Source organism: Physella acuta, unplaced genomic scaffold (genome assembly GCF_028476545.2).
Source record: "Physella acuta isolate Inbredline_101_S28 unplaced genomic scaffold, ASM2847654v3 ptg001786l, whole genome shotgun sequence".
In the NCBI taxonomy this organism is placed as follows: Eukaryota; Metazoa; Mollusca; class Gastropoda; family Physidae; genus Physella; species Physella acuta.
In genome coordinates this window covers 1-67,500 of record NW_026733296.1, presented here as the reverse complement: position 1 = coordinate 67,500, position 67,500 = coordinate 1, and the positions used below count along the sequence as shown (strand labels likewise).

Here is a 67,500-nt window from a genome sequence, read left to right as displayed (position 1 = left end):
AGCTCAAGTTCGTGCGCGCTGCAAAGTAGAGGTGAACTTATTTCTATGCTAAGTAGGCAGCTGTCTAGGGTCTTAACTAAGAAGAAGCCGTATCTCATTGTACTAATTAATTGGTTTTTATTTTAAAATTATTTATTGTTTTCGAGTTAGCACGCAATAACAGATTTTGAGACGCTATTTTGTGTAAAATAATAAGCAAGCGACTACATTAATATATCTGGTGAAAAAAACTAAGTTTTACATTTAAAGTAATACACTCATTTCACACAGCATTCTATAAAGACGTAGGAATAGAAAAGACAGAGTATATGTCTAAACTATACTAAATCTAGATCAAACACAGATATGGCCCAATAAGTCGAGAATGTAAGATTCTACTACTAAATGCCTAAATTTTATACTTATATTATACCTCATTATTACACTAAGATGCTTAATCATGTCCTAGACTAAACTAGACCTCACAGAAAACGCTATATAAAGGCAAAGTAAGCCCTGACGCGGGCGGGGGTAAAAACCTTATGTAATTTACTCCATATCTTTTTAACTATTGGGGCTTCACAAAGGCGAAGGGAACCCTCCCGGCGCCCGAGGCGAACCTTCAATTCGGCGCCCCCCCCCCCCACATTATATATATATATATATATATATATATATATATATATATATATATATATATATATATATATATATATATATATATATATATATATATATATATATATATATATATATATATATATATATATATATATATATATATATATATATATATATATATATATATATATATATATATATATATATATATATATATATATATATATATATATATATATATATATACAGATACAGAGCCGGCGTCAGGGGGTGGCAAACGGGGCGGTCGCCCCAGGCCCCGCGCTTGAAGGGGCCCCGCGCTTCAGCATGTCATTGTTGTCTGAATTAGTTTGTAAACTTAAATAATTGTTGCTGAATTCAATTGGGAAAAACTAAATGGTCGAATGCCGACGTTGTTGATTGTTATAACTGAAACCACGGTTGATGTTAGTGAGTTATCACCCACCTGAACTGGGACAGACTGTAATTCGATACAAAAACAGTGTGTGTGCTGGGTACGGTCGCCTCGCATTTGTATGCGGACCGATGAAGACGTCCTTTTAGTTAGTGACCTGATGAACGCTAGTCCTGACTTTCTTGTTGTAGTTGTCATATATGTACTTGTCTTGGTATAACAAAATTAACATTCAGTTGCGTGCAGAGGGGGTGGGAGGGGGAGAAGGCCATGGGGATCCAAATAAGTGGGGCACTAAACAGAGTGATTTATTATTTTTTTGGGAAATAAACCGGGAGTGATCTCCCCTAAACTTTCTCGAATATTCTTATATAAAACAACAGCGGATGGGAACTCGGGGTATAGTTATGATTTTAAATCCATTTTAAATACTTAAACTTTTTAAAATATAATAGAATCTCATAGAAAAAATAATTACACACCAAGCGAACGCCAAATAAAGATGTTCATAATAGTCCACAATATTATTAGTTTATAAATTTACACGCGTTTTTTTTTTTTTTTTGAGAAATCGGAAATAGCGTAAATTAGTACTTTCGGTCAACGGAAATTACTCAAAATTTTACAAAGAAGGTAGAGAATTAGATCTTTTACTTACATGTTAAAATTTTCATTTATCTATCTGAAATAGTACTCAAGTTATGGGCTTTTGAAAAATTCAAAGTAGAAAAAGTACCACTTCCGGTTATTGCATATAAATTTATTACATTGAAATTGGCTTTTCTCACTTTTTGAAAAAAAATTGAAAAGGAAAGTAACAACACAAATTTTGTACATTTTTAAAACATCACCAACAAATGTCTGATGAAAGAACATACTTGATAAGTATATCAAAATGTATGGGAACAACGCTTCTTTAAATTTTAGTTACATGTATGCCTACAACAAGTACGTTTGAAACGCACGTTTGATCAGAAGAGTGCAGGGGTCCACAATCTGTCGAAAATGCGTCTCTTAAAAAAAATTACAAAAAATAAATTATGACACCTACAGTAGATCTGAGTACATAGAAATAAAGAATAACTATAGCTCTTAACAGGTAAACAGTGTTTGTGTCTGTGACTAATATATATGCGATCCAATGGTGGCTGGAACAGTGCTAGGGTCACATAAAGAAATTTTTGTAGTTAAAATAATTATTAGTCTCTAGTACCAGTAGTACATTTAAAAGTAAGAACATTTATTAAGAATGCCTCAGTCGATGTATCTTTATGTTATAAATATGTATTTATACATAGCTGGTTCAATAATTTTTGCGATATTCTAGGGCTACACCAGGGGTCGGCAACCTGCGGCTCTTTTGATGTCAGGATGCGACTCGCCAATTCCATAATTATTATATTATTTTATTGTCATAACTCATAAAAATATTATACTGTAAAAACAACTTCAAACAAGATAAAACCATAAGAATAGGCGGAGTAGATTGTGTGCTGACAGCTGCTTGGGCACAAGGCATAGCCCCACAACTGTGATGTGGTCAGCCCCGTGGCAGTGGTTCGATGCTTTCCACTACCGAAGTGCACATTTTATTTATTTTTTCGAATATTTTCCCATTCTGTTTGTTATTTTATTCAGAAGTCATTTTTGCATGTGTCAGTGTGCATTAATTTGACATAGTTTTTTAGTTATTAGCTTCTATTCTAAATTGGGTAGGGATAGTGCTATAGTTATATAGTTTGATGTTATTATCCTAGGAGAGCTAGCTAAAATTCGTTATTATGTTCTGTGCGAAATATGTGTATGTTTTTATATGAATAAATATTATTTCATACTTAATCCAATGTACTTTAAATTTATTTCCCTAATCTTAATCAAATATTAATATTGAAAAACAATATTTGTAAGTGGCTCTTTAAAAACTAGATTTTGAAAATTGTAACTTTTGGCTCTCCCGCCCCAAACGGTTGCCGACCCCTGGGCTACACCAAAATACACTTGCTTATTAAATACAACTACGTAGGCTAAATAGATAACCATGCTAGTCTTGCATTCTCACCCTTAGTGTCTTAACAGTCGTTCTTCACAACTATAAGCTGTAAATATGTAATCAATAGCCACCATAAACGTAATAGACACCTGATTCTGAAAAAGATAGTTTTGCAATCTTGTTGAATGAGATATATTGTGTAATATCAACAACTATAAAATTTACCCATAGAGGGCTTAAAACGCCGAAAAAAGATGTGTATAATAGTGCGGAATATTATTAGTACTTTATAAATTCACATGTGTTTTTTGAGGAATCGGAAATAGTGTAAATTACTACTTCCGGTCAACGGAAATTACTCAAAATTTGAAAGAAGGCAGAAAATTAGATATTTTTACTTGCATGTGAAATTTCATTTATCTATCTGAAATAGTACTCAAGTTATAGACTTTTCAAAAATTCAAAGTAGAAAAAGTACCACTTCCGGTTATCGGAAATCTCTCAAAAGTTGTTACGGATATACGATTTTGATAAAATACTTATATATGAAATCTCATCAACCTAGCTGTAACGGTACTCAAGTTATCGTGTTTACACACACACAGACACAAACACACAGACATTCGGACAAGATTGCAAAATTATGTTTTTCCGTATCAGTGAGATGTAAAACGTCGAGATTTGTAGAAATCTCGATTTTTTTCTTTTTTTTTTTGCACGATTACAAAACTTACTCTATACTTCGTATATACGAGAAAGTAAAAAGCTCTGTGATCGCCTTAAAAATCAGTTTGACACCCCCTTATTATATTCTATTTAATATTGTTGGAAAGCCAGATTTCATTCCGACATTAAGTTCATTAAGCAGTAGATTTTATCTTTATTATTGATTTCATTTAGACAAAAATAGGATACGCTGGGCAGTTCTTCTAATTTGACTAGATTTAGATAATAAATTTATCTAGCTCACATCTATAGATTCTAGATCTATCGACAGGCAAATATAAATTAATTAGATAGATACAAAAAACACAATAAGTAATTAACTTTCTTTATTAAACTATTTTAGTCCTTAAATATTTGATGTAATTCTTTGCTTTTTAGCTTCACACAGATCATTTGATTCGAGAATACAAGGAATTGATCTAAATCTAGATATCTAAAGCTACAGAAAAACTAGACTTAAGCCAGCCGTAGATTCTATCCAGATCTAGCTAGGTCTAGGATATATGCCAATGATGAGTTTCTATACTAAACAATATCAGGCCTAAATTATTTTATATAAATCTTTGTCTAGCTACGTAATTGGCTATTTTGGGATATAGATCTAATTAAATTTGAAATAATAGGCCCCATTCGCGTAACTCAAGTTTCTTACGCTGACTCTAGATCTAAGTAAAGTACCCCACTAGTTCTGCACCTAATCGCAAGTGCCTAGCTTGCTAAGTTGATACTGTAATAGTTACCAAGTGGGTGGTACGGGTTCGAGACACATCATGTCATAAGTAATTTTTTTTTTCTTCTTCTTCTTCGTTCTTAATTTTAAGTGTTGGAAGGTATCGAGCCTTATCTGCGGCTGTCCCCAGCTAACGAGCATCATCTGCCCGAGGGTTCGAACTCGAGACTTTTCGGTTTAGCATAGTTTTTTTTTAATAAATGTGAATGATAAAGTTGCCTATCGGGACTTGGTGGGACACAGGGCAGGTGAAGGGATAGTGTGGTCAGACCCATGCTCAGTTCAAACCGGTGTTTTTAAAAGACAATAACATGTTGCCTTAGGTGTGACGTCTTTTTTTAATGTGGGGATCTGGCTTTTGTGAAGATGTAAGACAGTGGGAAGGAAAGGGGAACGATAAAAAAATAATCGTCAAACAAATGTGACGTTATTTATAGATGACCACGAAACATACGGTTAAAGCAATCTTACGCTGCAACTGTACTTATTAATTGTTTAATATAGCTAATATTTTAAATAAAAGAAAGTTTATGTTACTCCCCTCAGAATTATATTTGAATTATTTTTTTATACATCGATTTAAAAAAAAAATAGTAAGCTCGACCAATATTTCTATTTCAATATATTAAAACACTTTTCTGAAAACGCGACATAACCAATAAAATTCTGTTTCTAACATTACTTTTTAAAATGCAATAGTAGGACATCACACGATTAGAGCCCCCCCCCCCCCCCTGCTCATCTCACGTCACAAAATTACGGACCCCCCCCCCCAAAGCGTGTGACGTCATTTATGTACGACCCTTTATTAAAGCAGTCCGTATTTTATTTTACTTCCACAAACAAGACACGTTCGGAGTCACGTTGAGTTCACATTAGTTTTTAAATCAGTAGGCCTATAGTCTATAGCAGGGGTCTCCAAACTTTTCAGTCCGAGGGCCGCATTAACTATCAAATTTCAGTTCCGGGGCCAGTTTCTTACGGCATGTCTTTGATTTTTTCTGAGCAAAGATCCTCGGCCATCACCAACAAATTAACGTTTTTTCCGTAGACAAAAAGATCTCCGCGGGCCGGACGAGAGGCTTCGCGGGCCGCATCCGGCCCTCGGGCCGTAGTTTGGAGACCCCTGGTCTATAGCATGGGTTCACAAACTGGGGGTCGCGATTTTCAAGCGATGAATCAACAGACGTGATTTCATGTTACCAGTGGATGATTAAAATGGGAAAACGGCTGTGGGGTTTGTACGGATGCGATGAATTTAAGTGTTAGAAAATTATCGTGCGCATTTGTCTAAATTTATGAGCTAAAAAATTACTATTGAAAGTGTTGGGAAATAATTTTCATTTTTCAAATTATAGTAATAATTGTCGGCATGTTCATTAAACACAAGTTTTAAAAAAAATATCATCTTTTACAAAAATTCTAATTATGTCTTTATTTAGTCTTATAGCACTTACTTCCCTTTGATAAATTAGGAAAAACACAATTACTTCCCTTTATAAAACCATTGCATTTTGTGGAAAATAATTTACTTTTTAATTACTTTGTTTTGGTGTTGGGAAAAAAAAATAATTACATAATTAGCGGGGATTGATCAAGTGCAAATGTTGTAGGTATTTTACGGATAAGCTTGGAGTATTATAATTGTTCATTAAATTGAAACAGGCGCGTTCGTTTAAGTGAGTGCAAAAGACTATGAATAAGTTGGGGTACTATAGTCGTTCATTAAGCTAAAACAGGTGATTCCGCCCCGGGCGTTTATGTTCGCGTTAGTGTTTTCTTTGTGTTTAGGTGGGTTTGCGTTAGTGGTTGCGTTTTGATTTGGTTCGTTTTTGTTCTTTCTTTTTTCGTTTTTGTTTGTGGTTTTTTGTTTGGGTTTGTATTTGTGTTTTTGGTTGGTTTTGCGTTTGGATTTGGTTTGTTTTCGTTTGCTTTTTCGGTTTTTTTTTTGTTGGTATTGGTGTTTGTGGTTGGGTTTGTTGTTAGGTTTTTGTTTTCGTTTGCTTTTTTGTTTGTTTTTTCTTTGTGTTTGTATTGGTGTTTGTGGTTGTGGTTGGGTTTGTTGTTAGGTTTTTGTTTTCGTTTGTATTTGTAATTGTGTTAGCGTTATGTTTGCGTTTTGTTGTTTTGGTTGGTTGTGGTTTGGGTGGGCAATGCCGGGTTTATGATGATTACTAAACACACAGGTAATGGTCTTTAACAGAAAGGTTTTTCACAGAAGCCAGAGCAGGACCTGGCCGGGACGGCTAGTTGCTAATAAAAGTCGAAATTATTTTAAATCTGGAGCCCTAAACACCCGTCTGTTTAAAGAACTGCGCAAAGACATGAATAAAGATCACCAGGTTCTACACTACAGTACGCTGGCTTTCAAAATGAAATGTGAATCGTGTTTTTGAATTGAAAAATAAAATCAAGTTGTTCTTGGAAATGCAAGGGAAACAAGATCTTTTGATATACTTTAACGACAAAGAGTGTTTAGAGATAGTAGCATACCTAGCAGACGTATTCGAACAACAACACGAGCTTAACCTGAAAATGAACGAATATTATCTTTTTTTTCATGATAATCTCTTGGCATTTTTATCAAAGCTGCAAAATTGGCGGAGAAAAATAAATGTTGGGGATATTACCATGTTTTATAAACTCTGCAGTGTGGTAGATAAATCTGATTGTGAGATAAATAAAAATTAGAATCTTGAATCTCTTGAAAAATGAACTGGCGTTATTTTCCCTGAGCTGAAAGAAGAAGAATCTGCATTGACACGTTACCCATTCTCTGGTTCCCTAGATGTTGCCAGCATTCCCGATGAATTACAAGATTAATGCTAAAATTTGCGGAATACGTCCGCGTCACGTATCGTGTTAAATGAAAAACTGCTCAAACAATTTTGGTGTAGTATGCACCGTTCATATACAAACGTGAAATCGATTGCCTTTTGAGTTTTAGTTCCTTTTGTGTCTACATATCTTTGCGAGAATAGATTTTTAACACTTCTCCAATCAAAACCAAAACAAAGAAATAAATAGGCCTACTGAGAATGACATGAGGTTGGTGTTAAACAAAATCTCAACCGCGAATGTAGAGGCATTCAATTTCACTCATCTCTTTAAACCAGTTATAAAATAAACTGGGAGTGATCTCCCCTAAACTTTCTCGAATATTCTTATATAACTTGGAATAGAGACATGATTTTTAATTACTTAAACTTTTAAAAATAGAATAGAATCTCATAGAAAAAAGAATTATTAGTACTTTATAAATTTACATGCGTTTTTTGAGAAATCGGAAATAGCGTAAATGTGTACTTCCGGTCAACGGAAATTACTCAAAACTGGGGGGGGGGGACTGGTAAAACTTAAAAGTATATAACTATATAGGCCTAGATATAGTATATAATATAGTGGGCCTACATTTTCTACTTTGTAATAAACTGAGTAAACTCTAAGTCTAAACGTTTAAAAAATGATATTCTTCGTCCATAATTTTGAGGCATACCAACGATTATTTTTTACTGATAACGTGATCTGTTGATATTGATCAAATATTCATTAAATCGCTTAACATGTAGATCTAGTTAAAACTGTACTTTACTGATATTTTGAACATGAAAAACATGGCGTCGAACAAACCCATAAACCTGGATGCACACAGAATAGAATGAACAAAGTTATCTAATTATAATTTACGCTCGTATTGTTTATATGTTTGTTGTAAGTATATTAGAACTAAACTCTAGAAACCCCTGTATAATCTGTACCAAAAAAGAAAGCAAAACAAATATTTTACTCTGCTTGATTAGAAATAATATGCTACTAATTTTGAGCATTCCACACACCTTCCGCAATCGGTGAGCAGTTCGTTATAATAATAATAAAGTCACATGACAATGTCTGTGACGCGACATTTGGGACTCCCCATGGTTAGCCTATATTTATTTTTATCTTTGAATTAAGTTTAGAGTTAGATCTATACACTTACAGTAGTTGCATGATAAAAAAATGTCATGCGAGATTATAGTTAAATTTAGATCTAGATCTAGATTCTAGGGTAATAGCACAATCTACAGTTAATTCGGATATAGATTCTAGATCTGTGGCCTAGGCAACAGTCGACGACGAGTTAATAATACGAGCCGACCCGCAGCGTATCATACGCCGCTATTTAGTTGTTTTATTTTCTACTTTTCAGTAATTCATAATTTGTGAATTCGACAGTACCAATGCTGCCACTGAAAATATTTGCTTTAAAATACTACCCCCCCTCCCCTTTCACCTAACCCCGACCCTACACCCCCCCCCCCCCCCCCCCCCCGTGAAAGCAGCCTCCTCTTAGAGCGACCATTGCAACAAAGAGGACGGGTTAGCCTATTTCCATATATCATCTTTTGCAAGGATTTTAATATTAGAGATTGCCTACAATAGAAATAGAAGCAGAGAAAAACTGTAGATTTGGGCAAGTTTCCACACGTGTATCCGACCCCCCCCCCCCCCCCCCCCCCCCCCCCCCAGTGTGGACGACATAATGGATGACCCCTAACATATTTGGGCTGAAATTGCACTTTTGAAAATAGTAATTGCCCTTTTGAAAATAGGCAGATCTAGCATACTAGCATACATCCCTAACTGCTTTATCCAATTAGACTGACTAAAAGCATTTTGCCAGAAGCAGCATGTATATTTGGTTGTTTAACTGAATAATACAAAATGTCTAAACAGTCCCATACTCAATAGAAGGAGCAGCTTCCTTTGTCACTGCCAGCCTATCCTATTCTGGTACAACCAGTTAGTTTGGTTCAGTGTCATCATTCTGCAGGTGACATGAAGTCGATAAAAAGATAGTGTGATAGTATGACAGCTACTGCCTGGTGAGAATTACTATTAATATTATTATAAGCATTTAGTCCAAACCTTGAAGAATAAAGTTGGCCCTTAGAAGCTGCTCCCCTTAAGTAAACCTTGGCCTTTAAGAGTTAGAAAACATGTCTTAAAAGCAGGTAATCTTACTCATTAAGTAGCAGGCTCAGTCCAACAAAGGATATAGATCTCTAGATGACATCATTTGTACGTTTGGGAACATTGACTAAAATAGTTGCCAGTCAGGTTTTAAAATGTTTTCATTTACCAGACAATTAGAATGGAAAGGTTTTTAACTTATATGTAGAGATGGTTTTGCTTGCAACAAACTGTTTTAGTGTTATTAGGGTTTTTAATTGGCAATTTCAAATAACATTGCACCAGTAAGCAGTAATTGAATCTTAGATCTTTAAGTATCATGAGTTTTTTTCAAGTATATAAAAACGTAAAGTGATTTCTAGAAGAGGAAGAAATGGACTTACCTTGTACCCCTGCTTTCTTTGTTGATCATCAAGTGAAGCTATCCATGGGCCCATTCTGACCTGACATGCTTGCCATGCTAACAATGATTTACCACTAATACTCAGATTAGTGATGCAGTATCCTAGTTGTGTTTTATTTCCATAAAATAATTCTTTTCAAAATGAACCTTGTGAATGAGATGACGTAACTTCACCTAAAAATACATTTAAAAATACTTTTTAAAAGGCCTAAATATATATTGTGAGCTACACAGGTCCATAGAATGACTCTAGTGGTGGGAGCTTCTAGCACCCCCCTCTTTCCCCCCCCCCCCCCCCCCCCCCCCCCCCCCCACACACAATAATGGAGATTATTTTGGAAATTAATTGTAGCTAAATAAAAAAAAGTATAAAATCTATAGCTAATTTATTAAAAATTCCTTATTCTGTTCTTATTTTTTGTTTAGCTATCAACATGAAGGCCTAGCAAGTAAAATATATTTTTTATATAGTTAGACCCCCCCTCCCCCACCATCAAAAAACAACTTGAAGATAATTATTTTAAATAATTATTATTAACATCACATTCTGTTTCCCAATAGTTGAGGCTTAAAGTTGAAATATTTATGATAACTCATTAAATAATCGTAAAAACAAAATAGACATAAAATAAAATGTTGGTGAAAATGAAAAGATTATGCAATTTGTGGAACCAAAATAGAATAGTTTGACACTAAAGTAAAAACTTGACATGTAAAAAAGGAAGTGCCAGATGTTGGTGTGAAATAGAGATGCACAATTTCTGGGTGTGTGTATATTATAAGCAGCCTTACTTGAGAGTATGTGCGCAGAAGGCCATTGAATACTGAAAGATATAGAGAATGGTTGTAGGCAGAAATCATGTGAGGACAAGAGATGATGTGAGGCCAGAAACGAAGAATGCAGATGGAAGATAATGACGGGTTAGCCCACAATATGGTGACTTGACTCAGTCCTCTTTGCTCTTTATGGAACATAGGGCCTCTACAATTTCCTTCCATTTTGTCCGATGCCCAGCTATTAATTTCGCAGTCTCCCAAGACATCCCTGTAAGATTTAATTCTTTGAGAAGACTCTCCCCCTCCACGTCTGTCTTGGGCACCTCTCTTCCTGCTTTCCTTAGGGGTTCCACTCAAGCGCCTGGCATGTCACATTTGGGTGAGCAGTTTGCAGTGTGTGTCCCACCCAGCACCACTTACTCCTTCTTATTTGCACTGTCATAGGCTCCTGCCTTGTCTCTGTCTCCATAATTCCAATGTTCAGGACTTTGTCCTGTCACCTTAGTTTCAAAATCTAAGGCTTGCCTTGGAGACTCTCCCTGTCTCTGCTCCATATAGCAAAACTGCTTTGACGTTTGAATTAAAGTATCCTAATTTTTGTTGTGTTGGAGATGGCAGAATTTTTCCATATGGGTTGCAGAACTGTAAAAGCGCAGCTGGCTTCTATTAATTCTAGCACATATGTCCTTTACTGTGCCTCCAAATTGCTGATCTTGCTGCCAAGGTAGATAAACTCTTCCCACCTCATTAATATGTCTTCTGGTCTAGTGTTACTGGGGCCTCCTGGTTGTTGTTGCTTATTCCCATTACTTCTGTCTTTTCTTTGTTGATCTTGAGATTTTATGCGCTGAGAGATGGCTCCTAATGCATAAACCTTTTTCTTACATGTCTTGTAAAATACGATTTTCTAGTAGATTTTCAATATGAGTCATTCTTGATAACTGTTTTAATGCGATGGGTGAAATTGCATGCTATTCACTATCCTCAACATTCACGGTTGAGTTTTTGTTAAAGCCAACCTCATTTCATTCTTAGCATTTAATTTATTTCTTTGAATCAATTCTGGCAAAGATATGTAGACACAAAAGGAACTAAAAACTCAAAAGGCAGTTGATTTCACGTTTGGGTATGCATGGTTCATCCCTATTTGTAATTCATCGGGAATGCTGGCAACATCAAGGGAAAGAGAGAATGGTTACGTTACAATGCAGATTCTTCTTTCAGCTCAGGGAAAATAATGCCGAAGTTCGTATTCAAGAGATTCAAGATGCACAGGATCCTCTTTCTAATTTTAATTATCTCACAATCAGATTTATCTACCACACCGCAGTTTCTCAAACATTGCAGTATTTCCAATTTTTATTTTTTCTTCGCCAAATTTGCAGCTTTGATAAAAATGCCAAGAGATTATCATGAAGAGAAAATATTCGTTCATTTTCAGGTTAAGCTTATGTTGATGTTCGAATATATCTGCTAGGTATGCTACTCTCTCCAACTACTCCTTGTCGTTCAAGTATATCAAAAGGTCTTGTTTCCCTTGCACTTCCAAGAACAACTTGATCTCATCTTTCAATTAAAAAAACAAGATTCACAACATTTCCTTTTTGACAGCCAGCGTACTGTAGAACCTCGTGATCTTTAGTCATGTCTTTTCACAGTTCTTGAAACAGATGGGTGTTTAGGGCTCCAGATTTAATATAATTTACGACTTTTAATAGCAACGGAATTGGAAAGTCTTGCTGGCAAGGGCATACTAGTGAATCATGCAGTGGATTCCCCTTGTTAGGGAGATGAATCTTTTACTTTTTTCTGAAAGCCTGATTTTGACCCAAACATAGATGGCGCACCATCCGTACAAACCCCACAGCCGTTTCTCATTTTAATAATCAGTTTCAAAAAACGTATTTATTTTCTTTCTTCATGATAGCATCACAAAATAGCAACTCTTCCTTGCTATCATCTGAATGAATATATTTCACACAGACAAGCAACTGCTAACACGAACTCACGTCTGTTGATTTATCAACTTGAAAATCAAACAATGGTGAAAGCTTGATTTAATTTTTAAAAAAATATTAACATCTACGGACATGTCTGCTATATGTCGCTGAATAGCATTATTAGAGAGAGAGATATGTGTTGCAATCTTTACTGCACTGGAATCCCCAAGAATTAATTTCACCATCCTCAACAAACAGGGTTTGATGAGATTTTCTCCTATTGTGTGAAAGGTTTTTTTGCTTGGCAATTTCTAAAGCACCTTCATTATGTTTTACTAATGCTCTGTTTTCTTGGTGAAAACTTTCTGTTTGATCAAAGACTCATGACTGAGAAGAACTTTACACAGTATGCATTGTTCCTTCTCTATTTATTACCTGCCAGTTTGGGAACCCATGGTCTAGACTGTGAGCACTATGCATTTATGTTTGCATTTAAGTTGTGTTTAAGTTTATGCTATGCATGTTGCGTTTGGTTTTTTTTTGTTTTAATTTGCATTTTGTTTGTGTTTTTGTTTGTGTTTATTTGCGTTTGCATTGTTTTTGTGTTAGTGTTTAGTTTTGTTCTGTTCCCAAGTTGGTACATTTAAAAAAAATTCACCATGGCGGAGAACAGGTATGCAGCTAGTATTTAAATAACAATGGAGTCGAATAAAACAAATTAATTAAAATGTTTAATAATTAAGCCAGGGGAGGTAATTATTAAAAATTCAACTCACGCTAAACAATGCAACTTAAGTAAAAAAAATTGATTATTATATTTTAAGGCTCATAATTTTTATTTCTATGATCTCTTAAAATCACAATTTTGTTTTTGTTTTTTGATGTTATTTAAATGGATGGCTAAATTAGAGAATGTGGGAAAGGCTCTCTCTGGGCACGGATGCCCAGCAAAGCATGTTGTTTGGCGTGGTTCTCATTACTTGCGGGTTGGGGGATGAGGGCTAATTGCGCAGACATTCGTGAGAGCATTTTTGGTCGTTTGATAAAGCCATTAGATAAGGCGTTTGCGTTTACTGTTTGCATTTGTGTGTTGCATTTGGTTTTGTTCTGTTCCCAAGTTGGTACATTTAAAAAAAATTCACTTGATAAGTAAAATAAGATGTACAGGATTCGAAGGTAGAGGGATTTTTAAATGTCTATAAACATGTATAATATTTATGGGGATAGGGTGAGCTAAACAATCATATTCAATTATTTCTCCCTGTCAATATCACCCCACCAAAACAATTGCATTTGATTTATAATTGATCCAATATTTATCACAACACAATACAAAAGCAAAACATTTCACTCAATGATATCTTGTTATTAATTTTTTTTTTAAATAGACTGATTTAACAAGTTGTACTGAGAATACTGAACAAAACCAGTGCCTATGAGTGCACTACTCACAATAAAATTACTGCCAGAACAATAAATTGCATCACACAGAAAACTACATAGGACATAGGCGAGGGCATTCTAGTAAGTTTATGAAATGGCCAACCCATATATGAAGTTGCTGCACTTTGGGATTTGGGCGTAAGATGATATAAAAACCTTAATTTTACATCCTTAAAATCGTTATGAAAATATAAATAAATAAATATAGCCTAGGCCCTATAGGAATAAAGTTTAAAATCCCCTCTCTATAACAAAAATCCTGGCAAATATAAAGAATAGGTCTAATTTTTAAAATGTGACTGATCCCTTATAAATCCCTGATACCCAACTAGAGGGGGGGGGGGGACACTGGTAAAACTTAAAAGTTTATAACTAGATCTATATAGGCCTAGATATAGTTTATATTTATATTAGTTTGATAATATATTTTATAGTGGGCCTACATTTTTTCTACTTTGTAATAAACTGAGTAAACTCTAAGTCTAAACGTTTAAAAAATGATATTCTTCGTCCATAATTTTGAGGCATACCAACGATTATTTTTTACTGATAACGTGATCTGTTGATATTGATCAAATATTCATTAAATCGCTTAACATGTAGATCTAGTTAAAACTGTACTTTACTGATATTTTGAACATGAAAAACATGGCGTCGAACAAACCCATAAACCTGGATGCACACAGAATAGAATGAACAAAGTTATCTAATTATAATTTACGCTCGTATTGTTTTATATGTTTGTTGTAAGTATATTAGAACTAAACTCTAGAAACTCCTGTATAATCTGTACCAAAAAAGAAAGCAAAACAAATATTTTACTCTGCTTGATTAGAAATAATATGCTACTAATTTTGAGCATTCCACACACCTTCCGCAATCGGTGAGCAGTTCGTTATAATAATAATAAAGTCACGTGACAATGTCTGTGACGCGACATTTCGGGACTCCCCCATGGTTAGCCTATATTTATTTTTATCTTTGAATTAAGGATAGAGTTAGATCTATACAATTACAGTAGTTGCATGATAAAAAATTGTCATGCGAGATTATAGTTAAATTTAGATCTAGATCTAGATTCTAGGGAAATAGCACAATCTACAGTTAATTCGGATATAGATTCTAGATCTGTGGCCTAGGCAAACAGTCGACGACGAGTTAATAATACGAGCCGACCCGCGGCATAACATACGCCGCTATTTAGTTGTTTTTTCTACTTTTCAGTTATTCATAATTTGTGAATTTGACACTACCAACGCTGCCACTGAAAATATTTCTTTAAAACACTATAAGTAGCTGGTTAAGGACCATAACCCCCCCCCCTTCCTCCCCCCCCCCCCTCCTACGTTTAAAATCGTTTCAAACTAAATTATCTGCCCCTAATAGTCGTCACTAAACCCGGCTCTGCTTGTAAACATTTAGAGTGAACACAGCTCACTAAGACCATGTAGGGGTGGGGGTGGTAGGGAGAGCGTTTACAGCTTGTTTTCTAGCGTCTCCCAGAAGAGAATTATATATCTATATAATATAATTCTCTTCTGGGAGCCGTTAGAAAACAAGCTGCAAGCGCCTCCTCGCAATCCCCTCTCTTTCTCTCTATCACTATCACTACCACCCCCACCCCACCCCCCACATTGTCCTGGCGTGAGCTGTGGTCACGCTAAATGTTTACAAAGCTAAATGTTTACAAATCGTTCGTAGAGCCGTAGAAAACTTTCTTCGGCAATATTGTTCTAAATTATGGCAGGAATCGATTGGTAAATGTTTCAAGTCGCTAAGTGGTCTGGTTGCCGAGATGTGGGCAAAAAAAACCTGCATTTTTTCGAGGTTTTTTTTGATTTTCCGGGAATTCCAGGAAGGAATTCCGGGAATTTTTTTGGCCTTTGTTCATAAATATATATATATATCAGGGGGCGTAGCGAGGGAGGGTGCGGACCGCACCGGGTGACACCATTTAGGGGGGTGACACCAAGGCAAAAAATAGCAAAATATATAGAGAAAAACTTGAGGGGGGGGGTTGCAAATCGAAAGTTTGAGGCGGGGGGGGGGGGTGCAAATTGAAAGTTTGAGGGGGGGGGTTGCAAATCGAAAATTTGAAAGTTTGCCCCCGGGAAGGGTCGCTACGCCTCTGGGGGGTGGTGACACCATTAAGTGCCGCACCGGGTGACACCCGACCTCGCTACGCCACTGATATATATATGTATATATATATATATATATATATATATATATTATATATATATAATATATATATATATATATATATACGGTGAGAGCACATCGTATGAACTGAATACTTTTCAACCAGCCTTTGTTTCCTATTTTATACATATAAGGGTAGTCCATAAATGACGTCACACTCGAAAGGGGAAGAGGGGGGGTCTGTAATTTTGTGACTGTGTGATGAGGGGGGAGGGGGTTAGATGGTGTGACGTCACACTTTTGCATTATAAAAAAACAATGTTAGAAAACGATTTCCCGCGTTATTTCGCGTTTTAGAAAACGGTTTTAATAAATTGTAATAGGGATTGATCAAATTACTCTATGTTAACAAAGTTCTGACAAGATTTTGGAAAAATATCGATGTTTTAAGAAAAATTCAACAGCAATTTTGAGGGGTTTGGTGGCTGGTGTGCGACGGTCATTTTAGGGGGGGGGGGGGGGGTCTGGCTTTTGTGTGGCGGGACGTGTGACGAAGGAAAGGAGGGGGGGGGGGGGGGTAAAAATCGTCCCAAAAAAGCGTGACGTCATTTATGGATGACCCCTAAGTAAAGTAAGTAAAGTTCCCTTTCAAACCTGACGGTCTATAGGGCAAGTGACGTTTGCCTGTCGTCCCTAATGGGACATATGCCCGCTGACAAGAGCTTTCCAGACGTCTCTGTCCAGGGTTGGTCTCTCCAACTGTCCCCAGGTGTATACAATCTTCTTGGTGTCTTCTTCCAGGTCACGTCTCCAGGTCTTTCTTGGTCTGCCTCTCCTCCTCCTGCCTTGTGGATTCCAGGTGAGGGCCTGTCTTGTTATGCTAGATACAGGCTTCCTGAGTGTGTGGCCAATCCATTTCCATTTTCTCTGGAGGATCTCTACTTCAACGGGCAGTTGATTTGTCCGTTGCCATAGAACATCATTTCTGATGGTTTTAGGCCAGCGAATTCGCAAGTGAAGTAGAGTTCAATTCTCTTTTTGTTTTAAATGAATAACCAGTAGAGTAGTCACACACCACACACACACACACACACAAACACACACACACACCCATTTTGTTGTTTTACACAGATTTCATTTACATTTGTACAATAGTGAATTACAGAAAAAGATAAATAAGTAAATCAATTTAAAATCGAAACTGATATTGGGGTGGGTGGTGAGGTCGTTGGAACAGTTAAAAAGGATGTGGGGATATCATGTCTGAGGGTAATTTGGGCAGGGGGGGGGGGGGGGGTAGAGGTGTCTGACGAGGCATGGAGAGAGTGTCTGTGTGTGTTTAAGGTTAGCCAAGCGTCAAAATCTGTGCTGTGTGATCAGAGCCGGCGTTAGGGGTACGCGGGGCCTATGGCCAACCATCCGCGCGGGGCCTTATATTTTTTTTCATTGGTGTATAATTAAAACGTGTACAGTGAGGCGTTTTTTTTTTCTTCTCAACGCGAATTAATATTTATAACGATATATATGGTATTTTTAAGCTGCTTATCAATGTGGTATTAACATTACGACACTGATTAACAAATAATTTGTTAACTTAGAAGTGCTTTTGAAACGTTGCTTGTTTCTGTTAAGGCTTTTTGTTTGAAAAGTAAAAAATAAAAAACAGATATAAGTTTGAGACACGCATTAAAGAGACGTGGATGCCGGGGGAAAATAGCAAAACATTGATAGATTTCGGAATAAGCTCGAATCGTGAAAAACACTGTTTACGGCTATAGATATCCAAATTAAATGATTCTCAAATGTAATCACGGACGCTCAGTAGGGGTGGAACACTGGGGTGGGTGACAGTTGGTGGGGTGAGGTGAAGGATAAACTGTACCATATAAATCTATGGGATGCCAAACCCCTAAAAAAAATCAGTTCGGGTACTACGTTACTGGATCTCTGACAGCAGCCATTCAAGAGAAGGTGCGTGTTTATAGAGCGTCCGCGTATTCCATTACAGATTAAGACCGCGTTCTCACAAGAGAATTCTATAATTAGAAAGTGAACCATGTGACAGCCAGCTTCATCTTATTTATTGAGTTTCGCGACGGGCATGCTCGGACATCATTAGCACTTACAGAAACTAAAAGGGTAACATCAAAAGAAAAAAGATTTTTGCCATTTATTACACCCACTTCAAATACTGGATCACAGTTGCAAATTGATATGGTCCAGGATAGTACTTTTAAACAGTATTTTTGGTTACCAAAAAGCACTATCAGATTACCTTAGAAAATTGATCAATCAAAGAAATCTATGTCAGTTTAAGGATCTGAATAATAGCATAATACTTTCAGATGCCAATTCAAAAATAGTTCCATTATATCAGAAAAAAACATCCCAGGATAAACCTGTAAAATTAATTAACAAGCCAAATACTTCTGAAACTTCTAGGTATTTGGAAATCAAAAGTAAATACCAAACAGAGGAAGCTAAATGTGACCAGGAAAGAGTAAACAGGTTATTAGCCAAATACCGCACAACTCTCATATAACAAACAGGTGTTGCACCATGCAAATTGCTATGTGGTAGGAAAATTAAAACTCACCTTGACCTACTACAACCCAACTGTTCAAAGGTCTGTTTCCCAACATCAACATACACAAAACCATTGAAAGAGAATTTGGTCTTAATGATAATGTGTACCTGAGAAATTATGGGAGAAGGGAAAAATGGATACCAGGTCAAATTGTTCAATGTACAGGACCTGTGTATTATAAAGTAAAAACAAATGATGGACTTATTGTCCGTAGACATGCAGACCAGTTAAAAAATAACTTGTGCAGATAATAAGTGTGAATCTGTCAATCCCACCAAATCTGAACAGTTCACACCAACTCAGTTTGTTCCACAACCAAGTTCTGTTGATATGAGTGAACCAAGTAGTCTAGAGTCAGAAAATGTAAATTCTGGAATTAATGATTTAGATCCTAGATTTCCTGAGATAGAGAATCCAGATGGTCAGAATCTTGAGTCACCAAATCAAAAGCCACTGAGAAGGTCAAGCAGGACAATCAAAGTCCCAAATAAGTTACACCTATGATTTTAAAGGTCAAAAGGACTTTGACATCATTGTTTTGTATTTTAATTATGTTGTAACATATTTGCATTTGTTTGTAAGGATGTAATCTACCAAATGATTCAAATCATGTAATGTTCATGTTACAATATATTTGGTAATTTTAGGATACTATCAATTGTTCTATTGAGAGATGTGTTGTTGTTTACTAAGGGTAAAGGGATGTAATATATTGAGAATTGTGAAGTCAAGGGAACTCAATCTTCTTGTATTAGTATTATATTTATAATGTTATCTTGAGTGATGTCCCTTGTTATATATATGTTTATGTCTCGTCACTTCCTCTTCCTCTTTCCATCATGGCTGATTAAAGACTAGTTAACAACCAACGAGGCTTCTCGTCAGTGTATTATAATAGAAACAGCTCCAATCCACCACACCCCTAACGCCGGCTCTGGGCTCACTAATACTTTTTGCATAGGGGTCCAAAAATCCTAGCTACGCCACTGATAGGGGGCCAAAAATCCTAGCTACGACACTGACTTTGACTGGTCAATGGGAGGCGATGGCCGGCCAATGCGTGCTTTGGCCGACTTCGGGCTTTGACCGTAACATATACACTAAAACCGCCATATCTAGAGACCCGTTTATCCTATAAAAATAACAAGAGATGCCTGGAAGAAACACTGAATACAATTTAATTAGACCTACTTAAAATATTTCGTGCAACTAGCTAGCTATATTATTTTTTTAAAAGTCGTTATTTGCATATAGACATTGATTGGATATTTAATCAATTTCCAAAACCTAAGTGGCGACCAAAATATTGTGCTTAGGGTTCATCCATAAATGACATCACGCATTTTTTGATGATTTTTACCTCCCCCCTCCCCTCCATCACACATCGTCACAAAAAGCCACCCCTCCCCCCTAAAATGACGTCACACCTCAGCCTACAACCTTACTCAAAATTGCAGTTGAATTATTTTTTAAAAAATCGCTATTTTTCCAAAATCTTGTCTTAACTCTGTCAAAAAAATTATTTTGATCAATTCCAATTCCAATTTATTAAAACAGTTTTCTAAAACGCGAAATAACGTCTGTCGTCTAAAATTCGTTTTCTAACATTGCTTTTTTTTATAATGCTGAAGTGTGACGTCGCACCAACTGAACTTCTGACCCCCCCCCCCCCCCCCCCCCCGACCCCTCATCACACACCGTCACAAAATTACCGAACCCCCCCTCCCACCTACGAGTGTGACGTCATTTATGGACTATATAATAAACACACAAATCACGGCCCTTTACAGATAAGTTTAGGATAAAAGCCAGTGCAGGGCCTGGCCGGTTAGTATTTTAATACAAATACATTTTAAAGGGAAGTAACCCTAAATAACATTTTCTTAAGATGGCTGCTGTTTTAAATGGCAAATTTAATTTACCTTCTCGAATATCGTAATTTCAGGATATTTGTATAGATTTAACCCTAATTGGCTCTGGTGATTTACCATGTAACTATTCAGTATTCAGTTATCTATAGAGTTATTTTAATATTTTATTAAAAATATCCGAAAATATGCTCAAATTATTATTTATTAAACTTAAGTTACTAAACTAACAGTCGTAACAGAATACTGAGAATAGGCCTACTACTACTAAAACTATTATTATACTATTTATACTATTATCTATAACTAACAACTACTAACTAAATAACTAGCTAGAGTCTACTACTTACTTAGTACTTAGTACTTACTAGACCTAAGTAGTTAGTACTTAGGCCTACTATTATACTACTAATAATATTAAATTAAATTATTGGGCCTAGGGGTAATCTATCGTTTTAGGTAGGCCTACCTAAAATCACCCACGTCTAGTAATGTTCAAAAAGGTTAACTCATTGTCAAGGCTTTAATAGAAGTATATTGTGATATATTTGTCTCAAATATTATAGGGTAAAGGAGGGCGTTAAGAGCCACACTTTTTAGCACCTGTACATTTTTAAAGATTTCTACTAATCTAAGAATTTTTTAGTATTGAAAATATGGCAGAATTATTCTAACATATCTTACACAATATAAAAATAATAACAAAGTCTATTAAATATACTTTAAATGGGTTTAATTGAACATTTATTGTCATACCCCCCGAAATCAGCATTTGGGGCGAAAGGAGCCGGGCAATGGGGCAATAAGTATTATCTCCTAGTTTAGACTAACTCCGCAATAAAAATAATTAATTTCTAGCCCCAAAATAGTTAATGCTGTGTACACACACTTTAACTGATACTAGCTATCACTAGGCCCCAATGGGCCCAGTCTACAATTGATACAATTGCAGGTGTACATAGGGCCTAAAGTCTAGTAGTTTACAGTAGGCACATTGGTATGCCTAGTGTGTAGCTAGTATACTAGTGTGTAGCTGTCCAGAGTTAACATTCTTGTATGTAAAAAGGGGTGGTACTAACTAATCTGCCTTAATGCTTTCCCCTGATAAGCCATGTGTGCTATACATTACATAACATGACATGGAGGTGAGAAATGTTGAGGGGAGAGCAGTTGTACTGGTTTCCCCTTTGTTCTCCTTGCTGGACCCTGAGGGCCATAAATTACATAAGGAGATGCTATCTCTAGTTGGCTGAGATCTAAGAACTAAGTCCATGCTACCTACAAAGAGTTAAGTTTTATGGTGGGTTAGATACAGGTGGGGGCTGGGTATCATGGGGGTGAGAAATTGTGAGGGGAGAGCAGTGGTACTGGTTTCCCCTTTTTTCTCCTTGCTGGACCCTGAGGGCCATACATTACATAAGGATATGCTATCTCTGGTTGGCTGAGATCTAAGAACTTAGTCCATGTTACCTACAAAGAGATGAAGTTTTATGGTGGGTTAGATACAGATGGGGTCTGGCTATCATGGAGGTGAGAAATTGTGAGGGGAGAGCAGTGGTACTGATTCCTCTTTGATCTCCACCCTGCTAGACCATGAAGGTCTTATATTACATAACGTGCCACCACAGATTGTCTGAGATCTGTAACTGTAATCCATGTTACCTACAAAGAGATGAAGTTTTATGGTGGGCCAGAAACTGGTGGGGGCTGGGTATCATGGGGGTAAGAAATTGTAAGGGGGAGGGAGGGAGCAGTGGTATTAATGTGTCTGTTTACTTCCCTGCTGGACCATGAGGGTCATAAATTACATAACATACCGCCCCAGATTGGCTGAGACCTAAGAACATTTATTCCTGTTACCTACAAAGAGATTAGAAGTTTTATGGTTGATTAGAAACAGGTGGGGGCTGAGTCGGGTGTATTGCCCCTTAGGGGTAATAAGTACAAGTACCATTTTAAAAATTACCTTGCTAACATCAGATGGCTGAATTTTTACTTTTTAGCTGGTTAGAATTGTATTTCTATCATTTAGACACAAGTCTGTTTAACAATTAATACATTTTGTGTTAATTATTCCTATACCAGTTCATATTCAGTGGTCTAATAAATGAGAAACTTGCACATAGGGTTTCAAGAGCCACATAACAGTATCTGTTATAACTTTTCTAAACAGGCAAGCTAGTGAACAAAATTAATGCATTCATGAAGATTTAGTTATTATCTAACAAATAAAACCATTATGGTAATGATCAGTCAAGTTTTACTCTAATAATGATAAAAACTTTATAGCATGGTAAAATGGGACAAATGTCGGCCATTTTGTTTTGGCACCAATAATCACTGTGCAAAAAAATTCACCAAAATAAAACTATTCTAGCCATAGCTATAAAAATAGTGTTAAAATGTACAACAACCAATGCTCTAATACAGGAACAAAGAATGGGCTTGAAAAACTCATTTGGTTTATTACAAAGTGAAGTTTCCCAAGTTATGTCTATTTGGAAAAAAAGTTCACAAAATGGTTTTATGGAGATGAGAAATTTTAGGGAAAGAGCAGTGGGATTAAATCCTGTCTCATCCTCTCCCTATTGGACCAAGTGGGTCATAAATTACATAAAATGAATCCTTTGCTTCTTTGTTATCAAAGAACAGCAGTGGTTGTTACCTCAGAAGTAGATTAGCAGTGTTATTGGGGGTTTTGTGGGGGTGGGGTGTTGATTGGGGCTTAATACCACACGGCTCTTAACGCCCTCCTTTACCCTAGATAAATGAATAATAAACCTAAATCAATGGCTACTAATAATATATCAATATAGTAGGCCGTTCGATTCACAGCTTCCGGGTTTGTTGTTTTGAAGCCAGCTCACGGCTCATGCGCTTACCAAAAATGGCGACCAGTTTCGCTTTCACTAATAATGGGTAGAGGGATAAAACTAATGATTACGAAGCCATCGTTAACTTAAGAAATCGGAACTATCCGTTTCTATTTAAGTCTGTTATTTAAGAATTGTCGGATCTACTTTTGGCCTAATTTCTTGGTTTGTCTCGCAAGTGGCGCCATAGTGAAAGTAGCTCTATATAATTATTATCTTTCGAATCAAAAAACTCTAAAATACCGCTGCTATTTTTAACCAGACTATGCTTATTTGAAACTTGAAAGCATTAATTTTACACACATTACAATAAAATGGTAATAATTTATTGTAGGCATGAGATAAGCTCTGTAAAAATAATAATGTCATTTTATTATAATCTTTTTTTGGTGAACACGAAAAGCGCGGGAAAATGTGTGACGTGCAAGAATCCAATCATTTGGCTAGATTTATGACTGTTATTTATGTCACACCTAAAAATAGAATGTTTACGCTTTCTTCATTGGTGATCGTTTTCATTATTTTTTAAACTGAATTTAGATTTCAGGTTTTGTAACTTAGTATACTTACCCTTTATCAATTTTAAAAGCATAGTATCCTGATTGTGTACAAATATAGTCATAAAACACAGAAATATAGTTACAATGCGATGTGCCACACCTGGGCCACACCCCCTCAAGAAAGCATGTGTTTATTAAGCTGTTTATCTCACTTTACAACAGTAATTAAAATTAATTTTCAAATTTTTATTACTTATTGGGTAAGACGAAGCACATGTTTACAAATAGTTAAAAAAAAAACATAAGTAAATTCTGTTTTAATGAAGGTCACAAGTCAAATATTTTTTTCCTTTAGTCAAGTTCAGTGAAAGGTGCCACAGGCCGACCTGACTTTGGAATTTTTTTCATTAATAATGACTTTGCACAGAAAGTTAATATATGCTAAATTGGCTTAGCTTACTAGTGTGCTAGCTATTATTGATACTTTTTTTTATTAAAAAATCATTTTGAAATTGTCAACAAAATGCCTACAATATAGGCAAGAAATTATCTTTAAACAGCAGTGTTTGCGAGCAGGATTTGCTATATAAAAAGCGGCCATCTGTAAGTTAGAGTGGCTTCCCCTGAATCTATAAGTTTACTATAAAAAAAAATAAACAAGATGGCTGCTATTCTATATAATAGTTTCGCTGTCTGTCTATGTATCTATCTGTGTATCTATCTGACAAGAACGCTATAGAGAAAACACAAGCAAATTAAAAACATGCATAGTTAAACGAAAACAAAATATGACATCACATTGGAGCATATAGTAGAAAATAGTATCAAGCCGGAGAGTGCACACAGTAATATGACGTCTCTGATTCTCGAGTAAACATTGAATAAAAAGGAAATTTTGTCTAATCTAAGTGGTTTGCGTGAAGAGTTTCTTTCATACAATTCTTCCGGTAGGGGCCAAGCCCAACCCCCGCGTAAGAACGTCTGCGCCCCCCTCCCCTCCCCAACTCAAAAGAAATTTCCTCATCGGTACTCTATAATAAAATTACCGCCTAATTAATGTGTCTAATCTAAAAAGTGGTTTGCTTGCAGTTTCTTTCATGCGATTCTTCGGGTAGTGGCTAAGCGCGACACCAGTGTTTCTTTCAGACTTTCCTTCCCGGAGGGGGGAACTTTTTCTAATCTAAAAAGTGTTTAGCGTGCAGTTTTTTTCATGCATCTCTTCCTCACAAGTAGAGTTGCCTGAAAGAAACTCTAAATGCGACTTTTGTCGTGAATGAGATTAGGTGCATGGTTTAGGGATTTGCCTATGACTATATTTTGTATAGATTAAAGTACCAATGCTGGATAAAAATCCGTTTTCATTGTAATTTTTTGTTTCCTGTTAAATTGAATTATGGTGGTGACTTTGGTTTTGGTTTTAGTTTAGAGAAAAGAGACAGCACTATCAACCTAGCGCCCATTGTATCCTTCCTCAACGTGCCATTTTTCTCGTAGAAAATAAGCATGGTTGCATCTGTTGGAAACATCGCTAGTCTTCATTTATTACTGAAAAGTTTTAATTCAATTGTTTAAATAAAAACAGGTACATAAATGAAACAAGGGAACATTTTTGTATTTTTCAAAACATAAATCCTCCTCAAAATGTGAAATAATTATTAAAATTTAAGGAGTTTTTTACATTACTAGTCGCGGGCAATTTTACGTACCTAAAACGATAGCTTACCGGCCTAGGGCCTATTGCCATTGGACTATGAACTATGATATATTATAGATCTATATGATGGTAATATAGATATAGATTAGATCTATTTTTTCTATCATTTGAACAGGTGCGTGTAAAATTGTCCGTGGCTAGATTTAGTATTTATGTGATAAAAAGGTGACTCATTAAATTTTAGCAATTATTTTACATTTTTAGGAGGATTTATGACGTTTTTAAAGTTATAGAAACATTTTAAATTTTAAAGTTTCATTAAGGGATCATCCATTTATGACGTCCACGAGGGGGGAGGGGGTAGGTCCGAAAAAAATTGACTTTAATATTATTTTATATTATTATTTTTATTTGGGGGGGGGGGGTCCAAAATCTTAACAAATTGTAGACATCATAATAAATGGATGACCCCCAAATGTACCTGTTTTTAAACAATCAATTGTATTAAAATATTGTCTAGCGATGTTTTCATTACATGCAGCCATGCTCTTTTAGTTTTAGCAGCCATCTTGTTTTTTTTTTGGGTAAAAGTATAGTTAGAGATTCAGGGGAAACCACTCTTACTTACAGATGGCCGATGTTTATATAGCAAATCTTGCTTGCAAACACTGCTGTTTAAAGTTAATTTCTGGCCTATATTGATATATTTAGCCATTTATTTTGGTTTATTATTCAGTTATCTCTAATATTTGACACAAATATATCACAATATACTTTTATTAAAGCATTAACTTTTGGCCGATGCTAGCCGGAATAAGATACGCATGCGCAATGCAGAGAAACTATGACTTGTCATCGCGGCGATGTTTTCGATGGTACTGCGCATGCGTGTGTTTACAACCGTAGAACCCTAACACCAACCCTAATCCTATCCCTAATCCTAACCCTAATCCTATCCCTAACCTTCATTCTAGCCCTAACCCTAGCCATAGGTCACTGCGCACGCGCAGAGCTATCTTTTGCCGACTAAGTGGAGATGTTGGGGAGAAAAATCTTCTTCCGAGTAGTCACTTCGTTAACATTTTCGCACATTACTAGCCTTGGCCGATTTTACGCACCTATAACAATAGATTACCTTAAATCATGTCTAGACTATATCCTGAGTTGCCATCCCCTAATCTAAAACTTTCTAAACAATCTCATTAAAAATAACTCAGGAATTCACAGAAAAAAGTATCATATCTAATATTAAGATCTACACCTTTTTATTACTATTTAATTTTTGTACTTGCATGGAATTAAACAAAAAAAGGCTTATTTATATAGTATGTAGATCTATTATGTAACTATTATATATGGCAGGAAACTGATTGGGACAGCAAAATGCTTATATATATTTTTTTTCAAGAATAATTATAGAAATAAACTATAGGCTACAGAGGTATTATATTTTGTAAAGTTTGACATAAATTCATAAATACAAATAAATTTATGCTTTGGTGACATTTCTGTGTAATTATATTGTTGGTATTGTGAATTTTGTGGATTTTTAGACCTCACTACATTGAGTTGTAAAAAAAAAATTTCAGTTGAGTGAGTGTGGTTAATCTACATTTTGAATGTGATGTAAATGTCTAGTGCTATTAATTTATAATATTGTGGTGAGTACCTGACTCACATTAGGGAAAGTAAGGATGGCTGGGTGTAGTGCTGACCACCCTAGGTATGCTTAGGTGAAGAAACATGAACTACTGTAAAGTCACCGGAAAATATTCACAAATGTGATGGAATTTGTTATTAGTTTTATGTCCTCAGAAAGTGCAAATCAAAATACGATTAAGTGTAATGTAAACATTTTAGATCGCTTGTGTTGTGATTAGTATACTTCACCGGGGCATAAAATATCATCAAAAACAAATTCCCCAAAGAATTTTGCCCACATAACTTCCAAAGACATGGCTCTTTCTAATAATTAACAAAATCACCAAATGATGTCTGGTTAGGAAGATTATGAATATGCATTTTGCTGTAAAATCTGTTTTCCGCCATATTCCAATATTAAAATTTGCATTGTATATCAGGATTTATCCAAATTAAACTGTTTACTTACTGAATTGAAGAAAAAGCTATTTTATCTTTATCTGGCTCAATCAATGCCATTAAGAAATGAAAAATAAGTACAATGTAAAATGAAGAAAATAGCATTTCCTTAATTATCATCATACTTGTAATTGTAAGTACTAGGCCTACAACTTATGGATGCTTTTGAGATAGGAACATATTGCTAGACCCAGAGGCATATACAGGTTTTCAGGTTAGGGGTGCGGCGAATCGCAGAAAAGGTGCCGTATATATATATATATATATATATATATATATATATATATATGTATATATATATATATATATATATATATATATGTATATATATATATATATATATATATATATATATATGTATATATATATATATATGTATATATATATATATATATATATATATATATATATATATATATATATATATATATATGTATATATATATATATATGTATATATATATATATATATATATATATATATATATATATATATGTATATATATATATATATATATATATATATATATATGTATATATATGTATATATATATATATATATATATATATATATGTATATATATATATATATATATATGTTACCGAGTCTATTTACTTGTAGTGCCAAATGTTACCGAATGTATTTACTCGTGCTATCTTTGACCAGCACACAACATCGACCACAATACAGATACTCGGAAGTGCAGGTTTACATTGATCTCTTTATTACATGAATCAATAGAAATGCTCCACATAACAATGCATCAATGTTCCACAAGAATACAATGAACCAACTGACCCCCACTGTCCTCACTAGTCCTCACATATCAGAATGCACGTGTCCATCGTTCCTATCCTCACAAATAACACGTCTTCACAGTTCAGTCCTTAACTCGGTTCTGCGCCTTATCGTCGTGCCGTCCTATTATATCCCACGTATTCGTAATACTTTCCATTCGTTGCATCAGAACTATGAACTACGCAGCGGCTTTGTGTTCGTTATCAATCCACATCCCCTGTACTCATTGCGTCAGACTGTAATGCGTTCTTAACAATATTCTCTAGTATCTACACTAGTTACATATATATATATATATATATATATATATATATATATATATATATATATATATATATATATATATATATATATATATATATATATATATATATACACTAGCTGTATGTCATTGCTTCGCTACAGTGTAAACACTCAAAGAGTACTCTATAGAAAACAAAAGAACAAAACACAATGTAGGCCGACAATGCAAAACAATTTATCGCATAAAACAAAACAAAAACCCTATATATATATATATATATATATATATATATAATACACACAATACAACAAAAAACAATAAACACAACACAATCTCTTTTGTAAACCTTGTAAAAAACATCTAACATAATCGAATATTTATAAGACAAGCGAATTAAAGTAGGGGAAATAACCACTCTCTTAATATAGTGTGCGGCGTCAAAACGGCCCCTTCAAAACGACCCCGACAAATCGGCCCTGACATAAGAGCCCCGTCAAATGGACCCCGTCAAAATGGCCAGCGACATATGGACCCCGTCATAAAGGCTCCCGTCATTTAGGCTCCCGACAAATAGGCTCCCGTTATATAGGCTCCCAACAAAAGGGCTCAAGTCAATAAGGCTCCTGACAAATAGGCTCCTGTCATTTTGGCTCCCGACATATAGGCTCCCGTCATTTAGTTTTTTCCACAAAACGGCCCCCGTCATTACCACTCCCGACAAGTAGGCTAGCGTCAAAAAGGCTCCTGTCTATTTGGCTCCAGACAAAAGGACCACTGACAATACCGTTTCTGTAGAGACTAAGTCTCCCGGCAAAGCTGTCTCATTGAATATGACACCTGCCAGTGGGACCCCTTCATCAATTTTCTTGAGTTAGCTTATCCAACACTCTTAAGTAATACAACGTATGCATCTCTTGTTCAGCAGGCCTTATTTTTTTATATTAGTTTATCTATTATAAAATATAGTATGTTTTAAATTAAGGGTCATTTATCTATGACTTCCATAATTGAGTCGGTTATAGGCGGTTCCAACTCAGTGTGTGGGGAGAAGGGTCCACGCTGTACTTTCCTACCTCTAGTATGCTTGTAGGTTATCAAAACAAAATGTCGTTATTCTGTAAACATCATGTATATCGTATATTTTCACTTCTGTGCTCGCTTTTATGTAACAGATCTTTACTGTTGTAAATTAAACATTATCCAAATTTTAGAATTGGTAGATTTTAGCTGTTAAGGGCTTGATTTGTTTGTGAATTGATGTTGGTTCATGAAAAACAATTTCATTCAGGCATTAAAAAGAGGTTATAGTAGTAGTGGAGGTAGGACAAAATGATTACTTTTATGCCAATAGTGGTCATGCCATTCATTTGTCTGAAGCCAATATGTCGGGAGCCAATATGTCAGGAGCCCATTTGTCGGTAGCCCATTTGTTGGAAGCCAATATGTTGGGAGCCCATTTGTTGGTAGCCAATATGTCATGAGCCCATTTATCAGGAGCCTAAATTTCGGGAGCTCATTTGTCGCGAGCCAATATAACGGGAGCCCATTTGACGGGAGCCAATAAGTCGGGGCCCTTTTGACTGGGCTATTTTGACTGGGTCGTTTTGACGGGGCCGTTTTGACAGGGCACCTTAATATAGATATGTAAAGGCATACATGTTTGATTGTAACTGTCAAAATCAACCAGATCAATAATTTCTTAACTATTCAATATAATATTTTTTTGCACGATTACAAGACTTTCTCTATAGCCTACTTTGTATATACGAGAAAGTAAAAAGTTTGTAAAAGAGGAGTTGATATAAAATTGTAAAAATTTTAAGTAACTTATACAGAACAATTCTGTTTATTGTATACATTAATAAAACAACTTATTTATTGGTTTTGCATTTAAGATTTTTACATTTTTAATTAGCTACTGCTTTTTGTGTTCTTTAAAGATTATTTTTAACATAATGATAATGTATGGGTTTGATCACTTTATTGTTCACTCACATCTTTACTGGTAATTTAAAAAAAAATGATTCACACAGTTTGACTGGTTTCAAAAGCTATGATTCTGACTGTGTAAAATAAACAACTTTAGTTGGAGCAGGGTTTCTTCAAGGCATCTCTTCGAGGGGGCTTCGCACCTCCTGAAAAATTTTTACCGCCCCCCCTGAACGAAATGAAATTTATATATTTATATATAGAAAATATATACTTTTAACAGTGTCCGCTGCCCCCCACCCCACCAAAGAAAGTGTACCGCTCCCCCCCCCCCCCGAAAATTTCAAGTCGTCCCCCCCCCCCCCCCCCGGAGAAAAAAGTCTGGAAGAACACTGAGTTGGAGGCAGTTATACTCTTATCCACAGTGTTTTTATATTATTTTAACTAAATTTACCTGAGACAATAAGATTGTGAAAAAAAGTCACAGGAAAAAAAACACAGGAAAAAAAAACACACAGAAAAAAATCACAGGAAATAAAGTCCCAGGAAAAAAAGTCACAAATATATATTTGCATGAAATTTGTTAATACTTTTATGTATTAAATATTTAGAGAGTGCAAATTAACTTAAATGTAATGGAATGTGTGTAGTTTGTATACGCATAGTAATTTTTATAATTCATCTTAAATACTTAGTATGATGTATGTACATCATTATTATGTTTAACATAATATAAACAGCATTTAATGGAATGCTCCAAAGTCCACGGTTTTTATCGTGTTTTTTAGCGCAATTTCCATTCTGGAGAATTGCGTTTATTAACTCGTGGAGGGATGGATGGATGTGTGTCCGCAGCTTTAAGTCGTATCTCCTCCTGAACGAAGCAATATCGAGGACTAGTTCCAAAGCAAATATGTTAAGCAAGTTCCGAGGATGATTGTGGGCCAAAAAAATTCCCGGGTTTCCTTCCTGGATTTCCCGGAAAAGCCAAAAAACCTCGAAAAAATGCAGTTTTTGGCCCATATCTCGGCAACCAGACCACTTAGCGACTTGAAACATTTACCAATCGATTCCTGCCATAATTTAGAACAATATTGCTGAAGAAAGTTTTCAAAAATATCCTTTCGTTCGGTCACAATTTTTTTTTTAAAAGCGCGACAACTAAACACCCCCTACACGTCCGCATTATTTAAAATTACATTATACATAATACATTACAGTACTATATAGCAAAAAAGGCAGTGGAAGGCGAAGGAAAGGAGGGTAAATCATGTAACCTGGCTGGCTTAGCAGCGAACTGCGCGAGACGCAGGCGAAGGAGGAGGAGCTATGATTTATCTCGATTTAAAATTGTTATGGATAACAAGGAAATTGGGCTTAAATTGTCACTAGACTTTTTATTAACTTGTTTTAAAAATACCAACTTTAAATTACCGTGAAATGGTAAGTTAATCTGACTTGCTGCCCTCAACTCATCGCAACAATAGTTATGCTTAGTTCAACCACATTTACTGCCCACATTTATCACGCGCATTACATAACAAAACTTATGATTAAACAGAAATCCGACAAGGTTCAAAGGCTGTCATTGACACACAACATCAACATCACACAATATGTTCGGACAAGGCCGACTAAGGAGAGGCTGACCAGAGAATAGCCTACGGCAAAACATATGCAAAACACAATAATATGCCTAAATTTCTTTTATAATTAACTTTTCTACCGTGTATTTAACAAAATACGTAACAAAAGTTGAGATTGTTGTGGTAAATTATCTGAGTGGTTTTTTTTACCTACAATAGTTATAAAACATAATTCTTTTAACGTCCATAATTAATAAATGCTATCAAAAAATACAACCCATAACAATAAACATACAAAATTTTACAATTTTTAATAAATAAATCAAAATATTTCTGAAAATAATTTTGTGACTTTTTTCTGTGACTCTATTTCTGTGACTTTTTTCCATTGTGACTTTTTTCTGTGACTTTTTTCCTAGCAAAAACTGACTTTTTTTCTGTGTGTTTTTTTTACTGTGACTTTTTTCCATTCACAGTAATCACAGACAATAAAGTATATGTTTATTAAGTACATATGTTCGTGTCGATAGTCTTGACTCATACTAACGTTCTTGAAGATGTGTGAGAATGTTTATTTTTGTGTACATTTATTCAGCTTCCTCCCTTCCCCCCCCCCCTCCCCCCATATATTTTCATCGATTTTTTTACACCATCCATCTAAAAATGAGGGCATCTGTATAAGGTGCCTTTGGAAAATATTCTAGATCAGCTGACAGGCAAGGGACCTGCAGTTTCCTTTCCTGCTAGTATTGACATAATCAAGATAAGCAAAATCGTATTTTATGGGGCACACTTTAGGTAAACAATAACCCAAAGATAATAGGCCTCCCGCATAAAAAAAAGGATGGCTGAATTTAGCCTGACAACTCAAGCAAAGACTACACTTGTGAGTTAAGATCAATCTGTATGTGGTTGACGTTCTATATACAGCAGGGATAACACAAACCGCAGAAGTACATATGCTTAAGTGGACAATGTGGCAAAAAAAGCGCCTCGCATATGCCTGGCGCTGAGCTAGGCGCCAATAAGTAAGCCAAGAAGTAGGCTGGACATACACTTGCGATGAGTTATTAAAAATGTGATATTTAGAGTACATAACATGACAGTTTTGAATTCATTGATTCATAGTTTCAGTTTGTTTTCCTTTGTTGTTGATTTTTGTGTTTTGAGGAACTTGTTTAAAATGTTATTTAATTATTCTCTGAAAAAGGCGCCACTATCCTTACAATGGTCTTAGGGAGTGTGGCCGCTCCCCCTGCTTTCCCCTGCATATGCTACTGGCTAGACCACACCGTTCCAAGCTAGTAGCTAGAATTAAATATTACAAAATGCAGCTAATGGTTTCGTGCATTTAATTGTTTAATGAAAGACAGTTTCAGTTTGACATGAGACTGTAAGTTTGCAAGCAATAGCTCCATTTCTGTTACAAACTGCCTAAATCTTACTCATAGGCGTAGTGAGGGTGGGGCAGAGGGTGCGGACCACACCGGGTGACACCAAGGCAAAAAATTGCAAAATGTACAGAAGAAAAGTTCTTTTTGCCAGTTCCATTAAAATTAATTAGTGTTAAATAGTCTTTTAAGTACCAATCTACAATTATGACAAGAGGGTGGGGTAACACCATGATGTAAACAATGCCACACCCAACTATATTATTAACAAACTATAGATAAAATCATTGCTATTAAGTCTGCAGTGATTAAAGCTTATTCACATACATGTGCCTTTGTAGGCTGACACAAACACACACACACACATATATATATATATATACTTTTTTCTTGGTGGGGGGGGGGGGGGTGACACCCGACCTAGCGACGCGCTTGTTCTTACTAATTATTACTTATTCTAATGTTTAATAAATGTGTTTGTTCTCCATTTGATTTGTTGAACAGGTGTAATAAAAATAAAAGATTAACAGCTGCTTATTAATGCATCACTGACACTAGAAGACACAATTTCAGAAAAATAATGTGCATTTTAATTTTATAAAATTCTAGATAATTGATTTGAATTTATTACTTTTTAACCAATGATAAGAATAAGAATTTACACATGTAATACTAAGTTATGCCAACAGCGTAGCAAATGTGAGTCATTGTATAGATGTGCAATATCATATTTTACCCAAGTAGGTAACACTTTAACAGAAGGCTTACATTTTAGATAATATGTTTGATAACATTTTAGTAGACCATAATGCTTATATTTAGGCTAAGTCATTTAAAAAAAATAAAGATAAAGATCAGTGATAAGTGAAAAATCATAACTTATAATAGATTTCTGATATCATATGTCAAATTTTACATTTACAAGTAAAAGAATCCAGATCAAAGTATTTTACTATCAAGGTAAAATAACTTTTAATATTTTCAGTATTGTTATATTCAGATGATTAAAAAAGAAACTCAGAATTTAATACTCTTTTTTTTTTTACTTACTTATACTAGTGCTACTGCTAGCATACGTTTGGTTCAACACATTTCAACAAGTAAATTACCAAAGATGGATTGTCTGTAGCATTAGTTCTGTAGTCTTTTAACGATTTGCTGCAATTCTTGCTTTGGTATTTACTAACAATAAAATTGATGCTTAAAATAACTAGCTTCCTGTTGGACTAACATTTTTTCATGGTGACTAGGTTATAAGTAAGATAAGAATACATATCTTAAATTTAGATATGGGGGGAGGGAAGCTGCTGGAAGAAGGGGATGATTGATCCTTTCCCAGGCTTTCTCATTCAAACTGCTACTATTTTCTTAACATATCAATGTAATTTTGCAAATTACTTTTTTTTAACTGTCCCATCTACAGACTTGTGATTTAAAATGACAAAAGGTTTTCGACCCTCATTGGTTCCACCAGCAGATCGACAAGTGAACTTAGAGGAAAGACGACCATGGTTGTGTGTTGGTTTAAGTGTTGGTGTCACACTCCTTGTTTTTGTTATATTTGGGATGTCAGGTTGGAATGTATATGCGCACAGATTCAGTAAAAATGTGATAAGTCTCCAGTCAGGGGATGAAGTTGCCATGAATGAAATGTCAAGTGATATGTCTGCAACATTTTGTTCTTCCTATAAGGTAAATATATTCTGAAATAAGGATGATTATTATTTACTAAAGGAATTTACACTGGCAAAAATGTATTACTTTTTTGTAAGCAAGAAAATTCTTAGTTTGGTTAAAATGTTTAAAAGGGTAAGGTTCCCATTTCAAAAGTGAAGTAGAGTTCATTTATTTCTGTGAAATATGAAGGGATAGTGTGGTCAGCACAAGACTCTATCCCCCAACTGCCTTGACTTTCCCTAATGTGAGTTTGATACCCGTCAGAGCTGGGTGCACTCAGGGACGCTCTGTTTACTTGAACCCAGATTGAAACATTTGGGTTATCTGTCTAGAGCTTTACCGCTAGGTCACACAGGTCCCATGTTAAAGGGTACTTTTATAAAAATGTTCTTTTATTAGAACCACTGACTACAAACTATACTATAATTTTGTAAATCTTAATTTGTTTCTCCTTTTCCAGCTACAAATTAAATCAGGAGAAGGAACAGCTTATTTTCTTCCAGTGCATGCAGTAGTTAATAAAACAAACATAGACTTGAGAAATATCTCGATGCATTTTAACTCAGAGATAGAATATAACGTAAAAAGTTTTTATTTGCTAGAAGGATCTACTATTGATGTTGTTGCTTGCAAGAATAACGAAATTTCAGAGCGAGAAAATGCTGAAATTATATTGATAAAAGGTATTATATTACATCATGGTTAATTGCTAGTGCTACAAAGTGCATGCCATTAAAATTTAAATTGCTTAACAGAGGATTATTAACAATAAATTGTAAAGATTGACTTACAAAAGTTATCTAACAATAGCATATATATACATATATACATATATATATATATATATATATAAATATATAAATATATATATGTATATATATTTAAAACTTCTATCGTGATAGTATAGATAATATAGTGTAGGTGTTTTTTTTCACCATTTGTAGTTTAAATACTCTTTTATTGATTTTCCAAAATTAGGAGCTGATAACTTCAAAAAGTGGCGTAAAAACCGCTTATGTCAGTCTTGTACACTACAGATGGTTTCTGTACCCAAATGTAAGGAAGAAATTCATGAAAAAAATAGTGGTAGACTTAATCAAACAATACTCAGTAATGATTATTATTATCTTGTGCTTTTCTGTAAAGTAACATCCAAGCATCATATGCGAGAACCTGTTATCAGTTTAAATGGTTCTTTGATGCGTACTCACTTCAGTGTGGAAAATGCTGAAAGACAGTGCACTTTTCCAAGTGATACTGAGTGCAGGTTTTATCTTCCATGGCAATCAGAAAAAGATGTTGTTGTCAAGTTTCAAGATAGAAAAGAAGCAACAGAAGAACAATTATTTACTCAATGTCAACCACGGCTCATCTTTTGGATATGCTTATTTGGCATTTTACCAGTTATTTGTGTTATCCCAGCTTCAATACTGTTTGCTTGTTTCCTTTGTAGAAAAACCAAAAGAAATTTTCTTTCAATACAGAAACAGGTAAATAAAAGACACCATAAAGAGCCTGATAGAGAAAGAATTATTGAAAGTGAAACAATTGCTGAACAAAATGATGGCATGACAATTCAGGATCAATAAAAAAAAACTTGGATATAAAATAGATTTTTTGTAAACCAACTGTCAATGTAAACATGCAAAATCCATGCACCAATAGTGGTGAAACAACACGCTAGTTTTGGACCTGATTTAAAGAAATATTGTTTACATATTTTTTAATACAAATTTTGTCACTCTATATTTTTACTTTTTAAAAATGTATTGTTTGTAAACAGATTAATGTCTTCTGCTGTTTTAAAACTTAAATTCCTTTATAAACAATGAAAAGAACTGCAGTGTTTATTAATAAAATATACTAATGGTTAATTTGGATATGTATTTTATATAGATTTCTATAAAATATTTTTTTTAATTAGTTTTTATGTGGTACGCCATAGCCAGAGACTATAATACACAACTGTTAACCCAAAAGTTTTGAGTTTGGATCCTGGATGTCCAGGATCCAAATTTAAACCTTTTAGTGTGGTCAGCACTTTTAGTATGATCAGCCACCTTTACTAAACAGGAGTCATTAAACTTAAGAGCCTGGTCAGCTCACAAAGTTTCATATTCAATGGTAAAATAAATAGATGAGTTTCACTTTCTCTGCATATGGACTGAAAGGGGAACTTTCAATACTTAAACTACATTATTAAAAAAAAAATTTGTAAATAATATTCTAAACCAGGGGTCTCCAAACTTTTCAGTCCGAGGGCCGCATTAACTATCAAATTTTAGTTCGGGGGCCAGGTCTTTCAGGCATGTCATTGATTTTTCTGGGCAAAGTTCCTCAGCCATCACCAACAAACATTTTTTTCCGTGGACAAAAAGATTTCCGAGGGCCGGATGAGAGGACATCGCGGGCCGTAGTTTGGAGACCCCTGTTCTAAACAAAAAGCAGTTTAGATACACTTTGTAAGGTTTTTTTTGCACTAGGTAATGGTACCAAAAGGTAATATTTGCTGTAACATTGTGAAAAACTAATTTAGAGCATTAGCTCAAGACAGTGCATGAATAAAAACCTTTGTTTTTTATTATACTTTTTTTAGATTGTGAATTCATATAGCCTACTGTTTTGACATGACTAGATTGTTTTGAGAGAAAGGGAAAGAATGTACATTATTTTAAAATCAAGTATATAAAAACAAAGTTAGCTTTGCAAGCTTTTATTGCTAATTATCATAAGCAGGCTATGTGAAAATAAACATATACAAAAAATTAATTTGAATTGTCACAAATATGAGTCTAGTTAGTCTTGTTTCTATTAGTATCTTGCTACCCTAATGGGTCATTGTTAACAAATTTCAAAACTGATAAAAACAGTTGAGATAATTGACATGAGCATACAGTGATCAAAATAAATGTGAAGTTTACTGTAAAACACATTAAATGTTTTTTAAAATATTTTTTGGAATGTTCTGTTGTAAGAATTTTACAAAAACCTTATCAATAAAAAAAAGCTTTATAAAGCACAAAATATATTTTGAAATTATGTTCTGCAATCACAAAAATAAGTAATTTGAAATTATGTTCTGCAATCACAAAAATAAGTAAAGCATATACTTACTACATAATCACTGATATTTTAATTTAGTACTGTGCACAATGTAATATATTTTAAAAAAATATTTTACAGTGGTACCTGATAGAGCTGATCAATCACTTCAGACAGTTCAATTAATTATTTTTTAAGACATGGGAAATAATTTGATCTGGGGATGAAGGTGGTGCATGGAAGAAATACACTATGTAACCATGCAGACTGTTCCTATTATAATCTAAACAGTTAATCCCAATTGGTTATAATGCCTGGAAGATAAAGCAACTTAAAAGGCTTAATTTTTCCTCTAAATATGTCACAATTTCTGTGGCCTGAGCTTTTTTTTTTTGGTTCTATGTGGTACCATTGTAATAGGAATAGGTACAAAAAATAGACATAAAAAAACATACAGAGCTAATTAAGAAATGCAATTTAAATTAATTGAGTGCTATAACTATAAGCATTTTTAGATGACCTTTCCTCAATCATCTACAGATGTAGCATTTTTTAAATTTTCTAGAAAAATAACAATGTTTTAACCTTTTAAATTCTACAGTGAAGTTGTGACATAGTAGTTGGCAAAAGATTGAACTTTTTTGTAGTAATTAAAGAGCAACTTCCATAGTTATTGCATTTTGCTGCTGTTAATACAACATGGTAGAGTTAAAATTTTCATACATAAAATACAATCTGTTTCAAATTGTTACACATCCATGGAAATAAAAAATGTTTACAAGTTTTTAAAAGTAGGCATACTGCATATTAAATAATGTCTTTAATTAATTTTTAAATCTGAAAATATTCTCTATACACAACCAGTAGGTTTTTGGATTTCTTTTTATTTTCCCACGATAGCAAGCAACATTTTTTTATAGTCTCCACTAGTATCGCCTTCAATAAAGCTGGACAAAGACTTCCCAAACATAGTCTGAAATTCTTTTTTAATAGCTGCCATGTCCACCTGATGAAATTAATGTAAAAAACATGAGAAAATTATTACAAAACTCAATACATGGATACTCCAAATAAAAAAGTAGACTTACTTCACTGCGAGAAACGACAGCACGGATGAGAGCTTTATCATTGGTTCCCGCTCCCTTCATACATTTATGCAGTCTGCTAGCAAAAAATGCTGCTGGGTTCTTGGCAACTTGAACTTATTAAACAAAAATGTTATTATTAGAAAGTTGTTTAGACATTGAAACAGTCAATCAGTTTGTAAGAAAAATTGCTTCATAAGCTTGAAAACCAATAAAAAAATTGATAGAAAAAAGCTACATATTTTGTTTTCCATTAAAACATTTCCTAATTGTCTCTTGAAATTTTCAACTAAAGTCCATGGTGAAAATAAATGTGACTGCATAGCTAGACTATCATATTACAACACTGATAGAAAGGTATTAATCATGGTCATGAATGAAATAGATAACACTAGAGAGCATACAGGAAGTGCGCTTTGTTTGGGTTTTATTTAAGACCTTTTCAATAAGTAAAGGACGAAGTAATAAAGATAACATCCACTCTACATTCTAAATAATGACTACTAGTTGTGAATGTAAGACAAAAAAAAGAACTGAATATTGGAAAGATTTAACTGATAAATGACTAAATTTTACTTCTAAAACTTCTAATTTTTTTAAATTGAAGACTAAACAAATTTAATGTTTTAAAACCAAGACAAAAAATGTATGCCTTTAATATTTTTCTAATAACCTAGTGTACAAGCTGTTTGAAAAGATACTGAAGTTCATAAACCAATACCCTAAATAAGCTATGTAGGCACTAATTGGGATGAAGTAAGTTGTCAAGCCTGTTGTGCTGGTTGAAATAGTTTGGCTCAATTTTTTTTTTAACAAGGGTCCCAGGGAACATCTGGTTCAAATTGCTTCAAACCAAATGTTCATATGTCAAGTAGGCTTTTAAAAAAAAGAGACATTGTTGAGTCTAACTAATTTAAAAACAAAAAATTTGTAGCAGAAATAATTTTGGACGTTGGCGTGAAATATGTAAATACAGTCTGGACAGGAAACATCTTCTGTAACAAATGTCATGGTAAATAAATTCATGTCATAATCTGCTTTCATCTATCTTCAATATATATAAAAAGCAATGTATGTGTGTTTGTTCGTCGTTCTTTTATGCCATGAAACTTGGGAAGTTGTTGAGAATACTCCTGGGGAGGTTTCTGTGAAAAATAAATATCAAATTTGCAGGGGTGGCGCCCTTTCAGTTTTCAGGGCGCGATTTTTTTTCTCTATATAAGCTATATAAAAATAAATGCTGATTGTGGTTTGACACGTTTCATCTTTTCGCCATATAACTTTGGATGCAGTTCGACACAGTTTATCAGAGTGCCATAAAAAATATTTTAAAGTTTTGCTTGCTGGTGCAACAAAGATAGAGTAGTGCACTAGGTGGATCATTGCAACACAATTAACTTAAGTGCTATAATATAATAGACTGCATGTGTTTGTAAGATCATTTCCAATTTACAAACACATACAAGTAATATATATATATATATATATATATATATACACATGTTTATGAAGGGAAGTTAAGGATTTATCATTTGAGTACATCAAGTTAACTAATATCTTTTTTTAAATATTACCTGCAGTTAAATATGTGTCTGAAACAATGCATATTTAGAGTAAAAAAAAACAGAATTTCAATTTGAACACCTCAGTGATTGATGAATAATACAGAAGCATGAACATTATTATAGATTAGATTTTGAAAGTGTTTTTACTGATTTTTCTGTTTAAATCTTTAGAAGTGTTAATTCCTGAGACTTTTTATTAATTTTAGTAAACAATTACACAATTGACAACGTGTTAAAGAAACTCTTATAAAATGTCCCATTGTTTAAAGCGTGTAGGAATAGATCGCAGCAACGCATGACAGGAACACTCGTATTTAAATAAAATGTTTAAAACAAGTAGACAGTGTTTCTTAAACATGGATATGTGAGTATCAATTTTCAATTAATTTGGCTAACTGAGCTTGTGACATATACTATAGCAAAAATAATTAATTTAGATCATTGTTAGGCTTTCTTCAAAGAGCAAATGAATTTTTTTTAAATTCCCAAGGAATTATCAGACTACTTGTGCTACTTAACAATATAGGCTTATGTGTATGATGAAACCAAATTCTCAATACATGAATCCTACCTATAGCCATGCAGCCTAATTCAAGATTACCACTCATTTCAGCTTGAATGGATTTTTCAATATCTTTTCCACTAATGGCTTTGTACTGATTAAAGGTTTCTCTTAATTGTATTATGCTACGCAGGCACAATATGCGGTTAAATACTGATTCATCTGTGCCCATCTGCTTTTCACCTGCCTGAAAGAAATAGTAAATTCATTATACATTGGATCATCAAAGAATTATATGAATAGAATATATCATGCTATAAATAAAAATATTATAATAAGTGTCTTGACTACTGATATTTTCAACTGTATGTAACTTAGTGTTCAATTGAAAATTATAGCCAGTGTCAATGATGAATTTAATATACAGCATGGTAAATGAGAATGGAAATGCCATAAATGTCATCATGATACCTGATAAAGTTCTTGAGCTTCCTTCTTCGCAAGCTCTACATCAGCCTGAGGTCGATCCACTTCTCTTCCTCCTGTCACCAATGAAGTCAAAAGGCGCTTAAAATGACCACTAGTATCAGCTTGAATATCACGCTCCAGTTCTCTTTTGTACACTAAGAAATAAAATTAGTAAAATTAGTCTCAAGCTAGAAGTGGTAATAAAAATGAACATTTTCAAATGTACATACAAGCCTTGTACTGTGCCCTGATTTCTGCTATCTCTGCATTGCTGCGACTACTAAGGATTTCAATGAGTGCATCTTCATCTGTACCAACACCCTAAACAAAAAATATATATCAAAGTTAAGGAGTTTAATGAGTTTATCTACTGAAGCATTAAATAATTCTCTAGTTATTATAAAATGTCTGGGATGGCAGGTTGGGTGATTGTGAGTTCGTCTCATAATCATTATTTTTTCCCTTCAGCGCCTGGAACACATGGGGTTGCCAAAAAAAGCTCTTTCCACTTTTGAAGATCTCTGGTAAATTTCTTTGAAGTTTCCTAAGATATTCCTGTCTTTGTGAGTTGTTTTTTCCACTATGCTACTACACATCTCGATTGGTCTTCCCTATTTATTTCTTCTTTGAGGCGTCCAGTTCAGCGCCATTCCTGTAATATTATCTGTTCTCATTCTTAATAGATGGCTCATTTAGCACCACCTTTCTTTTTTACCCATCCAGTGTAGTCCTATATTTTTGACGAGCTGACCAGAGACGTAGCATACTCCTCTATTTAGTTGTTTTATTTTCTATTTTTCAGTAATTCATAATTAGTGAATTCGACAGTACCAATGCAGTGACTGAAAATATTTTGCTATAAAACACTATCAGTTCACAGAGAACAATGAAACGATCCAGCAGAACTTGTTTATTACGGGAGCCGGACGTTTTCCCGAAAGACACTTGCCCGAATGCCGTTTGCCCGATTTCCCGAATGGACACTTGCCCGAATGCGACAAATGCGCGAATGGACACTTGCCCGAATGCGACAAACGCCCGAATGAACACTTGCCCGAATGCGACAAGTGCCCGAATGTACACTTTCCCGAATGCGACAAATGCCCGAATGCCACTTGCCCGAAAAATGTTAATATTAGATAATAATATTACCAAATAGAGATTCTGTATCAATTTAAGTTTAAAATTTTGATAATAAACACAATTCTAAGCATAAAAACAAATCTGTTTATAATTTTAAAATTTAGCTTTTATTTTTTTTTCCATAATTGAGAAATGGCTGTAAAAAAAACTTTATTCTTTAATAAATGTAAGGTGATGTCCTGACATTATTTTGATGCCAGTTTTGAACACCTTGTTTAGCCGACGTATTGCGGTGGTTTTATATCGCTTATGACACGGTGTAGACGGCGCGGCGTCTCGCACCATTGAACAGAGGCGCGCTTGTTTGATTTATCTTGTTATGACAAACTTGTGGGGTGATCATTTCACAACAGAACGAGGCGCGGTCTAGGCGGCGAATTTAAAAACTAAAGGTAGTCAAATACGTTTGATCTCCATTTAATGCATCTTGTTTAGACAATGTTTTGAAGCGATTACTTAGTAAAGAAAGCAAAATTCATTTTAAAAACTTGTGATAAACGAAAATGGTATCTTGTCTTATTTTATAGATGGAAGACAAAGTATGTTTCTACACTTTTTATATAGCAAATACTAATTAATTTAAAATGTCTGCGTGGTAATATATAATATTATTTTTTTTACATTCTTTTTGCGTAGATACGTTTTGTGTATCAACATTTCAAATTGAAATTGATTACGAATGATAATTTGGTAAAATATAATGTTAACATTTTTCGGGCAAACGGCCTTCGGGTAAGTGGCATTCGTCGCATTCGGGCAAGTGTCCATTCAGGCATTTGTCGCTTTCGGGCAAGTGTCCATTCGGGCATTTGTCGCATTCGGGCTAGTGTCCATTGGGGAAATTGGCCTTCGGGCAAGTGTCTTTCGGGAATTCGTCGTAGACCCGTTTATTAGCTCCCCTTAGTTTTAAATTGTTTAAAAACTAAATTGTCTGCCCCTAATAGCCATCACTAATTCGACCCGGCTCTATGATTGCAAACAGCTCACAAGACTGGTGGGGTGGGGGAGGTAGCGATATGGTCTTTTGAGAATGCCTTGAGAGCGAGGGAGAGGCGGGGGCGGTGTGCGTATACGTGACGTCCCGCATGGTCCCTCCATGAAGAGAATTATATATTTTTGATTACTTTCATTTCTATTTCAAATTGAATATGGTGTTGGGTTAATGGATGCTTTTTATTCTTTGTAGGCACTTAGGAAAGAACACATAGATTGTATGGTAGCGATGGTTGCTTTCCAGCATTCATTGCCATACAAATCAATGTCTAAGATGTTACTTGTAAATAGTCAGGATTTGGTCTTGACATAGATTTCTTTAATCCCTATGTTTTTTGCATGGTTATAACGGCTTGATGGCTGGCTTTAGAAATAAGTGTCTTAATTGCAGAGGTACAGTCTTCTCTACAGTGAACAATGCTGCCTAAATATCTTCTATATATATAATTCTCTTCTTCGAGCCCTTAGAAAACAAGCTGCAAACGCTCTCCCTACCTCCCCATCCCTACATGGTTTTAGTGAGCTGTGTTCACTCTAAATGTTTACAAGCAGAGCCAACGATTTTAAACGTAGGGGGGGGGGGGGGGAGGGGGGGGAGGGAAGGAAGGGGGGGGGGGGGGTTATGGTCCTTAACGAGCTACTTATAGTGTTTTAAAGAAATATTTTCAGTGTCAGCGTTGGTACTGTCGAATTCACAAATTATGAATAATTGAAAATTAGAAACAACTAAATAGCGGCGTATGTTATGCCGCGGGCCGGCTCGTGTGTAATATTTTACTTCCTCACCTTGTTTATTTCAATAGATTCGTTGCTAGTGGAATTTTGTTTAGTACCTTAGGTTTTGTTCATGTTAAATTTGAGTCAAACTCTACGAACTAGTAGTCAAAAAACATGCAAGAAAAACTAAGCAGACTTATTTCTTTTGCTAATGGGGTTGAACTCAAAGAGCTTGACTATGTGAATATCTTTTGAGTTCCTAACTTGGACTCAAGAATGTAAGACGTAACGGAGTCGATCTAGCTTTGATGGATACCCGACTTAAGTTAAGGAAAGTTAAGGCTGCTTGGCATTATTCCAAACCACACAATCCCTAAAAATGCAGTGTTAAAAAAAAATATATTAACTCTACTTCATCTGCCCTATAGATTGTCAGGGCCAAAAGGGAAACATTAAAAAAAAAAACCATAGATGTTTATATTAGTTCAAAAATAATATACATAACAGAACCAAATTATTTTGAATTAATAATTTTAAATCGTGGATTATTTGGTATGTTTTGGCAGGGTTATGTTAGTTAACCTATAATAGTAATATTCATCTTTAACAAATTGTAAAACCTATGTATTCAGATGGAAAAGAATAACCTTTATAGCATCATTACATTCCTTGGCATCAAATATTCTAGGATGATCAAGAAGAGCAAGAGTCAAATCTCTAAACTTGCCACTTATCTCAGACTCAATATCTGACCTTAGGTCCTGCAAGAAAAATGGTTACATTATTATGCATAATTTCTTATGTACATGTATTGATCTATGTCAATTTACATATTACGGAAATTTGTGTGCAGTGTCGTAGAACCTCCACTAAGGATCCACAAAATGAAAAAAAAATTGTCTAATATTAAGTTTGAGTTGTTAGTAACAGAGTACAAGTTTCTCATGTTTATCATTTTAAAATATTGCTAGCCATTAAAACAGATCTTTACATTCTTAAGGGATTACACTTCGTGAAAAAAATGTCTCAATTAGCTTAATTTAATAATTTGTGTGTATCTCAACATTAAACATTATACATATATATATATATTCAATTTTGTGAGCATTTGTAACGCCCCATTCTATCCATTGTCTATCACTGTGTCGAACCGCAATCGTTTTAAACATCCGTGTGACTGATGCAATATGTTAGCATTACTAATAATCTATTATTAGATGCTTGATCTCAATTTCTGATCGGATTGTCTAAAAATAGATGCCAATTGCATTATTCGCAAAGATTTTTTACGGACAAAAAGAAACATCCCAGTTAATAATCTAACCTGGGTTAATTTTTCTGATTATTAAAATAAAACATATTACAGCGTGAGCCTTTGGGGGGGGGGGGGGGGGTGAAACAGAAATTTTGTTTGCAGTCAAATTGCACCCTATCAGGGCGCCGGTGGACACGCCTGATTCAATTTAGTGAGCGTTTGTAACGCCCCATCCTATCCATTGTCTATCATACTGTTTAGACCGAACGTAGTCGCCAAAGCGCTCACGGGAAAGACCAAGGCACCAAATCGCATCCTGACGGTGGCCGCCCGTGCAAAATTAAATCCCCCTCTCCCCCTTCCACCCAAGAAACCTTCTCGTGAGTATTCACAAACTCCCCAAAGTTTGATGGCGATCGGATGAACGCTGTGAAACCGCAATCGACGTTTATTTTTATATACCTTATATAGAGAAAAATCGCACCCTCCAGTGGCGCCGCCCTTGCGAAATTAAATATGATTTTTGTGCAGAAACCTCCCCAGGAATATTCTCAACATCTTCCCAAAGTTTCATTGCGATCGTGTGAACGGTGTCACTCCATTTTACTTTTATTATTTTTATATACAGTATATAGAGAAAAATTGCACTCTCCCGAGGCGCCGCCCTTGCGAAATTAAAAAAGATATTTTTGCAGAACCCTTCCCTGGAGTGTTCTAATCAACTCCCCAAAGTCTAATGGCGATCGGATGAACGCTGTGAAACCGCAATCGACTTTTATTTTTATATACCGTATATAGAGAAAAAACAAATCGCGCCCTGCCGGGGAGCCACCCCTGCGAGTTTGAATTTTTTCCTTGCCGAAAACTCCCCAGGAATATTCTCGACAACTTCTCTAAGTTTCATGGCGATCGGATGAAAGGTGTAGTAATGCATAAAAGAGTACCCCTCCCCCCCCCCCCCCCGCGTTGCTGCGGGGTTAGAAGAAAGTCCGACGAAATATAAAAATATATATATAAATAAATATAAAAAAATATAATAATATATAAAAAATATAAAAATCCTATATTCTTAGACTCGTGACCTTGTTTTCTAACGTGATTTATTTAAATGTAAACAATGCCTGCGCTTGGATAATAAATATCGGGACACGGGTTTACCTAAACTACCGCATGAAAACCTGAGTGTACATTAATCATTCACCGAAATAATATGGTAGAACACACTTCGGTGACCGTCCATGTGTTAGGGACGTAGAGGGGCGGTTTCAGGAGCACCCCCCCCCCCGATTACACTACCGCATAGGCGCCGCGTACTGCCCCTGGCTCCTTAAACATAACAGGCGCCATCGTGCTCATAGGATAACCCAGAGTGCCAAATAGCATCCTGTTAACAATTGCTGATTGGATTGTCTAAAAATAGATGTTAATTGCATCATTCGCAAAGTGAAGACACAATTTTTACGGACAAAAAGAAACATCACAGTTAATAATCTAACCTTGGTTAATTTTTCTGATTATTAAAACAAAACATATTACATGACCCTCAGCGGCCCATGTGAGCCTTTGGGGGCCGAGACTGAAAATTTTGTTTGCAGCCAAATCGCACCCTACCAGGGCGCCGGCGGTGTAACGCCCCGTCTTATCCATTGTCTACCACACTGTTTAGACCGAACGTAGTCACCATAGCACTCACCGGAAAGACCAGGGCGCCAAATCGCATCCTGCCGGGGGGCCGCCCTTGCGGAAATTAAAAATGAAGTTTTTTTTTTTTTACAGAACCCTTCCCCAGAGTGTTCTTATCAACTCCCAAAAGTCTCATGGCTATCGGGTGAACGGTGCCAAACCAAAATCGACTTTATTTTTATATACCGTACATAGAAAAAAATAGCACCCTCCCGTAGCGCCGCCCTTGCGGAATAAAAATGATTTTTTTTTTTACAAAACCTTTCCCCATAGTTTTCTAATAAACTCACCAAAGTTTGATGACGATCGGATGAACGATGCCAAACCAAAATCGACTTTTATTTTTATATACGGTATATAGAGAAAAACAAATCGCGCCCTGCCGGGGCGCCAACCCTGCGAATTTGAATTTTTTTTTTCCGCAGAAACCTCCCCAGGACTATTCTCAACAACTTCCTAAAGTTTCACGGCGATGTGAAGAGAGGTGTAGTAATGCATAAAGGACAAACACACATGCATTGCTTTTTATATAAATAGAATAGATACTAGCGTACCCGACCCCCGCGCGTTGCCGCGGGGATAGAAGAAAGTTTGACGAAATATATTAGGATTTCACCAACGCGTTATCAATTATAATTATATGTTCTTAGACGCGTGACCTTCTTTTCTAAAAATGAGTTATTTAAATGTAAAAAAAATGCCTGCGCTTGGATCATAAATATCAGGACACGGGTTTACCTACACTACCGCATGAAAACATTGAGTGTACATTAATCACTCACCGAAATAATATGGTAGAACACACTTCGGTGACCGCCTCTGTCAGAGACGTAGAGGGGCGCTCTCAGGCCCCCCACCCCCCAATTACACTACCGCATAGGCGCGGCGTACGACCCCTGGCTCCTTAAAACTAACAGGCGCCATCGGCCAAATAGCATCCTGTTAATAATGATGCAGATTTCGTCATTCCCTAAAGTGACACAAATGAACAGGATTTTTTTTTCTTTAACACGTAAAAAAAGTATTTGACATGTTTTAAACATCAGTGTGACTGATGCAATATGCTAGCGTTACTAATGGTCTATTATTAGATGCTCGATCTCAATTTCTGACTGGATTGGCTAATAATAGATGCTTATTGCATCATTCGCAAAGTGACGAAACTCTACAGTAGGCTCCTCATATTCAAAAAGTTATTTTTTCATCTTTCGCAAGGTGACGAAACTGTACAGAAGGATTTCCTCTCGTTACAAAGTTATTTTTAGAAGCCTGTTGTAGTTTTACCACTGAATATAGTAGTACCCCTTACTCGCTATGCAGGACACTCGATTAACGGATGCCAAGTGCCAACATAGTCGCTCTAAAACTCTGGGCGCTTAACCGTGTATTGACGAAAGTTGTACCCTATATGGCGCCGCCCATAAGAAACTTTAGTTTTCTTTTTCGCAGAAATATTCTCGGGAGTATTCTCATCTACTCCCTAAAGTTTCATGGCACTCGGATGAACGGCATCCGATTTTTTTTTATATACCTTGTATAGAGAATAAAATTGCCGCCCCCCCCCTGGAGGGCGCCGGCCTTGCAATATTACACAATATTTTTTTTGCAGAACCCTACTATCTATCTATCTATCTATCTATCTATCTATCTATCTATCTATCTATCTATCTATCTATCTATCTATCTATCTATCTATCTATCTATCTATCTATCTATCTATCTATCTATCTATCTATCTATCTATCTATCTATCTATCTATCTATCTATCTATCTATCTATCTATCTATCTATCTATCTATCTATCTATCTATCTATCTATCTATCTATCTATCTATCTATCTATCTATCTATCTATGGGAGGGGGTGTCTACAAAATAATTTTTTTGCGGGGTGGCCCTTTTTTTTAGTTCCGCCACTGCCAACGTTCATTTTATAAAACACCCCACAATAGGGGCAAGGCGACATAGGATATCTGATGATTAAACCAAACCAGGGGCCGTAGCCGGCGCCCCCGCTGTAGTGCAACCGGTGCCTCCGCGACGCCCCTGACACCTTTCGGTATCCGAGTTTTCTTGGGGTGTTCTGAGCGGTAGTGTAGACCGACCCCTAACAACTATGATCCCAGAAATACAGCGCCTACTTTGTTTACATTTTTAAAAAAAATAACCGGTTTAAAAAAAAATACAAGGTCACGTCTAGAAATACATGCTTATTAACGCTCTTTTAATCTCTCCCTCTCTTTTGTGTGCGCGTGTGTCTATAAGGGTGACAAAATTCTACCAAAGCTGATGAGTATGTATATAGCGTTAGCTAGCTAGCTAGGCAGGTAGATATAAATGTAAAAATAAATTGCACAGTACTAGAGTAACTAATTTTTGAAGAAACTCTATGGTATGAAGAAATGCTGTAACATATAGTATAGGTAGACCTATACGTTTAAGATAGGTACATTGAAATATAGGCACAGTGCTGCATTTGTTTTGTATTAGCACCTGGGTACAGTGCTTATACAGAATTTATTTTTTCACGCGAGAACTTACAACAGTCAGTGTAGATTAGAGAATGTTCATTGTGATAGTCTAGCCTGTAGCCTTGTTATCTCCCAATACACCCACAATGAGGGCAAATACATGCATGGACATGATGTGTCCTTTTCAACAACATCAGCTTCAGCGTAGCTGTATTTCCATGTGTTGCAAGAAAACAAAAACCTATTACAGCAAATAACAGTTGTAGCTGGTTGAAGCAGCATGCCACCAACGTTTGATGTGTGATTCATGGTTTGGTTTTTAAAAAAAGCCTTATCAGGAACAAACACACTAGAAACTAGCACAATTAATCTTCTCAATCCTATCACAAAGATATCGTTGCTAAGCTATAAAAAGGCCGTGTATGACTCTTAGACTATTTATTTTATCACTTAGATTATGTATTGTTTTACTACCATCAAAGATGCTTTGTGCTTACACTTACGTTAAAAATAATTTACCAGCTTAATAATTAAACCGCTCATACAATGCATATAACTAATAATATCCAGAATTGTTGTAAAAGTATGTTACATTAATACGGAGGCTAGCTTTCGTTGATATAACAATTAGCAAAAAGGTTGTCCTACTTTTGATTTAAAAAGTTGCAGGTCAAAGTTTCCGATAATTTTTTTTTAAACTTTAAAGAAGAAAAAAAGAGGTCTAACATTACAGCAGGTAGAGGTTCTATCTAAAGACACGATGGCGACAATAATAGTTGACTATATAATCAGCGCGTCCTCTGGCGCCCCGCAGGATGCTATTTCATGTGAGCACCATAGCTCAAACATTCGTTTTTAAAGAATGCGATAGAATATGGATAAAATATAGTATTATAGTTGTTTATTAAATTGAATCAGGCGCGTCCATCGATAAAATGTGGTATTATATTCTTTAACTAAATTGAATAAAGCACGCCCGCCGGCGCCCCGGTATGGTGCAATTTGGTGCCCTGGTCTATCATGTGAGCACTATGGTGGCTTCGTTCATTTTAAAAAGAAGCCTACAATATTGACACGGTGGCACACGACATTCGAATAATTAAACTGAGCCAAGGGCCGTACATGTTAATTTTTGCATTATTTTCTGCATTATTGTTTGCATTTGTGTATATGTTGACGTTTAAGAGGCGGAACTACAGTGCCGCCAGAGCCCGCAAAGCAGGGGGGGGGGGGCGGCAATAAGGGACCCACAGCCGACCATAAACAGTTTTTTATAGTTAAAGAAATGAATTTTCTTGCATTTTTGACGTGATGGATGTTTTGTAAAAAGAATACTGTAGCTGCGATTGGATTATCTTTAATCTAAAGACACCATCCCACGGTCTTGTATATTCTTTTCCCCTTTGGTTTTAAACTATTGTGAAAGCCGAGTCCTCTTTCTTCTACAATAATACACACGCTGTTGTAAACAAAAATTACTTTTGAAAAGAGGCCTCTTGATATTAAGACGACTTTTGCTTCTTTATAGCGTTGGTTAGGGGCCCACAACCAATTGTGATTTTACAATATAAAATGTACTTTATTGTATTGGTAGAACTACTATTCTATACTATCCTGTATTCTACAAATAATCAGAAAGAATATGATAACAAAAGTTTCGGTTGTATGTACGTTTACTTATTTTTGTTTAGGGGGCCTTTCATAAATGACGTCACGCTTTTTTGACGATTTTTACTTCCCTCCCCCCCCCCCTCTCCGCCCATCACACATCGTCAAAGAAAGCCAGCCCCCCCCCCCCCCCCCCCCACCGTATTGAAAAAAATACATACTATGGCAAAAGAATGGCAAAACGAAATGTATTTAAAATTAATAATAACAAATTAATTTAAAAAGGGAGTGATCTCCCCTAATTTTTCTCGAATATGCTTGTATATATTCTTATATAACACTACGGGGGATGGAAACTTGGGTGATATAGACATGATTCTTAATTACTTATACTTTTTATACTTTTTAAAATAGAATACATCTCGTAGAAAAAAGAATTGCGCACCAAGTGAACGCTAACTAACATGTGTATAATAGTGCGAAATATTATTAGTACTTTATAAATTCACATGCGTGTTTTGATAAATCGGAAATAACGTAAATACTACATCCGGTCAACGGAAACTACTCAAGGCATAGAAGATAGAAGGCATAAAAAGATATATTTTACTTATATGTGAAATTTCCTTCATTTATCTGAAACAGTACTCAAGTTATAGGCTTTTGAAATATTGAAAGCAGAGTAAGTTCCACTTCCAGTTATCGGAAATCGCTGAAAAGTTGATACAGAACTACAAATTTGATATAATACTTCTGGGAGCCGGACGTTTTCCCGAAAGACACTTGCCCGAATGCCGTTTGCCCGAAGGCCGATTTCCCGAATGGACACTTGCCCGAATGCGACAAATGCCCGAATGCCACTTGCCCGAAGGCCGATTTCCCGAATGGACACTTGCCCGAATGCGACAAATGCCCGAATGCCACTTGCCCGAAGGCCGTTTGCCCGAAAAATGTTAATATAAGAAAATAAATAATATTTCTAAATAGACATTCTTTAATCAATTTAAGTTTGAAATTTTGATTATAAACACAATTCTAAGCATAAAACAAAGTTGTTTATATTTTTAAATTTAGCTATTATTATTTTTTTTTTCAAAACTGGGAAAGTGCTGTTTGAAAAACTTTATTCTTTAATAAATGTAAGGTGATGTTGGCGGCGGTGTTCTAACATTCTTTTGATGTATGTTTTGAACAACTTGTTTAGCCGAGGTGTTGCGGTGGTTATATAGCTTTTATGACACGGCGTAGGCGGCGCGGCGTCTCGCAACATTGAACAGAGGCGCGTTTGTTTATCTTGTTATGCTTAACTTGTGTGGTGATCATTTAATAAAAGAATGAGGCGAGGTCTAGGCGGCGAATTTAAAAACTAAACGTAGTCAGATATGTTTGATCTCCATTTAATGCGCCTTGTTAAGACAATGTGTTGAAGCGATTACTTAATAAAGAAAGCAAAACTCATTTTAAAATCCGGAGATGAATGAAAATTGTATTTTTGTCTAATTTCATATATGGAAGAGAAAGTATGTTTCTACACTTTTTAAATATCAAATGCAAATTAATTTAGAATATCTGCGTGGTAATATATATAATATTATTTTTTTCACTTTCTTTTTGCTTAGATGTGTTTTGTTTACCAACATTTTAAATTTAAATTGATTACGAATGATTATTTAGTAATATATAATGTTAAAATTTTCGGGCAAACGGCCTTCGGGCAAGTGTCCATTCGGGCATTTGTCCCATTCAGGCAAGTGTCCATTCGGGCATTTGTCCCATTCGGGCAAGTGTCCATTCGGGCATTTGTCGCATTCGGGCAAGTGTCCATTCGGGCATTTGTCGCATTCGGGCAAGTGTCCATTCGGGCGTTTGTCGCATTCGGGCAAGTGTCCATTCGGGCATTTGTCGCATTCGGGCAAGTGTCCATTCGGGAAATCGGCATTCGGGCAAACGGCATTCGGGCAAGTGTCTTTCGGGAATTTGTCGTAGACCCAATACTTCTATATGACATTTCATCAACCTAGCTGTAACGGTACTCAAGTTATCGTTTTTTAGACACACATACACACACAGAGACATACGTAAAAAATTGCGGAACTATGTTTTTTCGACTCAGGGATTACAATATTTGCTCTATACTCTGTATACGAGAAAGTAAAACCATAAAAATAAACATAACACGAGAAACCCTTGCACAAACAAAGCTTACACGTTTATATTCTTTTGACCGGCTAGAGCAGGGGTCTCCAAACTTTTCAGCCCGAGGGCCGCATCAACTATAAAATAACATACTTTCTTCAAGACATCTCTTCGGTTTTATGGAGCCCCCCCCCCCCCCCCCCCCCAAAAAAAAAAAAACTAAATATAATTTATATAGAAATATATACAAATTTCAAGTGCCTCCCTCACGGAGAAAAATATCTGAAAGAAACACAGTCAGCAACTGACAACACACTGGAGGTCCAAGTTTGCTCGCAAATTATTCTTCACGTATCTTATTCTTGAAAAATTTTGTTCACACAGGTATGTTGTCCCAAAATTTGAAAGGTACTTTGATGCAAAAGTTTTAATATAAGAAAAGTCTTCTTTTTGCAAAAACTTATAAAAACATACCTGCCCTTCTGTGAACGTATCTCTAATGAACTCCAGCTGCAGTTCATCTTTGCAAGTGGCCACATTTGCTTCAAATGGGTTTGAAATGGTCTCACTTCTTTTGCCTTTGAATCCAAGTCAGAAAACCGCTACTGAAACTGCGGCTAGAGGTCATTGATTATCTCGCATACAAATGATGTGGGGAACTCAGTGGTTGCTTCAGCCGTAAAGACTTTGCACTGCTGATAGTGCTTCAAGCTGTTGGCCTGTACTTGTTCCAAAAACATGACAAGTTTGGATCTAAGAGCCTTTAGGTGGGTGTATAGATAAGAAACTAGATTTCCCTCTCTTGTAGTTTTAGGCTCAGAAAATGTAAATGACTAGTTTTGTCTGCAACAGAGGCCAATTTTTTTACCCACTCTTCATCAGACATTATTGGCTGTGGCTTTTCTTTTCTTTCCAGGATGCTACCTATTTCCGTTCTTACCATAAATACTCTGCTCAGAACTTACTCGCAACTTGGCCATCTTCTGCTATGAAATATAGTAAATCTTGCGATTCTGCGTTTGTATCTTTCAACATGTCTCTGATTACTGAACTATCTATGGTTGAGCCAATGTGACCTTATTAAATTCGAAAAAATCTTCACCACAGGATTCAGTACACTGCTAATGTCCATATATTTAGCACAAAGGCTTGCTGGTGAATAATAGAGGGCAGAAAGATTGGTTCTAGAATGTTTTTCTCTTTCACTTGTCCAAACAAGGCTTTCTTTATGCCACTGGTGTACTCCCCCCCCCCCCCTCCAAAAGTCAGGAAACTGAAGTTAGTCCAGTCAAAGTTATAATCAGCAAATGTTTTCTTAAACTCATTGCATATTTCCTCTCCAGTAACAGTGCCATACATGTTATGTAGGAAAGCCAGCTCTTGTGTTATGTTCATGTCTTCAATCATACCTCTAATTCTAATGAACACAAGCAGTTGAGAGGTGAACAGCTGTCCAGCGATTCGTCCATTGCATTTTCGCTATTTGAGTCATAATGTTTTAACTCATGGTATTTGCACTCAAAACTACATTTTCAAACAATTTTTCCGTGTGTGCGGGCCAGACAAAAGGACCTCGCGGGCCGTAGTTTGGAGACCCCTGGGCTAGAGTATGGCAAGTATTATGGCAAACATAAATAAAACAGATTTTCAAAACAGACGAATGCAATTTGTTTTAATTGAAAAAAAAACAAAAAACAAAGACATTTTTTTTTCAAAATCCGATCAGGCCAGAAATGAGTATCCTGTGTTCGTATTATGTATATATATATATATATATATATATATATATATATATATATATATATATATAAAACTACATATATATGTATATGTATAAAACTATATATATATATATATATAGTTATATATATATATATATATATATATATATATATATATATATATATATATATATATATATATATATATATATATATATATATATATATATAAAGCAAAGTAGTCAGGTGCCCGATAGGGCACTTCCCGGCGCCGCAGGCGCGTCAAATTTGGCACGATGGTGCCTTGGGGAGATAGAACACGAGGGCCGGTGACGGTTGGCCGAAAAGTCGACGGAGAGGGGGTCAAAACTGACCTCGACTGACCGGCGCCTTATATGGGCTATATTACGTTTAGGTCAATGGCTTGACCTTTAGGGAAAATTGTCGGTTTGACTCAAAGCCCTCGACGAGGGCTAAAAAGTGACCGCGAGTGAAATTCTCATTATATGAGCTATATTACGAAAAAAAATTTCCTCCGACGACCCCCCTTGAAATTTTGTGAGGTGGTAGGAGAATGCCTGGGGTGTCACAAAAAACTTGCCATGTCTGGGAAAAATCGGGAAATGGGTCAAAACTGACCAGTCGTATTTCCCTATATAATCTTTGTATTTTATGGGAAAAACAGGGAATTTCCAACACAAGTTTTAGGGTACTTAACCTCTGTACATCAAGCTAATGTTTTGCATACACTTCTATAGCTGACTAGGCCGTATGGAAAAACTGTTGGTCAGACTCAAAGCCCTCGAGCAGGGCTAAAAGATGACCGCGAGTGAAATTCTCCTTATATGAGATATATATAAATAAATTGACGAACGATCCCCTTAATATTATTTGAGGTCGTAGACCGACCCTGGAAGGTAACAAAAAAAACAACGTTATTCACGTCGGAAAAATCCATTGTAGTCGTTAAATATGTTCATATATCAATTTTTTAATATAACTATAGTAACTGTTTTTTTAAAAAGTAAATCAAAAAATACGTCATTCGATCCATTTTCAAGGGAGGTAACCTTTTTAATAATTATTTTTCAAATAATTGTATACTATTTTAAACAGAAACAGAAAACGACAAAGTATAACATTCGTTTTAAACCTAATAAGTTGTTAATTAAGCTACGTATCATAATTAAATAAAAAATTAATTTTTAAAGTCAATGTAATATAAATTATGAGATATACTGTTCTAATTCCATTTTAGTTATAAATTGCGTACTTTCTAATTTTTGCTCTGAAAGCGATTGTTGAACAACATACAACATCTTCTCTAAAATTAGCATTACTGTTTAAATTTAAGCACTCCACACCTCATCCATCACCAAATAATTAGTATTCAAATTATCAAATGTTTTTGAAAACCTAAGCGAAGCTAGGCAGTATGCCTAGTATATATATATATATATATAACTATGTGTGTGTGTCTGGGGGGAAGCAGACTTTTTCTGGGGGGGGGGGGGTTGGTTTTTTTTTCTAGTTCTACGTTTGCGTTTATTTTACCGTTTACGTTTCTTTTAAGTTTGTGTTTATGTTTGCGTTTTGGTATTGGTTGTGGTTAGGGTTAAGTTTAGAGTTAGCTTTAGGTTTAGGGTTAAGTGTTATTTTCTTAAACGTCCTTATTTGCATAAAGACATTTAATTGGAAAAGTAATATTTTTCCTAAACCTGGGCAATACCGGTTATAAAGGCCTATTGCTTAAGGCGGAGTGAGGGTTGTGTCAAATTTTCGGTTATTAACTTTAACAAGCATGAAAGATTGAAAGTAGATGCTTTTTTTTCTTCTGTTTCTGATAAATAGATTACAATAATTACATGTTTCAAAAAGTCGTATGATTTATAAAAAATGCTTCTAGTTATTAAACACTACATCGACTCTCTCTCTCTCTATTTATATATTCTATTTATGTATATATGTATATGTATATATATATATATATATATATATATATATATATATATATATATATATATATATATATATATATATATATATATATATATATATATATATATATATATATATATATATATACACTAGCCGTCCCGCCAGGCCCTGTACTGGCCTCTGTGAAAAAATATTCTGTAAAGTGTACTGTGAATTGTGTATTTATTAATCTGGTATAGGTGAAAAAGTATTCGCTTGTGTATTGTTTCGTAAGCCGCAATCATTTTTAAAAAGTAATTCTGATTACGCGCAACCAAACGCTGTATATACTGAGGATAACCGATTTTTCAAGAAGAATATAACTCCCATCTCAACAGCTTAACACGACAAGATCCCTACAGTAGGACTGAAGTCACAATCAGGATACTTTACAAGTATTGTAGGCAAACAACGGGCTGGCTTGACAAAACAAACTGAACTGCATGATCCGCTTTGACTTACATCGTGTTGCATGCAGCCTGAAGCCAGAAAACATTAGGTGCTTGCTAAGTGAATCTCAGATGGAGGTGTAAAGCTGAAGTTTTCAGTGACACAAAAAGGATTCATGATATATCGTGACAGAACATAAAAACGTGTTTACATAAATGGTTAAATAGAGCTTGCATTCATACGTAAAAATAATAGCCTATTATCGATCTACAAATGTCACGTGATTTTCGTTTCTAATCTTTGATCGCCTATTTTATTTAAGTAACTAACCGTTATCATCTAGGCTTTGTTACATCCATTTATATCCATGTCTAAATTTTAAATGTTAACGCCCATGTTTATTTGTGGACAAAATGTTTTAAGAAAAATTGCATAAAACTACGCTCAAAACAGCTACGCGTATGCTTTTACATCATTCTATAGATTTACGTACACATCACCTTCCATTCCTCAATAACACGGTTAATTACAAAATATAATAAGCATCAGAGTCATATCAGCACTAAATGATGAATTTATAAATACAGAAATAAAATATCGGAATAGTATTACGCGAGAGTATATAGCTTCTTACACCATCATGTCTAACAACTGCAAAAGTAAAATGGACGTAAACAGGAAGAAACAATGGAAGAAAATATATAAGAAGGTGTAAAAGAACATTGCACACATACAACATAATATATATCTATTACAACAATAAAAGCCACCAGTACCTATAAAATGTTAAATAATATGTATAGAATCGCCAATAATATTAAAACCTAACGTAAAGTCCCAAGAATGCCATAAGTAAGCATATAAATATAAATTAAATGAAACCTAAAAGTGACACGTTTTACCCGGATCTAGATGTAGGTCATTAGCCCCCACAGATCAATTACCTCCTATTAAGTGTTACCATTCATTATAAACCCACTTACGAATTCATATTAAACCAATAACTATAGGCCTACATTCCTTTCCCCATAGCCGATTGTAGGAAAAAAAAGTCACAGAAAAAAAAACACAGAAAAAAAGTCACAGGAAAAAAAGTCACAGGAAAAAAAGTCACAAATATATATTTGCATGATATTTGATAATACTTTTATGTATTAAATATTTAGAGAGTGCAAATTAACTTAGGATTAATTAAATGTAATGTAATGTGTGTAGGCTGTATACGCATAGGAATTTTTATAATTCATCTAAAAATATTTATTATGAAGTATGTAGATTTAATTATTTTAAACTTAAGATTAGTAGCATTTAATAGAATGCTCCAAAGTCCACGGTTTTCATCGTGTTTTTTTTTAAATACCATTAAATTACTGTGAAATGGTAAGTTCATCTGGCTTGCTGTCCTCAACTCATGGCAACAATAGTTATATTTAGTTCAACCACCTTTACTGCCCACATGTGTCACGCTCATTACATAACAAAACTTAGGATCAAAACAGAAAGCCGACAAGGTTCAAAGGCTGTCATTGACGCATAACGTCAACAACACAAAATATGTTCGGACAATGCCTACTGAGAAGAGGCCGACCAGAGAATAGCCTACGGCAAAATGTGCCTAAATTTCTTTTAATTAACTTTTCTACCGCGTATTTAACTAAATACGTAACAAAAGTTGAGATTGTTGTGTTAATTATCTTAGAGTATTTTTACTTACAATTGTTATAAATCATAATGCTTTTAACGTCTATAAATAATTTATGCTATCAAAAAATACAACCCACAACAATAAACATACAACATTTTACAATTCTTAACAAATTAATAAAAATATTTCTAGAAAGATTTTTGTGACTTTTTTTCTGGGACTTTATTTCTGTGACTTTTTTTCCGATAAAATTTTTCCACTGTGACTTTTTTTCTGTGACTTTTTTCCTAGCAAAAACTGTGACTTTTTTCTGTGTTTTTTTTTCCTGTGACTTTTTTTCCGTTCACCCCATAGCCATCCCCTAACCCTGTTCCTCAATCCTATTATCTATTACAGGGGGCTCCAAACTACGGCCAGTGGAGGGTAAAGACCGTTCTAAATTACACAATTAACATCTCAGAGGACATTCTTCAGAAAAATCCTGGAATGAAAATGAATCTTTAACTTAGGCCAGTTATAAAGTTGCCTACGTCCTGACTAAAACTAAAGTGACAAACAGCTTAAGCTGGCGAAGTAATGAAGGAATGTTTGTAGAAGGTGGCTGAGGAATTTTGCCCAGTTAAGTCAAAACAATTTTAAAAAGTAGCTTAGAGTGTAAATACCATGGCCCACCATGTTGCAGACATCGGTGAAAACAATGTGATTCAAATAGACGTTGCCATGGCAATCATCCTAATATATAAAAGCCCATGTGCGCACATTTCTCTCTCTCTCTCCCTCTCATCTGTGTAGATAGGGTCAAATACAAGGCCATTCGTTGCTAGCCCACCCTATACGGAGTATACAGTCCGGTGTAAAGCCCGATGAACGCGTTCAAGCCTATCACAGCATGCCGTAACAAGATTATAAACCGGCCGTTGGTTGAATGGCGAGAAGGGGATGGGGGGGGGGGGGGGGTAAAGGGGATGGACAGTACATTCTTCAAACTGATAGACATGTCCATGACGCAATGTTTCAGCTTAGCGAACGAAAAAGTGTTTAATAGTGTTCCAGTGACAATCAACAGTACATTTCAAAGCAAAGTTTCAATTATTAAACTTAATGTTATTGTATAACTTTAAACAGCAAATAGAAGAGTATACGCACATGAAGTAAACAAACGAGACAGGCGATTGTTTTGTTTATCTAGAAACAAGATGGCTGCTTAGCACACGTGGTTAGTTGCAACCTATCGTAGATTATTTTGATTTACTGTACTATTGTATGATTGGTCAAACATATCAATTAATCTCTTCCCATTGATTATTTTTAGGCGCATGCCCTTATATGGAGTTTGACATCAAATTTTACTTCGTAGAAAACGACGTTTATCCCACTTATTTGTAGAACAAAATAAAGGTCGCTACACCAGCGTGTACACGAGTGCTTGGCCGATACGTTGCCTCGTGGGCAACAGAACACGTAACACACGCTCGAACATAGCCGCTGTCCGCGTCATCATCACTCCTTAGTGGCCCCTGCGGAGCAAAGGGCTGCAACCACACATCTCCAGCGGACTCGGTTTTGGGCTGCTCCTCTAATCTGTGCCCATGAGAGCCCAGCTGTTTTCGCCTCCTCCTCAACCGTTCTCTTCCATGTTTTCCTTGGCCGGCCCACCCTCCTTTTCCCCTGGGGATTCCAGTCCAATGCATGTTTTGCGATGTTTTCTTTTTCTTTTCTTAACGTGTGTCCGATCCATCCCCATTTACGGGTCTTGATATCTTTCTCTATTGGCTGTTGTTTTAAAATTTGCCACAGGTCTTTGTTTGATATTTTGTCTGGCCATCTTATTTTGAGTATATGTCGTAAGCATTTGTTTACCAACGACTGTAGCCTATCAGTATTTGTCTTCGTAACCCTCCAGGTCTCCGAGCCATAGAGTAGCACTGCCTTAACATTCGTGTTGAAAATCCCAATTTTGCTCCGGAGTGACAGGGCCGTGGACCTCCACATCGGGCGCAGTGAGTTGAAGGCACATCTAGCCTTGTTGATACGGCATTTTATGTCCTCGTCTACTCCCCCGTCCTTATTGATCTCGCTTCCCAGATAGCATCTCTATTCACACTGTCAAACGCCTTTTCGAAGTCGACAAAAGTCATGTATAAGGGGGATATCCACTCAAGGGACTGTTCGATAATGATGCGCAGCGTGGCAATGTGGTCAGTACATGACCTGTTCTGACGAAAACCAGCCTGTTCTTGTCTCAGCTCTTTGTCCAAGGCATCTCTAAGTCTCTCTAGGATGATTCTTGTCAGCACCTTACTTGGAACTGAAAGAAGCATGATCCCTCTCCAGTTGTTGCATTGTGTCAGGTCTCCCTTCTTTGGCAGTTTTATCAGGTATCCCAGTTTCCAGTCAGATGGGATTATCTCTTCTTCCCAAATCTGCTTAAGTAGAGGATGTAGTATGTCTGCTGATGTGGCTGGGTCTGCTTTTAGTGCCTCTGGTGGGATGCCGTCCGGGCCAGCTGCTTTGCCATTTTTCATGTTCTTTATTGCTCTTATTGTTTCTAACTTTGTGGGTGGATCTGTACACACATCTAGTAGATGATTTGCAGGTGGTATATCGGGGATGTTTGATGAGAGAGGATGGTTTAAAATCTCATCAAAGTGCTGTACCCATCTGTCTCTCTGTTCTGTGTCACTTGTTAAGATATTTCCTACTTTATCCTTTACTGGTTTGTTGGGATTAATGTTCTTGCCTGATCGTGTCCTGGTTACTTCATAGAGCCTCTTCATTTTTCCTTGTCGTGCCGCAGTTTCTGCCTCCTCTATCATCTCCTGTATGGACTGTCTTTTGTCTTCTTTTGCACTTTTCCTGACCATGCGATTTACTTCACAATAATGTGTTCTGAGGTTTATTTTCTCTTTTTCATCCTTACAATACATTTATTAATCTTCTGCTTTATTTCTTTTCTATCTTCAATTTTGGCCCATGTCTCTGTTGTGATCCATTCTTTTTGTTCATTTTTTCTTCTCCCCAATATGTCAGTGCATGTTGACTTCCATAGTTTCTGTATTCCTAGCCATTTTTGCTCTATTGTTTCCTCTGCCAGGCTGGAGAGTGCTTCATACCTATTTTTTACTGCGCAGTTCAAGTCTTTCTTTATTTTTGGACACCTAAGATATGTTGTATTGAATTTAAAGTGCGGTTTATCAGCTCGATCCCTGTAGGATTTTAGTTTTAATTTTAGTATTGCAACCACGAGTTGGTGGTCTGAGGCTGCATCTGCACCTCGTTTCGCCCTAACATCCATTAAACTTCTTCTCCACTTTCTGGAAACTGTGATGTGATCAATTTAGTTCTTTGTTTTGCCATCGGGTGACGTCCAGGTGTGTCTTATGTATATCTTTATGAGAGTAAATTGTCCCCCCCCCCCCTATAATTAGATCCGCGTAGTAGTGTGAAAATGTGATGGGGGGGTACCATGTTTCACATCCCAATAAACGGATTACCGTTGGCTGTAGAGGTTTTAAACGTTCAGGTTAGATAGCTAAATGGTGTTACTATCAGAATTAGTGTTAAACCTATACTAGTAGAAAAAATTGTAAACTGTCGAAACATGTGTGGTGTCTGGCCTTAAGTCAAATTTAATGTCATATTGAATTATCTTCAAGTCTTGACCCATGTGCTCACTTTGAAACGAATCTGTCAGTTAGAAGTGCCCAATATTTCGCTCGTCTGTTTCGATCTATGACGACTGACGATAGATAGACTGCGACAGAGGAAGCAAGTTAAAAGCTTGTAAATACCATTGAATAGCTTTACAAAGAAAACGTAGTTCTCAGAGGCGTCGCGATGCGGGGGCGGGTGTGCGGACCGCACCGAGTGAGACCATTTAGGGTGTGACCACCAAGACAAAACAAATGCAAGATATATAGAATAAATGTTTTTTTGCGAGTTTATTAATGGTTATTTAGAGTTAAAATGTATTTTAAGTACTATTGTATGATCCCGACAAGGGAGGGGGTGACACTATCAGGTAAACATGCAAACTGTAGAGAAAACAATGTTACATCCAGCTGTGTTAACAACCGATTATAGACAAACATAATTAGTATTAAATGCGAACATTTTACAGCATTTACCTGGGGGGGGGGGGGGGGGGGGGGGGTTAAACAATTGCAAAATTTACAGTGAAAAAAGGGGGTGACACCCGACCTAGCGACGCCACTGATGTAGTTTTCAAGGAACTTCTTAAGGAACTAAGTTTGAAAACAAAAAATATATCCTTGAAAAAAAAATCATTTTTGAGTGTAAATGACCAAACCGTTTATAAGGACCTGAATTTAAAGTACAGTTTTTGCATTTAAATATACTAAATTAGCTTACTACCGCGGCGCCCATGATCAGGTTGATATTTGCTTGAAAATTGGCTGGCACGTATACATGTCATATCATCGCTATTATCATAAGTATCTATTACAGAACCATTATATCTAAGCCTATGCCTGAGCGACCACACCCTAGATAAAGCGCATCAACCATACCTAGGCCGCTGTGTAGGACAACCTGTTGCCAATCGATGGAGTCTCACGCAAGAGTTTTATCAATACACAAGTCATGTTTTCCAAGCAACATGACATTTCAAAGTCATTATCTCACTTGGCATTCAACGTTCCTGCGTGATTGATCTTATAACGAAATGCTTTCAATAACCATCCGTCGACATGATTTTGTTATTTGTGAGTCAGAAACAAAAGTATCAACATATTTTATACTGCTAGTGCGTTGATTATAATAGTGTGCTGAAATATGTCAACTATGAGTCATAATTACATGGAAATCCTTTACCAGAAGTCAACTGGATAATAGTTTAGATAGTCCTCAGTGTAGTCACCTCTGGGTGGCGTGCATCACAAACTAAACGCCACAGGTTTTGTTACATTTTATGCAATGCTTTAAGCTTATGACAAACCGGCAATCATTTTTTTGCAAGCAGCGTAAGAACATGTCTTAATAAATTTAAGACAGTCTCTTTATACATAGAAACGAATGATGACAAGCTAACATGCTTAGGCTTGCCTCTTATTGCAAGATATTATTGACATATTTTGTTACGTACAGCATGATAGTCAAGTTGGTATGATTGGTTGAAGCTATTGTGATGTCATTTATTTGCCAAACAACATCTCCTCTCAAACCAGATGTACCTCCCCTAAATCTCCTTCACAAACCAGACCAGATGTACCCCCCCCCCCTACATCTTCACAAACCAGATGTACCCCCCCCTACAATATCTCCTTCACAAACCAGATGTACCCCCCCTACAATATCTCCTTCACAAACCAGATGTACCCCCCTACAACATCTTCACAAACCAGATGTACCTCCCCTACAATATCTCCTTAACAAAACAGATGTACCCCCCCCCCCTACATCTCCTTCAGAAACCAGATGTACCTCCCCTACAACATCTCCTTCACAAACCAGATGTACCACCCTACAACATCTTCACAAACCAGATGTACCTCCCCTACAATATCTCCTTAACAAAACAGATGTAACCCCCCCATATCTCCTTCACAAACCAGATGTACCCCCCTACAACATCTCTCAAACCAGATGTACCCCCCTACAACATCTTCACAAACCAGATGTACTTCTCCTACAACATCTCCTTCACAAACCAGATGTATTTCCCCTACAACATCTCCTTCACAAACCAGATGTACCTCCCCTTCAACATCTCCTTCACAAACCAGATGTACTTCCCCTACAACATCTCCTTCACAAACCAGATGTACTTCCCCTACAACATCTCCTTCACAAACCAGATGTACTTCCCCTACAACATCTCCTTCACAAATCAGATGTACTTCCCTTACAACATCTCCTTCACAAACCAGATGTACCCCCCCCCCCTACAACATCTCCTTCAGAAACCAGATGTACCTCCCCTACAACATCTCCTTCACAAACCAAATGTACCTCCCCTACAACATCTCCTTCACAAACCAGATGTACCCCCCCTACATCGCCTTCACAAATCTGATGTACCTCTTCTCTATCTTATTATAAATCAGCTGTACATCTCACATCATGAAAAGAAATAGTATTTGAAAAGTATCCTTTATCATATTTGTCTTTCTTCATAACTACTCAAGTTTTACAAATAGAAACTTTAGGTTATTTTTTTTTAAATTTAAAACCAAGCTACCAGCATCAACCAACCATATTTAACATTGAAAAACTCTTCACTGTTTAATGTCATGCCTCATAAGTTCTGTGGGATGGAGCTGTCTAGCGGTAGAGAGCTGGACTGCTAACCCCTAAGTCTCAAGTTTGAATCCAGGTTCAAGTAAAAAGACCGTCCCTGAGTCCACCCAGCTCTGATGGGTATCTAACTCACATTAGGGAAAGTAAAGGCGGCTGGGCATAGAGCTTACTACACTATCTCTTCATATGCCGAGGTCACAGAAACAAGTGAACTCTACTTCACTTGCCCTATGGACCGTCAGGTTGAAAAGGGAAACTTTACTTACTCCCTAAGTTCTAGCATTACTGATTGATGTGATTACACAGGTGCCATATTGTCATTAGCATTAGTTGTAGTTAGCCTTTCATCCCACTTGGAAATAAGAGGCTGAACTATAACCTGGCTTCGCCAACTGTCCCCAGTAGTATTGTTGTCAGGTATATTTTGAACTAATCAAATTGCATCTGTTAGTGGGACTTATGTGTTTATATAAGAGTACCTTTTAAGTTAAATATTTTTAATAGGCTTCTACCGATGTCTCAACCAACTGACTAAAAAATGACTAATAGAGATACATATAAATTATAAAAAAATATAGTTCACTTCCCACTCACAAGACTGGGATTTGCCAACAACCCATTTGGAGTGGGTGAACACATTCCTTTTAAGGTTATCTCAGACAATCAGGGGTATAATTAAAATATTGTGACAAATATAAAGAGTGCTCTCAAACAATTGTTCAGTGTGCTTATACTAGGTTGTTGCTTGACCCACATTTTTTAAACGTTGCTTTAAGTCTTCCAATATTTAATAGGCCTCGTTCTCGTTTTTATACAAAGATACATGGTCATTTAATATATACATGGTTAAATTAGTATTATTTTTCTTTGATATTTTATATTATTAAAATAATGAATGCTAAGTGTTTGTTGTGCACCTGTTACTTGTAGTTTAATTTTTCGACACACTGGGTAAACTAAAGCAGAAAATAAGTTAAAAATTACATGTTAAATATGACATAAAATAGATGATGCTTTCCACCAAAACATTGCTGCTTTTAAAGTTAATCCACTGATCCTTCATACCAAAACAATATCTATCATTAACAAATCAATGTAAGAACAAAAAAAAATTGAAAAGAAAATAACTTTGACAAGACTACAAACATCTAAGCCACTCGCATACGCCCACCTTGTGTTTGAATGGATAAACACTGGTGAACCTGAACAACACATTAAAAAAAGGATAACAGCATTACAAATACATAGAGCTATGGCTAAGTAGCCATTTAAAAAAAAAATGTTTAAAAAAAAATGATTTTCTGGGCTACCGATTAATTTTGTTAATCAAATTGGTATAAAATTATAGGTTAATAAATGTAGTTTTTAATTGTTCAAGTCAACAAAAGGAAGTTTAAAATCTGAGGCTACACCCCAGCTTACACGCAATTAAAAACAACTTACTCTGCCGTGCATTACTTTATACTTTTTTTCGATCTCTAGTCGCTGTGCATTACAATGAGATGTAAGAACTTT

General features: G+C 35.7%; 2 protein-coding genes across 7 annotated transcripts; one reads left to right on the top strand and one right to left on the bottom strand.

Moving 5' to 3' along the window:
* The first annotated feature begins 19,298 nt into the window (after positions 1 to 19,298).
* On the top strand, positions 19,299 to 37,558 carry LOC131930482 (uncharacterized). 6 transcript variants are annotated; one of them, XM_059286995.1, is made up of 4 exons: positions 19,299 to 19,586; positions 35,073 to 35,341; positions 35,787 to 36,009; positions 36,305 to 37,558. In XM_059286995.1, exons 2-4 carry the CDS (start codon positions 35,087 to 35,089, stop codon positions 36,913 to 36,915), a joined length of 1,089 nt encoding a protein of 362 aa, XP_059142978.1. In that variant the 5' UTR covers positions 19,299 to 19,586; positions 35,073 to 35,086; the 3' UTR covers positions 36,916 to 37,558. The 6 variants fall into 6 exon arrangements, with proteins under 6 accessions (XP_059142978.1, XP_059142973.1, XP_059142975.1 ...); XM_059286990.1 differs by lacking the exon at positions 19,299 to 19,586 and adding an exon at positions 20,574 to 20,697; XM_059286992.1 differs by lacking the exon at positions 19,299 to 19,586 and adding an exon at positions 32,939 to 33,144.
* A 465-nt stretch (positions 37,559 to 38,023) lies between these two features.
* Positions 38,024 to 54,974, bottom strand: LOC131930484 (annexin A11). The gene is made up of 8 exons (XM_059286997.1): positions 54,935 to 54,974; positions 54,469 to 54,587; positions 45,489 to 45,602; positions 42,219 to 42,309; positions 41,992 to 42,143; positions 41,590 to 41,767; positions 39,457 to 39,569; positions 38,024 to 39,374 (listed from the first exon to the last, which is right to left on the bottom strand). Exons 1-8 carry the CDS (start codon positions 54,972 to 54,974, stop codon positions 39,252 to 39,254), a joined length of 930 nt encoding a protein of 309 aa, XP_059142980.1. The 3' UTR covers positions 38,024 to 39,251.
* Positions 54,975 to 67,500: the final 12,526 nt, after the last annotated feature.

Excerpts from the sequence above, each read along its gene's own strand:
- LOC131930482 (XM_059286995.1), top strand. The coding sequence starts at position 35,087 with ATGACAAAAGGTTTTCGACCCTCATTGGTTCCACCAGCAGATCGACAA. Across the intron at positions 35,342-35,786 it reads CATTTTGTTCTTCCTATAAG|CTACAAATTAAATCAGGAGA; the intron begins GTAAATATATTC and ends CTCCTTTTCCAG. Across the intron at positions 36,010-36,304 it reads TGAAATTATATTGATAAAAG|GAGCTGATAACTTCAAAAAG; the intron begins GTATTATATTAC and ends TTCCAAAATTAG.
- LOC131930484 (XM_059286997.1), bottom strand. The coding sequence starts at position 54,974 with ATGGCCAAGTTGCGAGTAAGTTCTGAGCAGAGTATTTATG. Across the intron at positions 45,603-54,468 it reads ATACGTTCACAGAAGGGCAG|GACCTAAGGTCAGATATTGA; the intron begins GTATGTTTTTAT and ends TTTTTCTTGCAG. Across the intron at positions 42,144-42,218 it reads CAGGGCACAGTACAAGGCTT|TGTACAAAAGAGAACTGGAG; the intron begins GTATGTACATTT and ends TTTATTTCTTAG.